This window comes from Silene latifolia, chromosome 2, assembly GCF_048544455.1.
Source record: "Silene latifolia isolate original U9 population chromosome 2, ASM4854445v1, whole genome shotgun sequence".
In the NCBI taxonomy this organism is placed as follows: Eukaryota; Viridiplantae; Streptophyta; class Magnoliopsida; order Caryophyllales; family Caryophyllaceae; genus Silene; species Silene latifolia.
The window spans coordinates 157,140,448-157,212,536 of NC_133527.1; the positions used below are offsets into that span (position 1 = coordinate 157,140,448).

Below are 72,089 nucleotides of genomic sequence, written 5' to 3' on the forward strand. Positions count from 1 at the left end.
CTCCGACTCTGACTCTGATTCGAACTCATCATCTTCTGGTTCTCCTTTGAACATCTCTCCTTCTCCAGTGGTGAGCTTGAAGAGTCTTCCTTTATTGTTGGTCCACTTGATTGATTTTCTCCATCCTTTCTGCTGACTTGCGTTTGTTTCTGTGATTAACGCGGTAGGGTTGAAGCGATCGTCTTGAAGTATCATGGTAATGATCTCATCCTGCGCGGCTCTAACAAATTGATCCTCTCCAAAAAATAGACTAACGGCTTGTTCGTCTAAGCAAGGTGCTTGACGGGTTTTGACGGTAGGAACTATTTCTGGAGGGATGAAGTAGCAATCGTGAAAGATCTCGATTCCGGCTAGCTTCCTCTCGAGATAGTGCCAAGGTTCGGGAAAACCGTGAAAGAGTTCTAGGCTTCCTTCCTTAACGAAGTATCTGTTTAGGGTAGGGAGATAGGGTCGCATTTGGACTCCCACGTACTTACGGTTTTGAACTTGAGCAAGCATTTCGATAACTTCCTCTTTGGTGGGTTTGTACCCTAGTCCAAGTGGTATCCTTTTTTAGTTGCCTTCCTTGTATGGTGCGAAGGTGTTTCTTCGGATGGGGTGTAAAGGCATTCCAGGGAAGTATCCCTGGGCTTTGAGTATGTGGTTGACCACCAAGTTGGAGTAGGGATCATAGTATAAGGGTGCCAATTCACTTTCTATGACACTTATGCTTTAAAAGCCCCCAAGTTCCTGGGTCTACAAGTACTTGATTGTTTGACTTCTTTTCGATTATTGCCTTGATAGGTGACGAAGCGATCGTCACCACTTTGCCATTTAGTGGGATTTTGATCTTTTGGTGAAGGGTGGATGTGACCGCTTTGGAAGCGTGAATCCAAGGTCTTCCTAGAAGTATGTTGAAGGAAGCCTCAATGTCAACTATCTGGAAGTTAACCTTTCGCTCAATTGGCCCTGTGGCTATGGTTAGGTTAACAAGTCCTACTACCTTTCGTCGTGTACCATCATATGCGCAAACACCTTGATTGGTAGGGGTCCAATCCGACTCTTTCATACCTAATTTGTATGCCGTTTTGAGGGGTATGATGTTGACCGCGGAGCCATCATCTACCAAGGTCATTGGCACATTCTTCTTTAGACAAATGACAGTAATGTAAAGAGCCAAGTTGTGACTAGCGCCAAAAGGCGGCAAATCTTCGTCTGAGAAAGTAATATGATTACTTAGCTTCGGTGATTCTTGGAAGACCAAGTTGACTACATCTTCGGGCGTGGAGTTATGTGCTACATTTAGCTTGGCCAAAGCTTGCAATAAAGATGGCGATGTGGGAATGAGCTTGCTACCAATTGCCAGACTGAAAGATCAGCCTTTATCTTCTGTAATTGCTTGAGCAAATGATCTGTGGAGTCATCTTCGTTATCATTTGGTGTGACAACGTTTGTCGGACCATTTTGAGTAGTGCTTTGATATGGACGGCCCGAACGAGTTAGGTGGTCCACATCTTGGTCTTCGCCATTTTGGACTATTTTATTGACTAGGGAGTTTTCAATGAGATACTCGTCCTCATCGTCATCGGCCCATACTCCATTGATTGTAGCTAGTTCTCTCATTCTCATGATCTCGTCTTCTAGTTGTGTGATTTGGTCGACTAGTTTATCAACCACGACGACTATTTTTTGCATAGTCGCATTTTGAGAGAAGATTAGGGGCACATGCTCCTTGGGTGTCGCGTTGGGGTCATGTAAAGTTGTCACCACATTTTCTAATTCCCAAACTTGCCTATCCACACTCTTTGCCCATGTGATGAAGTCGGACATGGTAGGAGAGATAGTAGAGTAGAATCTATCACTCTCGATCGCATGGATCTCATCTTCAATTGGAGAAATGAGGTGTGAACAATCTAAGGTAGATTCTTCACTTGTGATCACTAGAATCCCAAGAGGGTTCTGAGTGTTGTTGGGTTTACCTCCTGGCGGTATTGGTAGTCGTCCATCTTCAATCATGTCTTGAATCACATTTTTCAATTTGCAGCATTTTTCTGTGTCACGCCCCTTGCCCCTATGGTATTCACAGTACGAGTTCTCATCCCAGAATTTGGATTTCTTTTCGGGTTCGGGAGTAGGCCCTATGGGTTGGAGTAAGTATCCCCAAGGTTCGTGAATTTCCTTGGTGGGGTACTTTTCTTAGATGGCTCAAGAAGGTTAACTTCATCGGTCTTGCTAGTGGAGCCGTATGAACGACTTGTTGAGCCTTGATATCCTCGACCTACTGTTTTGGACAAGAGCCCTTTACGGATGTCATCTTCAATCCTTATCCCTAGTACGGTTAAGTCCTTGAAAGTTTTGATGTTTTGGTATCTCAAATGATTGGCATAGATGGGTTTGAGATTGTCCACGAATTCTCTACAAGGGTAGCCTCATCCGGGCGTTCAACTAGTTGGGTACTAGTCTTCCTCCACCTACTTAGGAAGTCGGTGAATCCTTCTTTGTCATTTTGGGTAAGAACCTCTAGAGTACGCATGTTAACTTGGATCTCGGTATTATCCGCATATTGCTTAGCAAATTCAATCGCGGCATCTTCCCAAGTAGCGATCTTCTTGTGTTCTAAGGAGTAGAACCATTGCTTTGGGATGGTGTCAAGAGATGAAGGAAAGATCCTTAAGAACATCTCGGGTTTGATTCCTTTGATAGACATGTAATCCTTAAAGGCACGGATGTGGTTCAAAGGGTTTTCATGCCCCTTGAATTTAGGGATATCCGTCATATTGAAGTTAGTTGGCAATTTGGAATTGACGGCCTCATACTTGCGGTTGTTCTCCCTATAAATGTCATCTCCTTTAAGGTACATCAATTGCTCCTCTAAGTATTGGAGCCTTTTCTCGGCTACAGTCATTCCCATGAGAGGATTTTCACCCCTGGATTCACTCACGAAGTCACCCACTACTTCACTTTCGTGAGGAGGCAATCTCCCCTCTACGGCATAGATCCGGCCCTCGATGGTGTCAAGGCGATCATACACTTGATCTTGAGTAACTTGGATTTGAGCTAGTGCGGCTAGGATTCGATCATTACCATCTTGAAGTTGGTGGAGGTTCGTGTCACTTGTTCCAGGCATCTTGAAAACTGGACAAGATCGATGACGAATCAAAACACGCTCGACCATTCTAACACACTTGCAAAGAGAAGAATTGTTTTGACTCTTGAAGTGGGTGTGTGACACTTGTGTTGAGTGAATTTTGAAGAAAAGACGAAGTTTTGAAAATGTGTATCCTAGTCAACTATAGTGTAGTTGTAGGAGTGGACTCGAAGTGAGGTTTTGAAATGGGCTTGGGCCCGGATTTTGACTCGACGAACGGACAGAGTTTTGACTGGGTTTTGCGCTAATCTAGGCCTTTTTCGAAATTTTCATTTGAAAATGGGTTTTGATTTTTACAAAAATCGTCATGGTTTCGCTTAGAAATGGTGATCACGTAAGGTACAAGCATTTTATACAAGCATTATAACGGGATGCTGAGTGCACTTAAAAGGGTTTTGGTTTAAAGGGTGGGTTTCCATACCGAACCATCAAACCCGAAGTCTGTGGAGAGGCTCGTACCAAACAAGAGTAAGGCCTATTTCTAGTGCATTTCCTCAAGTAGTGAAGGCTCTTGATACAAACAAGAGTAAGCATCATGGTATGGATGACGTCAATCGCTATCCATCCTTAGGCCCAAATAAGAATTAGGACCGTTTAGACGGGACGATTGGTCGAATGGGTTGGTTTGGGCCTAGGAAGGCCGAATAAAACGATCTAGGAAGACCGAGTTATGAAAACCGACAATTGTCTTGTACAAATTATTCCCTAACCTTGTTCAAGTTTCACCCTTGCTACATGTAAGTGTTTTCCCCAGCGGAGTCGCCAAACTGTGGACAGCGGGGGCCCACGGGGGCGCTTGGGAGGAAGAGAACAAGCATTTGCATTTGTTGGAGTCGCCACCAAGTTTTATGGGAAATTGGAACAGTTCGAATACCTCGTGCCATGTCAAGACACAAAGTAGAGACATGAACACTAAGCAATCGTTACCCTTATCATTCTATGTCTAGAATGACTCTCGTGGATGCCAATGAACACGGATGTTCACAGAGATCTGGAGTAAGGGGTGAGGGTACGTATTAGGAAGTTCTTTTGATCGAACACCTAATCCCACCCGCCTCGATAGCGGCCTCTACTAATGATTAGGGACATCATCTATACTCGATATATCGTCGATTATATGCATGCAATGCAACATTCAAGTTTTAATCCTAACATGTGAAAATTAACTAAGTCGGTTGACACATAATTTATCATACAATTAGGTCGAAGTAGGATTTAATGCTCAATTACATGTGAGAACATACAATGGATACAAGAAATATGATAAATACAATAAAGAAAATTATAATAATTACATCGGGTTTCATTGATTTATGTCGAAAATACCTTTAAAACGGATAATTTGAGAAAAAGAATAAAAGAAAGAATTAAAGAACGAATTAACGAACAGATGAGTAGGCGGTAATACGATTAATAGTCAATTATACGTAAGCTATTTAAACTAGGTCAAGCAACAACGGAGTTCAGAGACAGAACTCATCCTGGAACAGGCGCAACAGGACTGCGCCCTTTGGAAGAGGCGCAGCAGTTGCTGCGTCTGTTCCAAGGGTGAGTTCTGACTGTGAAGCCGGAACTGCAAATCGTTAATATTAATTGGTGATTTTAATGGATTGATTAACATATTTACTCGGATGGAAGTGATTAACAGGTTATTTACATGTGAATGATGGTCATAAAAGCAATAAAACAAGGATGAGACGGAATTAAACGGATTATTTACATGGACGAATGATCGATTAGTGACATGGGTGAACAAAATAGGTTGAAAATAACGAATTAATGAAAAATTAATGACGAATATGACAATAGACAGATGAAAAATATATCAAAGATTGAATTCCAGAAACCCGATATGAACAAATCGAATTCCTACAACCCGGATTGAATTTAATGACGAAAACCCGCAAATATGAGATTATAAGGGATTTAAGTCGGATTTTAATGACGAATTAAACATGTGAATGAATGATAAATAATATACATGAAATTATTAGACTGTTGTATCGAAGAATTAAAGAGAACAAACGAAACAAAACAAAGCTTGACGAATTACAGAGGACGAAGGAAGAAGAAAGGATGCAGGAACTGCGGCAGCCTCACGAAGAGGCGCAGCAGGAACTGCGCTCCTTCAAAGAGGCGCAGCAGTTGCTGCGTCCTTTCTCGACGGTTTGTCTTCTGGAAATCCGCAAAAAGAGGTTTTGAACACGGTTTTAGAAATCGGTTTTAACAAGGTATTTTCGACATAAACCTTAAATTAGTGATGATATAAAAATAAATAACAATAATAAAAGGGAGATTTACACCCTCAGACTTACATGTTTGACGAAACGAGATGAACTAAGTTATCGATTAGTGATGCTCGACTCGAATGTAGACGAAAGTGCCCTCGTAAGAGGAAAACGATTAAGATTGATTAAAGTTGATTGATGTGGAGTTGGTCAAATTGGTCGGTCATGCAAACGAGGCTGGTACTCAGAAGGATCCGAGCTTACGTGGTCGAATGTTCAAGCACGTAGACGCCAAAAAGTAAGAACAAAAGTCTAAAATGCAAAGGGAGAAGAGAAGGGCGGACACTCGCGTGAGAAATATGAGGAGCGAAGGCTCTTATTTATACTAATCACGTGGAGGAATTAGGGTTTCGGAGAGTCTTTGGAAGTGAATCTCGGAAAGATACGAAAAAGATATGAAAAATACGCAGAAAAGGACCTGGGAAGAGGCGCAGCAGTCACTGCGTCTCTTGGAAGAGGCGCAGCACCTGCTGCGTCTGTTCCCAAGTGGTTTCCTCCTGCGGAAGAAAGATTTTCGTGTTTAAGTTATGGTAGGACGGAATAATTTGGTTTTCCTTAATATCTTGTATGAATATTACGGGAAATTGTTTACCAAAGGATAAAGATTGTGAAATATTTGTAAAAATATGGAATAGAAATATCCGGAACATTCCAGAACATTCTGACTCGGGATTTAACGGTTATCAGAAAATGGAGACGGTTTTAGGCCCAGACTCCAAATGTACTCTAATTACTGTCAAAACGACTGTATCGGCACGTAGATGACAACTAAGAGGTAGACATTAGTGTTTGAGCGATCACTTGATGATAAACTTACGAACTGTCACAAATCGTTCCGCGTACCAAACATGCGGCCCAATCATCACCGGGTGGTTTGCGGGAGGTGCAGAAATGAGGTATCTACAATGTTTTGTATTTATTAATCGTGTAATCTTCTATTAGCCAGAAGCTCCTATATTTACTAATCGTGTGGTGTTGATACTACTTTTTATGAACAACAACAATTAGAATTGAATTGAACCGAACCGAATAAACAAGTGACGAGAAAGACCCGATTAAGATCATCGTTCGAAGGCGGATCTGTGAGATAGTCTGAGGCCAGTTTGAGGAGGTCATTAATATCGGCCGGTCGCGCAAGGGAGGCGGCGGTGAGGGTGGTGGATGATGGCTGACGGTTGGTGGTTGGATGGTGGTAGTTAAAATGAGAAAAGAGTAAATGAAAAGCGAGAGACTAAAAGAAGGGTATTAAAATGAAATCATATTATGGTCATTTACGTCCATAAATGAGTAAAATCCTTACATGAGCATCACCCATAAAATAAGGGTGTTTGTTTAGTGGGCTTGGTCCCACGGTTTGACCTAAGAAGCAAATTATGTTGACAGAGTATATACGAAGAGTATAACACACTACACAAAAAGGCAACACTTGCAGGTTGATTTGAGCGTGTTCTTATTGGTGCCACATCTTTTCATAAGAAACGGGTCTGTTTTCTTGGGTCTTCTCACACACGGTTTGAATAAGATGGTTCTTGTCTTGGGTTTGTGTGTGGTTGGGTGGTAGGAGCAAGGTGATTTTGTGGTCGAGATTCTTATCTTGGATTCAGTTAATCGAGGTCAGTATAGTTCTTCATATACGGTCTTGTATACGGTTTACACATAATTTAGGTGGTTTAATCTAGACCGTCTTGCTAGTCAGTTGGTGGAATTTGTCAATTGTTCTAGGGTTTAGATTTGGTTTTTCCTAAATTATTTTGGGTTCCGAATTGGTATATTATTCGAGTTGGTGGATTGTACCGGTACTATTATTATAGTGGATTGCTCGATTGGCTATGGGTTTTAACTCCGGATTTGGAGGGTTTTGGCCTGGGTATTTTACCCTATATTTTCTGTCTCGTATAATTGTTGTTTACGGTTATCTACTTTTTGGTTTTATATTGTCAATTTTGCTTCCGTTGCGTGTGGGTAATTGGTGCTAATTTCCCAACAAGTGGTATCAGAGCCACTTGGGCTCGGTCCAGGTAGCGGTTTAATTAACAATGACGTCAAATATGGGGTCTCAGTTTGGTGTACCGAAGTTTGATGGAAAAAAGTAGCTTCACCCTCTCGCAAAGGAGGATGAAAGACCTTCTAGTTCATCTTGGCTTGGTTAGAGCCTTGAAGGGGGTCATTGGTAAACCGGAAAAGATGAGTGATGATGATTGGGAAGAGGTGTGTACTAAGTGTGCTAGTACCATCAGGTTGTGTATTTCAGATTCAGTCATTAATTGTGTTCTTGATGAAGACTCTCCATCAACGATATGGGAAAAATTGGAAAAGTTATATATGGCTAAAAGCTTGACCAATAAGTTGCTTTTGAAGCGGCGGTTCTATCGGTTGAGGATGGATGAGGATTGAAATATTATTGGGCATATGAGCATGTTTAATGGAATCTTAGATCAGTTGAACAAAATTGAGGTAAAGTTGGAGGAGGAAGACAAAGCATTGTTACTCCTTAATTCTCTCCCGGATACATGTGAAAAATATGTGGATACAATCTTGTGCGGGAAGGATACCATTACTATGGATCAAGCGCAAGCAGCTCTATTATCTTTTGATGCGAGGAAGAAGGACAAGGCTGAGGTGCATAATGGCAGCGGAGATACGGCTGCCGTTGCTCATGGTGGGAGAGGTCGATCATTAAACAGGGGTGATGGGTCAAAGCATGACCTGTCTCGGTCCATGAATGCTTCTACAAGCAAGGATGTGAAATGTTACAAGTGTGGTGAACTTGGGCATATTAGGAGGTTTTGTCCTAATAAAAGCGGGAAAGGCAAGGGTGACACGAACTTGGTAGTCGGTGAAGGAAGTGAAGGAAGTAGTAGCTGTTTCTTAACTGATGGTGATGAATTACTTGCGGTCTCAAATGCGCACGATGCTTCTTCTAAGAAGGAGTGGATTTTAGATTCGGGTACTGTCAATCATGTTTGCTTCCGAAAAGAATGTTTTGAAAAGCTCCAATTAGGTGTGACTAATAAGTTGAGTTTGGCGGATAATTCAACGGTGGATGTCATGGGTATTGGGGTGGTGAAATTCAAGACTTCTAATGGGGTGGTGCACACTTTGGATCGGGTTGCTTATGCTCCAAAGTTGAGACGGAATCTAATTTCACTTAGTCAATTACACTCTCAAGGTTATGGGTTTAAAGCTCATGGGGGAGTGGTGAAGGTGACTAAGGGTTCAATGGTCCTTATGAAGGGGGAGTTACATCGTGGGTTGTACCGTTTGAAGAGCTCACATGTTGGCTGGAAAAACGAAAGGAGTCGACATGTTAGTTTCCAGGTTGCAGACGGGGGCAAGGGTGGTAAGAGTGAGGGGGAGAGGTCTCTCTCCACTGTCAAGTGATGCTACTAACTTGGTACGGATGTACACTATGCATTGGCCGTGGTTGGGAGTTAGGGGAGGATACTAACTCAGGTGTGCATTCGGTAAGTACGGAAGGTCAATGGTTAATTCCTCGGTTACCCTTGGGCTGGAGGGGGAGATTTGTTGGGTCGTGACCCAATTAGTGTCCAGCCCAAAACTTCTCTTTAGAACTTGGTCTTATGTAATAAAATAAGGGTGTTTGTTTCGTGGGCTTGGTCCCACGGTTTGATCTAAGAAGCCAATTATGTTGACTGGTAATTTGATAAAAGGGAAATCCCTTGTTTTGGCAGAGTATATATGAAGAGTATAGCACACTACACAAAATGGCAACACTTGCAGGTTGATTTGAGCGTGCGCATAAATTGGTGCCACATATTCTTATAAGAAACGGGTATATTCTCTTGGGTCTTCTCACACACGGTTTGACACAAGACGGTTCTTGTCTTGGGTTTGTGTGTTGTTGGGTGGCAGTAGCCAGGTGATTTTATGGTCGAGATTCTTATCTCGGGTTCAGTTAATCGAGGTCAGTATAGTTCTTTGTATACGGTCTTGTATACGGGTTTACCGTTTACACATAATTTAGGTGGTTTAATCTAGACCGTCTTGCTAGTTAATTGGTGGAATTTGTCAATTGTTCTAGGGTTTAGATTTGTTTTTTCCTAAATTATTATGGGTTTCCAATTGGTGTATTATTCGGGACGGTGGATTGTACTGGTACTATTATTATAGTGGATTGCTCGATTGGCTGTGGTTTTACCTTCGGATTTGGAGGGTTTTGCCCTGGGTATTTTACCCTATATTTTCTGTCTCATCTTATTGTTGTTTACGGTTATCTACTTTTTGGTTTTATATTGTCTATTGTGTTTCCGTTGCGTGTGGGTAATTGGTGCTAATTTCCCAACATCAATCCATCATTTTCTTGCTCATTCTCGACGCTTGATTCGAGCTGCTCATATATCCACTCAGGAAAAGCTTGCTCACTGCTAACTTCTCCTTCAACATCAACTTTTATTCGACAACGAGATCTTAGTAGCATAGGGTGAAGACGAATTAAGGCGTGTCCTCTTATCACCCTGTAAAATGGCGTCCTCTTTTACCAACTCAACACATTCAGTTTGTTTAACATCAATAGGGTTTAAAAGAATCTCCGGTGGAGAAGAAGAGGTGGGAACTCCTGCTGTTCCATGAATATCCTCATGAAGACTTCCCGTCTGGATAGTTTTAGAGGTGAGGGTACGGTTGTTGCTTCTGTCCTTTGTTTGCATTATTGGCGTCCAACTGTGACGATGCACAACTTACAGCATCGGCCATCATCTCCACCCCATCAGCTTCTTTACAATGGAGAGGAAGAACAACTTCTCTACTTTGAAGAGGAGACACTAACACTTTCCCTGCCTGAACATCATTTGTATCCAAAGAAGCATCGATAACCCGCTTACCATTTTTGTTTATTGGTTGTGACTAACAAACAACTTCAAATTCTTGAATAATATCAGGTTCAGCCAAGCGTCCCTCTTCCAAAGCAATATGAGCCTCTGGAAAGTTAAGGGCCATAACTTTCCGAAAGAGAGCTTTAGCATTACGAGGGAAAAAATTTAAAATCATAGAATAATAGATCAAAGCTTCCTCAAAACCTTGGAGCTTATTAGCACAAGCTGCTAAATTTAAACACAAAGAAATAGCGAGAGATATGATTGTGTTTAAATCAAACTCAAATTTATCTTTAAAAGACGAACGGAGTAAATGGCACGCGGTGTCGTAACAGCCACTCGCCTGATCAAACTGATTTTGTCGGAAAAGGTTATTACCAAGTTGGGTTTACCCTGTTTAGGGACTTGTTTAGGGACTTATCCTAGCACTGCTTGTTTGAAATTATTCTTATTCTTACTGCTCTAGTTTGAATTCCCGGTGTATTTTAATAATTGTGAATTCATTCTATGAAGGATCCTCTACTTGGTTTTAATTAGTGGATCAAAATCTTATGAGTATGTGTATTGGGTGAATAGGAGAAAGGTGGAAAATAGAGTCATACTTACTTGATTAGTTAGTCACTTAAATAAGTTACACCATGTTCTTCTCTTTATTGATATATTGTCTACCAAGTGTTTGATAAATTGCCTAGCTAGAAAAATTTGCATTTTCTCTTTTCATGTCACCAATCACATCAACCAAAAAAAAGCATTGTTTATAACCATAGTTTATGAATAGTCGTAATTTCGGAGTCTTAATTTGCAAGTAGAGTCTTAATCAATTGTTAGTGTCTTAATTAGTAATTAATAATCAATAGCTTAGAATCAAGTCTTTACTAAACAACCTCTCTATCTAGGGTTCGACCCTACTTACACTATACTACCCTTTAAGTTGGGATTAGTAAATGCAATAAGGCTTAAAAATATTTAATTTGGTTAGATAATTTGCTAGAATTAATGACCTAGTAATTATCCTATCACCCGTCAATAAACTTTTTTGTCTGTTTAGCACATAGAAGTGAAAGGATCAAAAACGTTGGTCGTATTAGTGATTAACTGAAGATTTTAGTGATGAAGGCGTTGGTGGTAGACCGTGTAAATCGGATAACTGCCTTTTTCGACATTAATTTTGAGTAATTCTCAGGCAGGGTCAATTGAAGTTCACAACAAAAATCAAAAAAATTCATCTTCGTTATTCTCATTCAGGATACAAATCAGGGGCCATGAGTTTCGGAACAACAGAGCCGGCAGAAATTTAACTTGCTAGAATGCTAGGTCTAGTTAGTATTGTTTTCCCCTGAAACTTGATGCATTTATCTGTACTTAGAACTCAGAAGCCAAAACACCAAACTATTTTTTAACTTAATCATCAGCATTGTCTAACCAATTCTTTTTATTTGTTTTAATTTTTAAACAAGCAAAAAATGATACATGTAACTTCTCTGCATATTATTACAAAAACTTACATGAGACGGTCTTATAATTTATATACAACACTAATTTAGCCATGTGATTAAATGATTAAAACATGACTTGCGAACTGAAAATACATCTTGCTTATGAATTATAATGTAGGTCATTCGTAGGAAATACTTTTTGAAAACTGGAAATAATTTCTCGAGACAATGGATAGAATATTTTGGGATCAATATTCATCTGAGAACTGATTATTGCGACTTAATCTCGACTGTTGTTGATTGTAAAAGCTGTTGATGCCGCAATCTGTCCTGTGCTGTGACTGAAGCGACATAGACAAAGAAGCAGCGCGAGGAACTTGTAGAGATTCAGGCGTCCCTTCCAACATTTCCACCACTTTACTCATTGGCGGCCTGCGAGAAGGGTTAGTCTTCACACACCATAAACTCACTACTATCATCTTCCTTTGCATTTCTATTTCCTCATAAATCAATCCATCATTTTCCTGCTCATTCTTGATGCTTGCTTCAAGTTGCTCATATATCCACTCAGGAAAAGAATGCTCACTGCTAACTTCTCCTTCAACATCAACTTTTCTTCGACAACCTACCATTTCGAGGACCAACATTCCATAACTATAGACATCTGACTTGTAGGACACACCACCAAAACTCTTAAGGAATACCTCGGGAGCAATATACCCGATTGTTCCTCGAGCCTCAGACATGGATATGAGACTGTCTTTTTGAGGGCATGACTTAGATAGCCCGAAATCTGAAATTTTTGGGCAGAAGTTTTCATCGAGAAGAATGTTGTGTGGCTTAATATCAAAGTGTAGTATCCTTGTGTTACACCCTCTGTGAAGGTACTCTAGTCCTCTCGCAACTCCAATTGCAATTTCAAATAGGGTTTCCCATCCAAGGGAATGATGGTCCTTATCGGACTTGTCCCCCGTGTATAGAAACTTTTCAAGCGATCCATTAGCCATGAACTCGTACACAAGACCTCGTTTATTCCCCTCGTAGCAAAACCCAAAGAGTTTGACAACATTGACATGGTTGGTACTTCCAATACTTGCAACCTCATTTATGAATTCCGCTACTTCTTCTTTTGATTTGTGTAGCATTTTGACTGCAACTGGAGTGCCATTTTGAAGAATTCCTTTGTAGACGGAGCCATACCCGCCTTCTCCGAGCTTGTCTTTGAAGGAATTAGTAATCTTCTTTAGATCGTTGTATGTGTATCTTTTTGGACCTGAAGATCCATGACCTCTAAGGAAAGTCTCAACATTAATTCTTCTTTCTCGTCTATCAACTCGGTCTTTCGATGAGTACCTCCTTCTAAAGAAGATTACTAGAAAAATAATCAGGCATATCCCTGTCACTGAGAAACAAGCTGCAAGACAATTGAAATAAGGTGAATATCATGTAACAGATACGTCTGAGAGAGACAATTGAAAATAGTGTCAGCCATCACAAAACAATGCCTTCAAGAAATTTTAGAATTGTCTTAAAACATGAAGCTAAGTGATAAAGTAGATGAACATTGATGAATTGAGATATTACCTATTAGCGCAACGTTGAGCTTAGTTAGACTGATTCTGCGTCCCTTGTTGATTGATCCTGTTGTTATGTTTCATTAGAGATACATATAGACAAAGGGTTTTTCTAACATGTACTCATGTTAAGGTCACATGTTAATAAGTTAATTAGAGAAACTTCTCTTTGTTGAGAATAAATCATGAAAAATAAATGTATAAACTCACATTTGCCATAATTAGTAAAATATTCTCAACAATTTTTTTATAATTAACTTATTAAGATGTGCGCACTGCGCACATGTTAGAAAATCCGACAAACAAATACGAGTAACATTTAACGAATGTCAGCTAGTGTTGCTGATAAGTGATCATTATCATTATATATATTAAAGAAAAGACCTTCTCAGCTGACGTGACGGCATGAGGATTTAGAAAAGTGGTTTACAAGCTCTCTCATTAAAAAGGCAGAATTGTCCCTACACTTATGTAATTTAATTATTCAGTACAAAATAAAGGGTAGAATAGTCTTTTTCATTTCTATTCAATAAGTCACAACTTCCGTCTCCCACTACAAAAATTCATTTTTCTAAGAAACAGACTTTCTCCACAACAAAAATTCTACCGTCCTCCCGGAGGACGGTACTCCTCACATACAAACACAATCTACCCAAGTGAAATATTATAATGGCTTGTTTGTCAGGAGTACCGTCCTCCGAAAGGACGGTAGAATTACTCTCTCCACAATTACTCATCCCACATCCCCAAGAGTCCAAGACACGTTTATCCAGATACTTCACCATTATTTCTCACTCAACTTCTCAAAATAAAAGTTCAATAAATCTAAGGTTTTTGTCAAAAACTACCTTATATTTAGGGGTATTTGTAAAAATACTACCTTATATTATTTTTCTTGTTTTAGAATATCTTTGTTTTCTAATTTTTTGGTCAATAACTACTTATGCTGAAAATATGGCAAGATTTGGTCGATTAACGACATTAACCTATCTCATGTCTTTGTTAACATCAAACAACAATGATCAATCGCATTCAAACGATAATTTGACTTCAGATAAGAAAAATTTATGAATTTCACATTTCAATAATAACTACAAACATCTACTAAAGTTAAGCGTAAGTACATCATGACTTCCCAAAATTAGGCCAAGTAACATTAAAACATAAAAGAGTCATGTGAGACAGGTTAAAGCCGCAAAACAGACCAAATATGTCTAGACTTTTAGCGTAGGTAGTTATTGGCAAAAAAATGAGAAAACAAAGGTAGTCTGAAACAAGAAAAATAATATAAGACATTATTTTTACAAATACCCTTAAATATAAGGTAGTTTTTGACAAAAAAACCCCATAAATCTATGAAAATCAAAGAAAATTTCCAAAAAGCTAGCAGCGAGGATACAGTGAAGATGAGAGAGAAAAAAACAGAAAAGGCTGGTGACGGTGGAGTTGGACGGATGCATCAGCAAGTTTACCGGAGAGATCTTGGCTTCATGGTTGACTGGTCGACTTCTAAGTGGTGGTGATTTCCATTGAAAATGGTTTTAGGGGATTTAGTGGGTTTTGTTAACATGGTGATTTTTTCGCCATTGTAGACTGTAGAGGGATTACAAGTTTCCCATGAGTTTTTTTCGGAGGCTTTTCAAGTATATTGTTGTTTGATTGTGTTTAAGTGCCATAATATTGGATGATTAATTAAAAAAGTGTGTGGATAATTAAATCAATTGTTCACCACTTTTGGTACATAACACTATAAACTCGAGTTTGATTTAAATTATGTCAAACTTAGCTCAAACTCGAGTTTGGGACAAACTTTAAATAATCAATTATGAAGACGCATTGAGTTAAATCAATCTATGTTGGGAGAAGATTGGGGTTGCAGAAAATTAGACTGAACTAACAATAAGTTTTTTAGGATGACTAAAAGTAATATAAATAATGAAATGAGATTTACGGTAAACTAATAACTATTACAAGTAATTGATATTTGTTCCATATCATAGGGATGAACAATAAACCCCAAAAAAATTATTGATTCTGGTTTAATTTTAGTTTGGCGATCAAGAATTCGCGAGACAATAACTATGAACAAGAAACTCCAGAAATTTCGGTCAAAATCGCATTAGTGGAATCGTGGAATGTAGTGGAGTAAGGGTAGTAATTTTTTAAAAGAAAAAAAATAAAAAAAAAACCAAGGAAACTGGTTTTAGTTCCAACACATTTCCTATTTTTGATCTAGGAAACTGGTTTTATAAAATCACCGGTTTCTTATGTTGAGAAACCAATTAAGAAATCCAACCGGTTTCTTATTAGTGGTCTTTTTGATGTTTTTTTTGTAGTAGTGAAAAAACGAGAATAAAAGACACTATTAATTCTATTTTAAACTAAACAAATCGAGTTTAGTTAAAAAAAAATCGATAAAAGAAATGTGTTTCGACTTTAGATATAAAACAAAATCTAAAAACATTCATAATTTAAATCCGGAAAACGAATAATTTATTATATTCTGCATGAGCAAATTTACACTAACTTTAAGATCCTCATTATAGCTCAAAAATACAATTCATCAAGAAAGTCGGGTTTTATTAACGGGTATAATAAAAGTAAAAATATTATTTGTAATAGTAATGAAATAAACGATAGTAACAACGGGGGCAATGAGTGTGCCTAATAATAAGTTGATAAATTTTGTCTTAGTCATAATTACAACGTGTATGAGAAATGGTAAATGGAATAAATTAGGCACCTCAACCTTAAAAAGGTAAGCTTAGGTAAAATGGGGTTGGGACAGCAAAATTACATACTCCGGCTATTCACAATAAGCTTCCTTATTTCCTTTTTCGTCTATTTACAATAACTTCCTTATTTCTTTTTTTGGTCAATGTTTGTGTGGTCCAAATTTAATTGTATGTTGATGTAGTGTATTTGTGTGGTCCAAATTTAATTATATGGTGGGATAATGTATTTTCTTAATTTTTATGTCAAAATGAAAGGGAAAATTTATGGTGAATAAGATGTAGTCTAATAATAAAATACACAGTACAACATTAATTTAAAATTTTAATAAATAGATTTCATTTCTAATAGTTATAAACAATTCCGTGAATTTTCAAGGGTGTTACACTAGTTAGTAATAATTTTACAATCTTTACCTAAAAGAAATTTTACAAACTGGATTCAAAACTCACCAACGTTAAAATTGCCGGTGTGAGTAAATATTTAAAGCAATTAGTCCTTCCATTTCGATCATTTATTTATTGTGATTTTGATACAAAGATCAAGGAAAGATAAGGAACCATTTATGTATGATGTCATCGAGTGTCAAGTGCAGCAAGGGCTTCGGGCACCAAGGGGCCCGTGAGATGAAAATTTTGATATTTATCTTCATTAAAACAATCTATTTTCAATTGAAATTGGATCCAAAATTCAAATATTATACTTAAGTTTCTTAATCAAGTCATGGTTAATTAATGCATTAATGGAATTTCGAAGCATGTATCTTCTTATTTAATTCATTGTCAAATTAGTTTTTCAAAGTTGAAATTGGTATAATTCTATTTGTGAAAGACTCTAGTAGTAAAACAAGTTAAATGGGTAGCAATATTAAGCATTATTTTTTTTTTTTTGGTGCGAAAGAGGGGCAAAGCCCCGGAATTAACTACTAGCTAATACACGAGGGGTGGTGACCCCAAAAATGTCCTCCCTAAGTATAGGGCGAAGCTCATTAAAAGGAAGGTCTAAGTGCGTAATTAGAGTACTCGACGTGACGCCCTTGTTAGCCATGAAATCAGCTGCTTTGTTGGTTTCTCGGTACGTGTGTTCTATCTTGACTCTCCATTGAGTGTCCCATATCAACTCCCTGCACTGTTTAACAAGAAATTTCAGATTATTGTTCACCAGTTGATCTTCGTTTATGAGATTGACGCAAGGAGAGTTGTCCATGTGAATATTAAGCTTTGATATGTTGAGAGTTTTGGCTCTTTTTAAACCCCCTAGGAGAGCTAGAAGCTCCGCTTTCATGGAGGTGCAAGATCCACAAGAGAAGAAATAAGCAGTAATAAAATTCCCAGTTTCATCGCGAAAGATACCTCCACCCCCAGCTGGACCCGAATTACCTTTAGAAGCCCCATCAGTGTTCAGAAGGACCCACCCGTGAGGCGGGGGAAGCCATCGAATGAAAATTTCTGATCTTGGGTTGCGTGGAATAGGGATGAAAATGTTGTGACGATCAAGGGCTTGCTTCGTACTAGCAAACTGCTGATAGAGAAACGCACGCGAGTCAAGTGGATTGTCATTGTCCCTTCCAAAGACAATGTTGTTACGCCACCTCCATATCCACCAACAAGTAATAGCAAAGTACATAAGCCAATCTTCTATGGAGGACTCTATATCATTGCTAGCGTTTTTTGTCAACCAAGTCGAGAAATTTGAGTTGAAGAAGAAGGTATTGGTGCGGCCAACACCCACCAGCTCCCAGATTTTTTTTTTTAGACGAAGCAAGAGCGCAGCAAGTGCTCGACTGTCTCCTCGGCTTCATAACAACGAGGGCACTTCGGGTCATCCCCCATATTTCTCCTAACCCGATTGACATTAACCATTAACCGACCATGAGCAGCTAGCCAAAGAAAAACTCGAACTCTTTGTTGGACTGGGAGGCGCCAAATAGAGCGCTAAACTGGAGACTCCGGAAGCTTCTCATAATCGACTCCTTTTAAGTACCCTAAAGTTGATTTAATAGTGAACTTACCAGACGAAGTACCTTGCCAGTAAAGGGAATCTTCCAAGCTCGGGTCAGTGACTAAGGAAATGGACGCAATTTTGAGGAGGATATCTTATGGCAAGAAGTCAGCAAACAAGTCCCACTTCCAGCCGTTAGACTCGCACCACATGTCGCTAACAGTTGCTCCCAATATATCTTCGGGAATAGGACTTAAAACGTTGTCTGAAAGACAGACACCATCGACCCAATTATGATCCCAGAAAAGAGTTCGTCTTCCATTACCCACTGCAGTAGCCGTACCCCTAACTATGGTCCTAGATTGTGACGATATCCCTGCCCATACATTAGACATATTTTGCTCGGAGAACCCGCGACCATAAGCTGTGAGGCTCAGCTAATACTCGCCACCCAAGTTTTGTTAGAAAGGCTGCATTAGCTTGTCTGGCTGAAACAATCCCCAGGCCTCCTCTGGACTTCGGCTGTTGCACTATTTCCCAATTAATTAAATGGATAGACTTTTTTTCTCATCCCCTCCCCATAATAAGCGACGAGATTTCTTATCAATAGTATCACAGATAGTACGCGGAATCTTAGCAGTTTGCATACTATATTTAGCTATTATCGTTAGAGTCGATTTAACCAAGGTCTCCCTTCCTGCTAACGACAACTTCTTAGTCGACCAACCCACTAATCTGTTATTAATCTTGTCCTCTAGATGCTCGAAGGTATGGCGGGTTACCCGGCCGTTGATAGTGGGCATGCCAAGATAAGTACCTAAATCGGTTGTTTCCTCAAAACCCAAAACAGTGCTAACCCTTTCTCTGACCCCTAATTCGGTATTGCTGGAAAAGAAAATCCGAGAGACTTGGCTGCACTTATTTTTTCACCCGAGGCCTCACAGAAATTGTCCAAAACGTACCGCATTACTAGAGCTTGTTCCTCGTTTGCTTCCCCAGACAGGACCATGTCATCAACAAAGAATAAGTTGGTAATAGACGGCCCATTTCGCCCGATAATGATAGTTCGCCAGTTTTTATTACGGACCTCAAGATCGATTGCCTGCTGTAATTTTTCTAGGCACATGACAAATAGATACGACGATAGAGGATCACCTTGTCTTACTCCTCTCGATGGTACAAATTGCTCAGTTGGCTCTCCATTCCATAATACTTGCATTCTCGCTGTAGTCACACATTCCATTACCACATCCACTAAAAGGCCTGGAAATCCCATATCCTTCATAGTATCGTGAATAAAGTTCCAGTGAAGACGATCGTAGGATTTTTCCAAGTCGATTTTAATGGCCATCAAACCCTGTTTTCCCTTTCTTTTTCTCATATAGTGAATAGCTTCTTGAAAAACCACGATATTATCCGTTATTTGCCTCCCCGGAACGAATCCGCTCTGAGTTTCATAAATAAGATGTGGAAGGACCTTTTTTATGCGATTAGCTAGTCTCTTACTAATGATTTTATATGCAATATTACACAAGCTATTAGGACGGAATTGAGAAATAACTTCCGGGGTAGTTACCTTAGGTATAAGAACCAAAAGTGTATCGTTGAGGCCCTCCAGCATTCCTTTACCCTCTAAAGCTTTAAGGACCATGTCACATAGCGAGTCCGCCATAATATCCCAGTTTTTCCTATAGAAAAGTGCTTGGAATCCGTCAAGACCGGGGGCCTTTAGAGCTCCCATATTGTTTATAACCTTTTCTATCTCAGCAATATTAAACGGTCTGTTTAGCCACTCCCAATCATTATTTGAAAATTCTTGAAAAAGATTCCACGGAAGCTTATCGTCAATCTCCGATCTTTGTTCTTCAGTATAGAGCCATTTATAGTAATCAACTACAATTTTTCTTATTTCGGCTGGATCATCAGTCCACGCTCCACTTTCATTTTTCAATGAATTAATACGGTTTCGCCATCTTCGAACCAACGTGCTAACAGGAAAATAGGCCGCAATCCGATCACCATCCTAAATAAAATCCATACGAGACTTTTGTTACCACAAAAGCTCTTCACGGTCTATGACTTCGTCGAGTTCTTTACGGAGCCGTGTTTCTAATTTGATGAGATATGTTATACGCTTCTTCGACAATTCAGGCTGGCAACCTTCAATTCGGGCCATGAGTTCTCGTTTCTGTCTAAATATGTTACCAAAAACTTGTTGATTCCAATCTTGGATTTTAGAGGAAAAACTCTTTAGCCGAGTTGGGAAAGCTCCGTCTGAGGGCCAATTATTAACAACAAATTCTTTAAATTTCTCGTGGCCAGCACGCCTGAAAGCGAAACGGTCTGTTGACTGCTGCTAGGGGTGCAAATCCATTAGGCAAAATCAACAGCGGACAATAGTCGGACTGAATAGCTGGGAGGTGCTTGACCATAGCCTCCTCGAACATGGTCCCCCAATCCCCCCAATCCAAAGTACAAAGGGCTCTATCTAGCCTTGCACTTTGCCTCGTCTCGACCGAATTACCACGAGCCCATGTATGTGAAGGGCCAGTAAAAGCGAGCTCAATCAATTCACAATTCTCAATCCAGTTATTAAAATTTTCGCACCTTCGAGCCATATTACGATATCCACCATGTCTTTTACTAAGGGACCTAGTTTCGTTAAAGTCCCCCGCTAGTAGCCAGGGGCGATTATTTGATCGAGCAAAATTCTCCAATTCTGACCATAGTTCGCGTCTATTTGATGGGTCCGGACTTGCGTAAACAGCTGAAAAGAACCAAGGGTATTCTTCGTTTCGAGCTACTTCAATAGTAATGAATTGCGAATGTTATATTACCGGGGTTACAGTAACCGTATTTGTTTTCCAATAAAGTCATATACCCCCACTATAACCCACCGCATTAATCTGGGATTGGCCATCATAACCAAGAATCTGACCTAACTTCACTGCGTGTTCTGCCCCCATATGCGTCTCAACCAGCGCGAGAACAGAGGGCTTGTATGTCTTAACAATTTCTTAAATGGCATTAATTTTATTTTTACTACCGGTACCTTGTACATTCCATACCATGAAAGTGATATGGGGTAGGTTCGGACACAAGTTCGGGATTTGTGTATTCCTATGGTCAGGTAAATAATCGAGAGATGATAGATAAGCACGACTTACGAGTTTAAGGACTCTATTAATACTCCATGGTATCGATAGTTCCATCGTTAGATTCGAGGGACACTTCCTCGTCACTTCGATTCTGAAGTCCATCACTGGGCATTCCGAAATCATCAACCCCATATAGGGAGCGGGCATCTCCGGCCAATTAGCTACCTTCAGTTGTTGCGTTGAGGGTATCACTACTATGTGAGCATTTTGCGGGAGGCATTTCGGTTGAGGTAGGGGGCGGTCTAGATAGGAGAAGTATGGATGGGGATTCATGGTTTGGTTGAACGTTGCTGGAATTAGGAGTAAACGGTGTGTTTGCAGTGGTAGATTTCGTCAAACGTGCCTTCAAAACTTCAGTAGATGGATTTTTTGGGATGATAAAAATATTGGTAATATCTTGTAGGGTTGATGAGGTATTATTTGGAATAATAGTAGAATTATGAGATAGAGTATTTTTAGTTTTTTTGAGTATATTTGATTGGATTTTTGGTAGATGAATTGCTTGCTAATAGCTTAGTAGTTTTCTTGGTCAAAGATAATATTCTTTTATTGATCTTGGATTGATTATTGTTTTGGGAAATAATATTATTTCTAATATTCCCTTCAGTATTATGGGTGTCCTTCGAGCTATTCGAAATATTTGAAACCTCGTGATTAGTTGCCAAAATATCAAATCTCCATCCCGAATTTTTTGGATTATTTCCAAAATTGAATATCGGGCTGGCTTTCTCGGGTTGGCATCGGGTTTTTTCCTCGGAGGTTTTTTTACCATCATCCAATCTCCGAAGTCATCTTTCTCCTCTGGCCGGAAACCTGCCTCAAGCGAGTTTATACTCACGTTATGGTCAGTAGCTTGTGTTTGAACTGCATCATCCTCGATGACGATAGTAGCATCAGGCGGGGAATTTTTTGGACATTGCTCTATCGAGTGCCTAAGTCGACCACACTTGAAGCATATCATTTTTAAACTGTCGTACTGAATATAGTAAACTTTACCGTTAAGGCGGAATTTCAATAGCAGTGGCTTCGAGATATCAACCTCAACACTTAGTCTAATGAATTGACCTCGCTCAGCCGAAGCTGTATTCTTGTCGATGCGAATGACTTTCCCCACTTTCGACCCTATTTTCTGCAGGAACATTTCATTGAAGTACTCAACTGGTAAGTTTGGAATACGGATCCATGTTGTCAGTTATTTGATATTATCCTCTGATGGGACAAAATTGGGAACCCATCGTCTGATTGTCAAGTAGTGGTCATCAATCATCCAAGGGCCTTGTGTCATTACGAAATCGTAATCTTGTTTGGTGGAAAATCTTGCGACATAGTAGTTGCCTGTAAGATCCGTCAAGGTAAGCTTACCTTTTATCGACCATTTTGCTTGCAATTTCCTCATTAACGCAAGATAACCGATTTTTTTGTCAAACATCTTGATTATCAGGGAGTGGCGCCAGGGCTTTCTATTGATTGCTTTTTCATTTTTCGTGAGACAGATTCTGGGACATAAAGCTTCATCCTCGTCCTCCACAGAGTCATTATCATCCTTTGAGTCGTCCTTGAATTCTTCTAAAGACAACTCTTCGAATGAATTGTCGCCCGAACCAAAACCCTGAACCATTGCTCTGTATGAAGCAGGGGCTGCGGTCGGTTGAGCGTAATGTTGAGTAGGATGACCTTCGGTGGGAGGTTGGATCTGGTTTGAGTCCTTCAATTTTCCGTCTCCTGACGAATTGGCTAGAAATTCATCTAGATGCATTGTTTTCCTTTTAGCATTTTTCTGATTTGGTAGAGGAGAGTAGATCATATTGTCATTGCTTTGATGTATGATTGAATTTGGAATGGTGGTTTGGGTGGCCTCCGGCGGGAGACCAATGCTATTTTCAAGCATTCAAAATTAGGAATTTTCTCCCACTAGAGTATTTTTTATCACTAAGAGATAGGTGCCCAATATTAAGCATTATTGAAAATTTGAAATAATTTATTGAGATTTAAGAATTATAGATGTTGAAAAATATAATTGGAGATATGCTCTTAAAAATGGGAAAAAAAAAATCTTTTTCGATGAATTTTTGTGTTTATTTTTTCATTTAATACGCAAGCAAATAATTATAAGTATAAAAGAGCCTTAAAAAAAAGTTTGCACTAGGCTTTGAAATTATTAATCCAGCATATGTGACAAGTGGCCAATCAATATATATATATATATATATATATATATATATATATATATATATATATATATATATATATATATATATATATATATATATTTATAAATGAAGCTTTTTTTCGAGCGATTATAGAGAATCCGACTTTTGTAAAACACTATCAATTTTCAATTTCAATGAAATACTTATTAAAATTTTAATAGTTAGATTTGTAGTATCCGTAGAGTTTGATTTTCTGTAAACATAGTAATAGTGTTTGAGTTTGATTTGTGTACTACATTGTATATCTCTATAAAAAGAGAATTTATATCATGCTTTGCTCCATGTATGAATCATGTTAGTCAGTTTTGTTAAAGGAAGCTTTTTTCGAGCGATTAGAGAGAGTCCAAATTTTACGAACTACCTAATTGTTTTTAAATACAAAAATATATTTAGGGATAGTTACACAAGATAAGAAATTGATATAATATTTTATCATATGTGATGAGTCAACCGTAAAGACAATAAGTGTGGTGCTAGGCAAATTCTGTTGTTATTGAATCGCACCCAAATACTGCTAATACTAATTAGCGGTGGTAGAGTGTAATCTGGATAGTTTTCTCAACAATATTTTACGTAGAAAATTGTGTATGCATAAGTTCTAATTGATGTCGATTACCAAGAGCTAACTCTTATCAGTTACTGTATAAATACCCATTGATGATCATTGCTACGTGCATGCACCCAAACTCAAACCAATCTTTCCTACTTTTGTATTTTATGTAAATTATTTTATTTTGTATGATCTTATTTCTTTTTGTGCGTCATTTTATTCAGACAAATTATTATTATTTATTATAGCATTATTACGTTCTTTATTATCATTGATTGATTTATATTTATTATGATGCATTATTTATGATGGTTGACTCTTTTAAATTAGCATTCTATAAGAAATAAATGTTTGTTGATCAATAGTACTATGTATCACAAATTTATTTTTTTGTTGTTTTCTTACGCAGGCGTTTTGCAGGCTTTGATCTTGAGACAGTTGAATTCATCATATTTACATCCCTCCGAAAATATGTGGTGTTATTTCAAGGTAGATTTTTGAATAATAATACAATAATTATTGCGTAATGCCGACCGTCTTATACTATAATTTGTGATATTCATAGTGTTTTGTAATTGTGCTCCCCTTAGGGTTTTGTAATTGTGCTCCCCTAACCTCATGATTTGGAAAGGTCGAAGAGTGAGATGTAACTGCAAGTATATTTTTTTTTTCTTTCTGTTAGAAGAAGGGATGTGCATTCATCTTACTAAAGACATTGAAACATAATTAAAGTCGGAATCCAAGGTATACCTTACAATGTCGTAGGTATTAAGAGTCGTCTTTATTATAGAGCGAGGGATTTTTGAGCGAGTTATTGCGGGGATATAGAATTTTAGAGTAGTAATAGAAACCGTTTATTATGGGCGTTGCTTGAATTTGTAGTAGTGAATCTGCTTTTGAACTTGATTTTTTTATTTTCTTAGCTAGAGCGTACAAATCAGAATAGTCTTTCTTTATCACATTTATCGGAAGGTAGTAAGTTTGCGCCTAAGGGACCGTCTTTGGTAGTTTATAAGGGATAGAAGTATGTTTGTGCTGGTGATTATAAGGAGGAACCCCCCCCCCCCCCAAATGTGTTCCTGGTACGTTTGGTTTTGTTTTTTTTTTACTTCTGCTGTCTTTTTTGTCCCCTAGAATTTGTTTGTGGATTTTGACCTGTATACTACATACGGTGTTATAGTTGTTAGCTAATATAGAGTACAATTTATCACAGTTTAACAACGGCCTCCACTTCCTATCATGCTCAAAATACAAAACGATTTTATTAGGAAGTACAATCTACTACTGACAATAAAAATATTTTATTTACCTCCCCATTCTACTCAAAATGTAGAAACTATTACCCGAACCTACATTATATTATTCGCTTATAGAAAATCTGATATTTGAGAATTGAGATTTGGTTCACAAGGCTCGACATGTAATTATATACTCCGTACGAAGAACACAAAAAGACATGTAATAATATATAGTGTTTGTTTAAGCTTATTCCCTTCTCACATTATGGTCCCTTCTCACAGTGCCTACTTATTTAGATAATCCATCTGCCAGTCTTAGAACGATCCTTCGGGAAGATATATTTGGGGTAGCTATTCCCCGTGTAATAGCTCATAGTTAATTTACGGGGCTTCGCCCCTCATTAGTACCAAAAAAAAAAAAATAGTTTCGTTGTTTATAAAAACATAACCAATCAAAATAGATTTCAAGTCGAGATCTTAGAAGAATGTAATATAAAATAATATTGAAGAACCAGATAGTTTGCAAAACCCCTAGGTAATAATATACTAACGAATGAATCAATGATCATCGTCATCACCAACAAGGTGTTTGTAGTTGCACGTGTAAGCTAGCCTTTCCTCAATTATCCTCTATTTTTATTTTTACAAATCTTTATGTTTGTAAATCTTATTCGGACAAGTAACCGATTTAACACGGTTCCGGTAACCAAAAGTTTAGCTTTCTATTTTTATTTTCTATAAAGAGGTATTGTAGCAATGTTAAATAAATAATTGGCCAGAGTCGAAATAAGACAACTTTAAAGAGTTGCAAATTACAAGATTACGACTTATATCATCATTATGACATCAAAATAGACGCATGCGATCATAAACTAAAAGGGTAGCAGATGTCAATTGGCATAATTGGTAAAGTCATGTGAGTTAGTATTCTTGACTTGGGTTCAAACCCCGTCAGCATCAAGATCGCCCTTATGAGTTGTGATTCCCTATAGATCAAAATAAAATAAACTAAAAAGGTAGAGAATGGATAATTATAGGTGAACTTAAACATTAGATATGGATGGACAGTTAATATTTCTTAAGACGACACTATCTGTCTTAAGCTTAAAACAGGTTAAGTAATACTAAAAGTGTAAGTAAGACTGTATAGGGAAAAGCCGAAAAACAATATGTTTGTCTTATTATATACACAAATGATATGATACTTGAACCGTCGAGTGCCGTCTTAAATGAGAATTCTTTACGGATAAAAGTATGTCAGTATGTAAGTTGTTTACCCGATGGATATCATTTATCAGTCACATATTCTATAGAAACTTACATTTAGGCCCGTGCATCGCACGGGCATTAAATCTAGTATATCTATCTATATTATTAAAGGAAGCTTTTTTCGAGCATTATTAGAGTCTCCAACATTAGCAAAACACCTCAGTCAAATAAATAATGCTATATAATAATAATAACTATAACTATAAAAGAAAAAAAAACCAACCGGATAAGAATTCTTAAACAAAGCTTTCTATAAGAACACAAACACTAATATTGATAGGATTTTCCCAAGCATTAATACGTCATGTTCAATGTTGTCTCTAAAAAGAATTTTAGTCATTGTAGAATTCCTTTCTCCTTCCTATAAATAGTGCTTTCACTACTACAAATACAGGCAACCACAACGGCCCTTTAACAACGCTTATTCACGAAAATCATCAAAACACGTTGTAGAATTTATTCCGCGAATTTTACCAAACTTAATGACAACGGTTATGTGTTGTTAACCGTTGTTATTGCTTTTAACAACGGGTCATACTTAAACAACCGTTGTTAATAAAAAAACTAATAACAACGGTTAAATTTTAACCGTTGTTAATGGTTTGGCGCCAAATTAGTGAAAAGTAATCACAACGGTTATATTAGAACCCGTTTTTAATACGTTTTAACAACGGTTGTAGACTCAATAACCGTTGTTATTAATATTATGAAAATCTTAAGAACAACATATTGCTTTATTCTGCTATACGCTACAAACACAAACACAAGCTAATACTGCTACTATATCATCCTCCATTCCTCCCTGATCGTCTCTCTGTCTTCATCTCCGTCACTGTTATCACGTCTTCTCTCCCTCATCGCGCGTGTTTATCAATCAGGTATATATATGTTTCTTAGCAACGCTTATTATAACTAGATATAGGATTTTTTGGGTTATTATCTAATTTGTTGATAATTTAGCTTAATTGCTTTCCGAATTTCGTTTATTTGTTTGCCTATTATTGTATTTTTTGAATTAGTTGCCTATTATTACGAATGTAGAATAATGACTCGAACTTGGATGATTGATGCAAATATGAGTGACCGCACCTACAAGGATGGTTTAGCTGAATTTTATGAATTCGTTTAGAACAATTTGAAAGGTTCTTCTAGTATTGCATGTCCTTGTGAAAGATGTGGTAATATTAGCTATATGGCTTTTCCTGACGTTAAAATACACCTAGAAAAGTGGAGATTTAGTCGATCCTATACACTTTGGATTTTTCATGGGGAATCATTAGAGGAAGAGAATAACTCGGAAGAAGATGATGTTGAGGTACACGAAAGGCTAACTGATGATCCTGAGTTTGCCGAGTTTTTGAGTTGGAAGAGTTGGAAGTAGAGAAGTTGAATGTTGGGTCTATAGATAATGAAGAGAATGATGATGAGTCCATTGCTTTTGAAGATGTAGGTGATGACACTAGTAATTGGGATGACCTTAACAACATGTATGAGAAGTTGTGTGAGTCCGAAGCACCTCTGTATCCTGGTTGTAAGTTCACAAAAATGTCTTCTGTGGTGAAGTTGTATAATATCAAGGGGGCAAATGGGGTGAGTGACACGTGTTTCACTAGTTTTTTAGCCTTGATAAAGGAGTTGCTTCCTGATGGTAATGTTCTACCTGTTAAGACATATGAGGCGAAAAAACTAATAAGAGGAGTGGGTATGAAATATGAGAAAATACATGCATGTCCAAATGATTCCATATTGTATCGGAAATTATATCAAAACTTAACCAATTGCCCTAAATGTTTGGAGTGGCGTTATAAGGATAAGGAAGGGATCCCGACTAAGGTGTTGTGGTATTTTCCATTGATACCAAGAGTCATAAGGATTTATGCGAATCCCGATGATGCAAAAATGTTAACTTGGCATGAAACAGGAAGAATAAATGATGGAAAGCTAAGACACCCGGCAGATGGTAAGCAATGGAAATCGTTCGACGCTAAGTATCCCGAGTTCGGCAATGAACCTAGAAACTTACGTCTAGCGCTGTCCACTGATGGAATGAACCCACACGGAAACATGAGTAGCCAACATAGTACTTGGCCAGTAGTGTTGGCTATTTATAACTTACCTCCATATGTGTGCATGAAAAGAAAGTATTTGATGTTGTCGTTGTTAATTTCCGGCCCTAAACAACCTGGAAATGATATAGATATATATTTGGAACCTCTTCTAGATGATTTGCGATTGTTGTGGGATAGTGGGATAGAAGTATTTGATGCATATAAGAACGAAACTTTCAATTTGAGAGCGATGTTATTGTGTACAATAACTGACTATCCGGCTTATGGCGACCTTTCTGGGCACACAGTTCATGGGAAAGAGGCTTGTCCATTGTGTGGAGAGGATATCGAGTCTGAATACTTGAAGTCTTCTCGTAAGTATGTGTATATGGGAAATAGGAGGTTCTTGTCTCATGACCATTGTTATCGCAAGATGCATAAAGCATTCAATGGAAGACAAGAACTTCGTCAACCTCCTAGAATTTTGAGTGGGCATGAAGTTTATCAGAAAGTAAAGCATATTGAGATAGATTATGGGAAGAAGAGCGGCTTTAAATTGTCTACTCGTGGGTATAAGAAAAGATCCATATTTTTTGATAAACTTCCATATTGGCCGACCGGAGGTCGGCATTGCCTCGATTTCATGCACATTGAGAAAAATGTCCGTGATAATATTATCAATACCCTTCTGAATGTTCCTGGTAAAACAAAGGATAACGCCGCAGCTAGGGAAGATATGAAAATGATGGGTATTAGGCTAGAGTTGGCACCACGGAAGAGAGGTAATCGTACATTTTTACCGCCAGCAGCTTTTACCCTTTCACGGAATGAGAGAAAAGAGTTCTGTGCATGCTTGAATGGAATTAAAGTGCCACATGGTTATTCGTCGAACATCAAAAGCCTAGTGTCGATGCAAGACCTAAAACTCACCGGGTTAAAGTCACATGATTGTCACACTTTGATGCAACAATTACTACCTGTGGCTATTCGTTCCATTTTACCTGAAAAGGTAAGATATGCTATAACTAGATTCTGTCTCTTCTTCCAGTCCATATGCGAGAAAGTCATCGATCCCGATGACGCGGATTCATTGCAGGACCTCGTTGTAACCTCTCTTTGTCAGTTGGAAATGTATTTTCCACCCTCTTTCTTCACTATCATGATTCATCTGACCATTCACTTGGTTAGGGAGATTTTGTACCTTGGGCCCGTGTACTTGAGATACCGGTATCCTTTCGAAAGATTGATGAAAGTCTACAAGGACTATACATCTAATCGGTATCGTCCGGAAGGTTGTATTGCTGAACGCGCTATTTTAGACGAAGCTCTTTCATATTGTTACGCTCATCTCTCCCCTGAGGAGTTGATTGGCGTTCCTAAGAATCGTCATAGTGATTGGATGACCGGAAAAGGTATTAGGGGTCGGGTTGAAAAAATTGTGACACGTGAAATGTTGCATTTAGCACACATGTATGTGCTAAACAACGAAGATGAGGTGCAACCTTATATTCAACAACACAAAGATGAGCTCAAATACGATCACCAAAACAAGACCGAGAAGTGGATTGCGAACGAGCATACGAAGACGTTTCGAGAGTGGTTTAGGAATATTGTCTTACGAGTGTACTTGATCAAACCGGTGATGACATCTCTCCTAGGTTACTACGTCTTGGTTTAGGTCCAAATGCCGAGTCACCTTATACAACAAGTTTTGCCATTAATGGATATACTTTTTACACCCGCGAGCAAGATGAGGTGAGCACAATGCAAAATAGTGGTGTGAGTTCAGAATTTGAGGCAATGCACTTTGCTACTTCAAAAGATAAAAAGCCTATTTGGGGAAAATGCCTTTATTATGGTGTTATTCAAGAAATATTGGTACTAGATTACATTGATTTCACAATGCCTTTGTTTCGATGTAATTGGGTTGATAACAACATCCATTGTGTCCGAAAGGATAAGATGGGATTTACGTTGGTCAATCTGGGTAAGGTTGGCAATAATAAGGATGATCCTTTCATAATGGCATCCCAAGCTAAACAAGTGTTCTATGTCACCGATCCTATGGATAAGAAGTGGTCCGTTGTACTGTCTATAAGGAAAAGAAGGAGTAGTCCATCCGATAATGATGATGATGATCGGGATGTCGTTTTTGAGGGAATGGATCGTCTACCATCGTATCTTATTTCGACGATGTTGACACCGATCACGAGGACACCGAAAGCATCTATATGCGTGATGACCATGGTGAAGGTATTTGGGTTAACGAAGAAACTATGACATCCAAGAAACGCCCCCGATCCCGAGATAGTTCATCAGGACATGTACAAAGTATGCAAGCATCTTTGGTGTAAGTTGTCTTATTTTCTTGATCTTATTATTAGATGTGGATCTTTGGTGTTGAAATTGCTGAATAATGTTGCGGTATGTATTGTTACAGTTTGACTGTAATGGAATTACTGATAATTTTTAAAAAAAAGAGGTTCAACAATAACAACGGGTATATTTAAATCACCCGTTGTTAATACTTTCAACAACGGGTGTAGTACCTCTACCCGTTGTCAATTATTTTTTTTGACATATTTCATTTTGGCGCAAATTTGGTGAAACTATATTACAACGGGTATATTTTAACCGTTGTAATAAAGTTTTGACAGCGGTTGACTTTTATTGACCCGTTGTTATTAACATATAACAACGGTTCTGCTTTGAGAACCCGTTGTTAATAGTTTGTCTTAATAAAAAACTAATATAGAAACCCATCCAGCATGCCATACACAAACACACACAACATTATTACTCCAACCGTTGGTATCCTGTGTTAATCCTTCTCCCTTCCTCGTTTTTTACATTCTCGCGGCCGCCGCCCGCTTTTCCGAGCCCAGATTCCGTTGCCTTCCCTTATCATCCTGCTCGTTCTCTTTATCATCATCATCAACAGGTATGTTCACTTTAATTTTGTGTTTCGTCATTAGGGTTTTAAGACGATCATCTTGTTTCTTTTTTCATGCATCTGTTTGTTTTTCGTCTTCTTTGTTATCTTTATCATCCCGCATCATCTACTTTACTCCTCTTATCAGGGTTTAGGATTTTAGAAGCTCAATCTGTTGTTTTAAGTTTTCATTCCTATTAGGGTTTAGGGTTTTAGATAATACTCTGCATGTACGTTGTTAAGTTGTTCATATCCAGCTATATCATTCATATTTGGTTTTTAGGATTATCATGGGTGAAAAACGTAAAAGAAGTCAAAAGAATAATGAGCCTGGTGATAATAAGCCTGGTGAGAGGGGTGCTACGAAGTGCAAGAAAGTCCTTGCAGCTATAGCCGCTAAACAGCCGTTCGAAATAACATGGAGTGAGAAGGGTTTCCCTCTTTTGGTCCAAATGCGGGTCTTTTCTCCGATTGGATTGGTGCTTGCACAAGACAGTTTGTGCCTATCCATTTAGAGGATGTTAAAAGTTTGAATCCAAAATTGGCGGAGTTATACTTGGCTCGTATAAAGGAAGGCTTTATTATACCCGATGAAAGTCATGATGAGTATTTAATGCATAAAGGCGGTGATGTCCACAGGCAGTGGAAGTGTGGCGTTGCTAGGGATTGGTTGTATGTGGACAAGGCAACGGGGGAGATGCGTAAGAGCCCACCGGAAAACAAGTGTCCCACCATCAAGCAGGAAGAATGGGATCTTTTCAAAAAGATGAGAACTGCGAGAAGTTTCGGGTTAAATATCCTCGCCTTTTAACGATTTACCTATCATTTTTTTAATTAATGAGTCCTTTATATAATGTTTTTATTATCTCATCTACTTGCGCTTTTATATAATTATTTGAAGGCCGTTAGCAAAAGAAATCGTGCTAACATTTCATGCAAGAAGGGGAAATTCTATGGTTCTCGAGGCGGTTCTGAAAGATAGAAGAGGACCTCGTAAGTAGCATGCATTATTGCCCTGTGAGACTTTATTTTTTTAATCACGCTTGGACTTGCATTGATACACATTTACGTGTATAAATGTTACCATGTTAATGTGTAGGTGGCAAAGGGAGTGAAAGAGGTGGATCGGCATGTAACTTATAAACATGGGCACACGCCTAAAGGATCCCGGTCGTCGCATGACAAATACGATGAGGAAGTTTTGGCCAACATAGTAAGCATTATTTTATTAAGACGAGTTCATTACTAACTTTATTATTTTAGTCACAAATATAATTTGAAGTTTATTTAATATATTATAGGATAACGTATTGAAAGAGGTAGAAGAAGGGAAATTCACTCCCAGTGGTCGTAATGACGTTCTTGCTAGAGCGATCGGCCGACCCGAACATCCAGGTCGTTTGAGGGGCGTCCGTTACAGGTTGGAGTAACGAAATATTATGGGACAACTGCCCCGATAAAGAAGAAAAGGAAGACTAAGTCCGAGAACGCCGACATGGTAACATTTATTCTATTATTTTCATTTAAGTTCAATTCACATGTTATTGTTGGGATAAAATTGCTGACACATTACATTCTTGGCAAGCGACTTGATTAATGGCATCCGTACTACTAAAGTGAATCTGGAGGTAAGCTTTCGAAGAAGAAGTGAAGATGATGGAGGATGTCATTTCTAAAGGGGGTAATAATAAGGTACAACAGATTGGTGAAGAGGCCGCTACTACCTTGGCAATACATGAGAAGGAAGTATCGGTCAACGAGATTCAGAAAGATCGGGTACCTAATAATGCTTTCAAGTTGTAACAACTAAAGCCGATCGGTACCTAATATACTTCCTTATTTTTCTTTTTTTTTTTTTTTTGGGTAAGATCAGGGGGTGTGTTCACCGCCAACTTCGACATGGTGCCATTGAATTGGTTAATTTTATTAGGTAAATAATGGGTCTGAAAAGGAGATGCAACTTGATGAGAAGACGGTGATGGAAAACAAAGATACATCCCCTTCAAGTCGGTTCCCTGTTTTCGTAAGGTATGCATGAAGTGTTTAATTAGTTAAATTTATATGAATGCTGAAGTTTGTGCAAAAATCGGCCCGAGACAGAAAGCGTTTTTGCAAAATCTTTTGAATCTTTCAAGCGTTTTTGCAAAGATATAATAATGTATGTATGTGTATATTCTTCAGGCCGTAAACAATAGGCCAGTTATTCTTGCTGACCCTAATAGAATCGAAAAGCCACGTGTGCGTGTTGGCCGGGGTCTCGTAGAAAACAAATGCAGCAATGAAAGCGTAGTTATTCATGGCGAAAAACTTTTGCCGAATCATACAATAGTAGAGATAACTACAGTCTTTCCAGGCCATGAAAACTTTCCACCTGTCCCGATTCGTGACGACATTACCATTCGGGAGATGCGCTTGGAAGTTTCATCCAATGGCCTAATACTCACATCTACTTGGCGAAGATATCTCCGCCGCCTCGCCTCCTGAGCAGCGGAAAGCAGTTGGGGTTAGAAGAAATACCTTTATATATATATATATGTGTTACATTTTTAATTGTTGAATGTTTTTATATGTTAAATTTATATGTTATTTTTTTTTTTGTAGGGAACAAAAAAGGCGGCTTTGGCGGATAAGCCTAAGTCCACAGACATGCCAACAACCTCGACTTCACAACAACTTGATGAGGTATGTATTTAATTAACTTCTCCATTTTTTTAAAAATTAACCTCGCCCCTTTATTTATATTTTGTCTGTATTTATAAAAAGCATGGTAATTTTGTGTAGGGGACAAAAAGACCGATAAGCCCAAGTCCCCAGTCTTACTCGCTACTACTACCTCATCATTGAAAGAGCAGGTTGAGGAGGTATTTAATTAAGTACGCTTTTATTTTTATTACTCCAACTAGGATATGTTACCTTTGGATTTTTTATTATTTTAATTATCTATACTACATGTGTAGGCTGGTGGTAGTAGCACCACATCAAAGACTCATTCTTTCCCGGCCGTGAAAGTTAGGAGTATAAACTCCACAAAATATAAAGGGAAGGATTACATGGAAAAAGTAAGAACGGGGACGATGATGAGATCGTATGAGGAGGTGGCCATCGCATAGCCTCCGAGCAAGCGATAATTATTCCGCTCGAGGAGGATATTCTAGGGGTGAGCGCCAAGCGCTTATATCATGGGATCTGCTAGCCGTATGGGCTGGACTAGACCAGATTGATATAGCACACATATTTGTTTGGATGAAGTAAGTTTCTTAATAAATAATTTCATAGTCTAATATTCTGACTACTAGGTAGATAGTGTTTTAAATACCGGAATTAATACCGTAATAATGTAGGATATTGCAATTGAGAGTGATCCCCGAGAAGAATATTCCATCTGATCAATACGGATTCCTGTGCCCCTATGTTTTATCTTTATTTATTCCGGATTTCTCGTTCAAAGAACGGGTAGATTATATTGCTCAGCAATTGACGACAACCAAGAAGCTGATTTTTGGCGCTTATAATGAAAAAGGGTAATAAACAAATTAATATTACGTTTCCCCCTACAATTGCATTTTCATAACTAATATATGTACTTGTTAATAATGATGATGTCTCTTGATGTAGGACTCATTGGGTGCTAGCAACCATCATGCCGACAAAGAAAAAGTTTTACGGTTGGACTCTATACATCACCAACCAAGCGAGACTTTTAAGCGCTTGATTAATATGTAGGTTTATAATACTGATTTATTTATAATAACATTAAGTTTCAATTTTTATTTATAGAAAAAAGCTCATTTTTGCCCCTAAAAAAATGAGTTTCTGCCTCCTTTTTTATTTTTTAAAAAAAGGGCCTTTGAGAAGAAAAGAGCAAACGAGCAGGATCAACCCACGAAAGATTTCGATGTTGGCCCCTGAATTTATTACGATAACATGGGTACGTGCTCAAATACAATAACATTAAGTGCAAAATCTGTGTTTAATACTAATACAATACCTAAAGTTCAAGATTCTGATGTAAGCCTTCTCTCGTCTGTTTGTTTTTATGTAATAATAGGCCCCCTCGCCACCGGATAGCATACAATGTGGATACTACGCTTGTCGGTTCATGTTGGAGATTATTAGGCGAAGATATATCATTATTCCTCCAAAGGTTAGTAATTTAATAATGTGTTTATTACTTTTTTTAAATTAGAGCTAATGTTGTCTTGCTTTGTCGCTATATATGCCATGATGTTGCTATGTTGTCTTGCTTTTCGCTATATATACCATAATGTCTTCTCTTTGTTTTTTCCGCAGTATGCAATCAACCCGTCGTAAGCAGTTGAGCGGTACTCAAATATAGATATAGACGAGGTAAGAGACATGTGGGGCAACTACGTCTTAGAATATATTTAGAAATGCATGATACTCAGAGTTTAGATCAACTTATTAGTAAATTTTTTGTTGAAGTTAGGGAATGATTAGTTCATGTAAATTCAACTCCTTGTAATTATATATATATATGATGCAGCTGCTGTTGTGGTTGAATTGAATCTATTGAGTTCGATGAACCCAAATTTGTGATTTATCTTAGTCTTTGGTATATATGCGAGGTTTTTGAATGGCATGAAACAAATTTATTTTTTCAAAACAATAGGAGTTCGTAATAAAAACGGTTACTAAAAAAACCGTTGTCAATACCTTTCACAACGGTTAATAAAAATAACACCGTTGTGAATGACATTCACAAATACGCGCGCATAATATTCAACAACAGGTTTTAATCAAAGAACCGTTGTTAAAACTCTTCACAATTTTGGAGGTAAAATTACAACAACGGGTATTAAACAAAGAACCGTTGTTACAAAAACTTTCAACAACGGGTATTTACCATAAACCCGTTGTCAAAATACTTCACAATTTTGGAGGGAAAGTTACAACAACGGTTATACATACGACAACCGTTGTTATATCATTCCCTCCAAAATTTTGAAACACTTTCCACAACGGAGAACACTCAACAACAACGGCTTTTAACCGTGGTGAATACTTTAGACAACGGTTTCACTAAATAAGCAAACCGTTGTAAATACCTTCTACAACGGCCGCTTTAACAACGTCCGCTTTTTTATTTTACAACGGTTTTTACCCGTTGTTATAGGCTGTATCTGTAGTAGTGTTTCCACAAAATAATTTTTTCTTTTCTTTTAATCATACATATGCCTCCATTTATAAAGCTTTGCACGTTAATCTTTTTTTTTATCCTTCATTGAAATTGAAAGGCTTATTTATATTTTATTGTTGTGTTTGCAGGTATTATGGTTGTGCGTATATATATACATGAACATTGGCATAATTAACAGGGAAGCCTTTCTTCTACCTAGACTCAAGGAAGCAAGCTTTCCTGAGTTATTTATATACATTAACAATTAGCACAAACTTTACTATTTTTACGTTTTTATATGCGTTATATATTGTTTTTAACTTTTATAGAAAAGGGCAATGATACGATTCTATGGTATGCTAAAAATTCAATTTGGTATGAATGAATATCATGGTTTTTTACGTCTCTATATTGCCTTACAATAATTTCGTAACTTTGAGAGCAATAATGTTGTATGTAATGTAAATTATGACTTCCTCTTTGAATGGTGCAGTCGTGCAGTTAGTGAACTTGCAAGTTTCTCAATCTTTACAATGGAAAGAGTTGTTAGCTTCAATTGAAGACCCTCATATCATTATTAGCAATTTAGCATTACCCAAAAGTCTTCCGATTTCCCCTTCTGCTAGAAGCTTTTTCTAAAGAGCATAGTTTATTTTTAATAGATTTGTAACTTATATAGATTTCTTTGAACACTACGCTATTTTATTTTGTATTTTGCAAGTTATATTATAGTCATGTCGTCATCCAACAATGGTCGTGAATTATGATGAGGTGCGAGAAATAAGCTATTGTTGCTGACGTTACGTTTTGAGATTGACTGAGACATAGATGAAGAATTAGCCGCCATTAAAGAGTTGGACAATTAGAACTCGGACACACATACATTAACTTCAATAAATTGGTGAGAGGGATTTAATTTTCAAAGATTACTATGTAAATAATAGTGTGAATAACTGCAAATAGCTCACTGTAGGATGGAGTTGAGGGACGAGGGTGGTTTAATAAGTCTACTAATGGGAATTGAGTGTGAAATATCAAATTGCTCATCAAATGCAATCCCAAAATAGAAAGAACAACAATTGATTGAGACACCCCAAAATGGAATAGGACAACAAATAATCGGGACGAAGGGAGTAATTGGTCTATATTTTCAGTGCCTATCATAAGTAAGTTTTTTTTAAAGTTGATTAAGAAGAAAGTATATAATTGTAAAAAATACGAACCGGAGGTCAGTTTCTTTATTAGGAGTACAACACCACACGAAGTAGCATAATTTTGGTATCACACTTTGACTTCTTTTAGTTACTACATTATACATGATTGGACACTATATATAAATAGGAATGTGCATCTAAGCCTGTTTTAGTTTAACTTATTTCATCCAATTAAATCACTAGGCACTGTTCTTTTGGATTTAATGTCACTCTCTTTAAGTCCGATTCATCTGTTATAAGTTCAGTTGAGAAAAGTTAAACTTTTATAAGTTCAGTTCAGAAAAATTAAGCGCATATAAGTTTAGTTCAACTCATATAAGTTCAGTTAAAAAAGTTAGGTTCAATTTATACCCAGTTTTCTATAAGTTAAGCTCATAAAAGTTCAGTTCAGCTCATATAAGTTCAATTCATAAAAGTTAAGTTCCTATAAGTTCAGTTCAGTTTCAATATGTTCAGTTCAGCAAAATTAAGTGTAAAAGAATAGGACCTTAGAGTTTTATTACATCATAATCATAGGATATTACAGATTGGCCCGGGCATCGACCGGGCATAAATCTAGTATATAAATATAAGAAGCTTTTTTCAAAGCACGTCGTAGTCTCCAATGTTATTAAAACACTTAATTAAAATTTTAATATTTTAAATTTTAATATGATAAAAATATAATTTAAAAGTTTTGTTTTCAATAAATTGATGCCGGTAATATTATGTTACTAGAATTCTAATAGCAATTAAACTCTTATTGTAACCTAAAAGCTATAAAACTTTGACATTATATATACATGAAGACCGCATCCCTCACATATCCAACTCTGAATTCAATGGGTACTTAATTTCCATATGCTTTGTACCATGCTAAATTACTAATCCGTATCCAATCAATGGTGTACCATAATAATCAGAGCAGTTGAACAACAACGAATAAATCAAGGTTAGGCGCCAAGTGTACTGGCCAAGTGCCATTGTATTTTAGGAGTAATTTTCGTCCTGTTATTCAAGTTTGCTAGAAGAAATTTAAAATAAGATCTGGGAAGGTTACACTACTTTTATTTTCTATGTAGTTTCTCCATCAGCATATAAAATCACATTTGAGGATTTATTATACATAATTGGGCGATTACACATCCTTCGACTCGGTCAATTTTTTTCCACGATTATTTTCAATTTGTGAGAGTAATTGCAATCCGTGATAACTATTGTACAAGAGAGATTACTTCACAAGTCTTAATGGTATGCCGGCTTCTCATGCATCGAAAAGTTATACGAAGTACTCCATCGATCTTCAAGGATGCTATACTTGATATATATTGGATGTGAACAAAAGCATAAAGCCTTCTCGACAAAAATATTACATATAGGTAGTTGGTGTTACATATCGGTACCACATGATACACATAAAGGGCTCGGAAGAATGGTAATCTCAATTATTTAGTGAGGGACCGTCGTTCCTATGTTTTTGCGTAATAGTTTTATGCCGGTAGAAAAGTAATTAACTCAATTTTTACGGAGTATATTGATTCTTTTCGTACTTCTGATTTTCCTTTTTCAATTTATATGCATGATGTATTTGCAGAAGACTATGGTATTATTCATTCGAACTACATACACACGTTGGCCGTTGCTAATTTGCTAAAGTGAGTTTAGCAAGATTTAAAATTTTATATTTGGAATTTTGGATTATTGAATTGGTTTATAAATAGGAAATTACTCATTGATGTTGATACGCAGTATTTATAAGGTTAAACAGAAATTAAACAAAATTGAAGATTGAGAATTAGGGTTTATACGTACTTGGACATAAAACTACAGTGATTATGGCGAATAACTTGCCAAATGACTTCATCATGCTGCATTTTGCGTTAATCACGTTGATTAATTGATTGTTTAAATGTTTATACAACAAAGTTTTTTGGGAATTTTATTGAAATTGTTAGGGAAATTTAGTGGGTTTTGTGTGCATGAAAAGTTTAGGGGTTTTGATGAGAAAGACGAAGAAATAAGACGGAAAATTTTGTGGGATTGTTTATGGAAACAAATTGGGTGGCTCAACATAGTGAGAGTTTCGGGCCCCAATACTGCGATGAACCGGCTATTAATGTAGAATATTGGGCCGTAGAACACTTTATAGCCCATCTATTTTAATTCTATTGCCATTTTTCCCCCACAAATTATTGTGTTTAAGACGGATATACGTGAGGGGGGATTATGGAGGTAATAATTCCTCCCTCACTCTTTTTAAATAGGTGTAATTTTGACATGTTTTAAATTTAAGACGGATATGTTCGTTACAAGAAAGCCTATTTGGCTCCTTTTTTAACTTTCTCCGAATTAGTTGTGCTGCAAATTTCAGAGTTTTTTAGAGTTTCATGCAAGAGACGGTCTATCAATAATTTTATTGAAAGACCATTTTACTGTTTCTATCAATAATAAAAGGGTCACAAAAAGCATATAATGGGTACGAAAGATTGGTCTCTCAATAACTTAGAGAGACCGCATCTCCTAATTTTTGGTGTAAGAAAATTATTTTATTTCACTTTTTTTTTCCGTTTATGTTATTATGTATTCTATACCTTCCTCACAATATTTTAGCATGAGACGTTCTCACAAAATTACAAAAAATTTACTATAAAATATTAAAAAAGAAGTTCTAATTAAGAGTGCAATTAGAGTTGTTATTCTAACCTCTAAGTCGGTTCGTAGGGATTAAATTTATTTTGTAAGTCATTGGTTTTTGTCTTGTTAACTTCTCACTGAAAGTAGATTGAGATTGATCGGTTCGTTTAGTATATATCACATTACTACGTATATTACTATGCTCTTGATTTGGCTTAGTTAGGTTAATCTGAACATATCTCAAACACATGCACACACAAAAGATAACTATTGTAGGATCATATTTATACTTTTGAGTTCAAGTTTTAATTGGCTCCGTAAATTTCATATTTCCATCTTTAGTTCAATCCAATCCGGCCCAAGCCAACCATACTAATAGAATAAATGGGATACTCATCTATTATTACAAAATGTTATAATGAAATCTAGTAGGTTATATAAATGATCAAATTACCCTTCAACAATATTTAATATAGAAAGATAAACAAGACAACATAAATGAAAAAAAAAGGGATACAAATAACTAGAACGAAAGAAAAGTAGCAGATTTAGTACCTGGAAAAGGGCACTTGGATTCATCAGCACAAAAGCAAAAAAACTTATTTGACGTAGAGTCATGGCCACATTGCCCTCCTGATCGAACGCACTCTTTACATAAACCATCATTCGCGTTCCATTTGAGCTCGAACCCATTGAAAGCCGATGAAGGCAAGTAATAACCTCCCCCTTTATCCATAGCCATTAAATCTGTGTTATGAACAGGAAGAAATAGTTTGTTTGGGCACATTACTTGTGACATGTTCAATTTAAGCATCAGTTTGTCAGTCAGGAAGCAAATTGGCAACGACTTGACTCCACCCCACGGGCAAGAAAAATTCGAGCATTTTGAGACACATTCACCATATATAAGGGTGATATTGGAATCTGAATTAGTGTACTCAAAAAGCGAGAAATCAATTGTAATGTTCACCAGACTTAACGGACATCCAAACCTATCGGAGAAGTCTTGTCTAGCGACGTTCATGGTAGATGATGTTAAATTAATGTCAAAGACATAAAAGTTCTGGGATAAGATCATTATTTGATTTCTTCGAGTATTTTGATCGCAGTCTAGGAGCTCGAATCCAGGGTGACCGCAATATTGAGGTCGATTTAGACCATAAAAGGGGTAGCTTAACCCTGTTATATTTCCACAGGTGAATGTTTTACTGCAGGCATTGAACTCGACGCTGTGACGACAAAGTGTTGCAGGAAGAGTGGTTAACGTAAGGAATATGATGATTATAAAGGGGATTGTGGAGATGTAAGAGGAGGTGAAATTATCCATGGAGAAACGAAATGAGAGCTTAGAGATTTTTGTAAGTGTGAAGTGAAATTTGTAGGCTACCATTTGCACTTATATGGGTGATCAAACATGTAGGACTTCGACCACGTCGCCGCAATATTAGATTTCCGTTCAACTTGGACATCACAATAATGGACTTAGTAGTCTAAGGGTGATAAATGATAATGAGCCGAGCCGAATTCGAGCTTGGTCTTCCTCGACTTGTGCTTATAAAGCAAAGCTCGAGCTTTCTGGTTTTTTATTTTATTTTATTTTTTATTTATTTTTTTTATTTATTTTTTTTGCAGCAGCAGCTATCCGATCTTGAGCTTATGCAAGCTTGAAAAAAATGTGCTCACTATCAAGCTTGCGAGCTTTAACGCGAGTTGGAGCTCAACTCGAGCTTATATATAATTGTTAAATTCTTTTGTTTAGCTTTCGATATATTGAATAACAAGTCTAGAAAAATATATAAGAAATATTTGGTTAATGAGACATTTAATAAGTGTGATACAAAGATATAATTATGAGAATTTTTTCAAAAAATTATTAAGCAATATCTAATCTAATCATATAAGTTCGAGCCGCTCGCGAGCTTTTCGAACCGAGCGAGCGTTTGCTCGACTTGACTCGTTAAGTTCTCGAGCCGAGTTCGCACGAGTCGAGTTTCAACAGAGTCGAGCACAAGTTGTTCGCGAGCTGTCTCGCATGAATTAGCTTGGTGCATTCATTCTACCAATGCTCAAAACGCCTTCACTGAATGAATGTGCAAGAAACATTTAGTTTAGCTTTTAAGGAGGTAGTAAGTTAGTCTCCATCATCACCTATAAATACGAGAGATTGGAGAGCTCATTTCATCAATAACAAATATAAAAACATATATTATTAATCCACAATAATTAGTATTATTATTGTGAGAGTTATCCTCTTTGTGAGATGAGAAGAAAGTCACTATTAATAGTGAGAGATATCCACGTAAGTAAGGTGACGCCTTGTAAACCTACTACAATATTATAGTGGAAGAATTGGACTACTCGTCCCGCGGTTGTTTACCTCATTGATTTTCCGCGTAACCAAAAATTCTATTGTGCCTTTGTTAATTTAATTTACTCCCAACAGTGGTATTAGAGCCATGATAGTGGGCTCATCAAATTCTTGTGTTATTATGGAGACTACCGTCGCTCATTATAATGGTGACATGTTTAAACTCATGGCTGATAATTATTCCTATTGGAAGCCAATGATGGAGGATCACTAATTATATTGTAAAGATTTGTATGAGCCTCTCATTAGTGAAGATAAGCCGGAAGGAAAATCAGATAAAGATTGGGATTTTCTTAATCAGAAAGCGGCCGCTATGATACGTAAATATATCGACCGAAGTTTATTTGGTTACGTGACCTTGGTTTCATGGGCCAAAGTTGGAAGTCAGACAAGCAAAGTTGCTCAGTTGAATTTGTCGGTCTGAGTTAATATTGGGCCATGTTTGCAGCTGGATGAGCAAAGTTGCTCCGTTGAATTTGTCCACTCTGTTTGAAAGTGGGTCTCACATGGGAGGGGGAGTGTGAACAAACCCAAAGTTCCACATGTACGGGTTGTCCCACATTGATAAAATAGGAGAAGAATTACCATTTTATAAGGCAAACGGCTACTTCCTCTATCGCCAATTGGTTTTAGAGTAGAATCATCTTGGGTTTGTTGTATGTGTACTCTTTCTCCTTCGTTCGGGTGCGGCCCAGACCCGTTGTTAAGTTTAACATGGTATCAGAGCTCATGCCTAAAGACTTGGGTATGATGATTAACTGGGCCATTGTGTGTCAGGTGGAGCCGAGGCTTTGTGTACCACGTATTTGGCCTAATCTGAGCTTGTTTGCAGTCGGAGAAAATTTCATCCGTTGATGGTTTCAGTCTGATTTAAAAGTGTACCTCGCATGTGTGGACTGTGGAGGGAGTGTGAAGAATCTCATATTAATCCACATGTAAATGTTCCACATTGAAGGAGAAAGAGAGATTGTACCACTTTATAACCAATGAGCTACTACTCTTATTGCGAATTGGTTTAGGATGAAACATCTCTTGCGTGGTTGTGTGGTCAGTCTCTCCTCCGTTCGGATAAGACGCATGCCCATTTACATGATTTAACACTTACATCTCACTCCGTTGAGTCAATAATTTACACTTATTTTATTTTTCTCTCACAAAATAAATGAAGAGTAAACAATTTACTGAGACATAAGGAGTATTAAAGTATAATAATTACACTAATTTCAAATTGAATACAAATGTCATAAAAATACATTTTTTTTTAACTGAACTTCTACGATGACGTGTAAAAGACGTAATCTTCGGGTTCGTGAACTTCTGGGAGAGGTATGATTTTGGGACAAGAATTTGAGAACGGTGAATGGATTAGTGATATTCCGATGGTTTAGGATGAAACATCTCTTATGTTGTTGTGTGGTCCGTCTCTCCTCCGTTCGGGTAAAACGTAGGCCCATTTACATGATTTAACACTTACATCTCACTCCGTCAAGTCAATAATTTACACTTATTTTTATTTTTCTCTCACAAAATAAATGAAGAGTAAACAATTTACTGAGACATAAGGAGTATTAAAGTATAATAATTACACTAATTTCAAATTTTGAATACAAATGTCATAAAAATACATTTTTTTTAAAACTGAACTTCTACGATGACGTGTAAAAGACGTAATCTTCGGGTTCGTGAACTTCTGGGAGAGGTACGATTTTGGGACAAGAATTTGAGAACGGTGAAAGGATTAGTGATAGTCCGATGGAGACGTGGAGAATTAGCGCGTAAATGAACTTATGGACTACAAGTCTTAGTGGACTAAGGATGTGGTAGGCAATAATGTTAGACCTGGTAAAACGGGTTAATGGGTCGGGCCATTTTGGATCGGGTCAGTTCGGATTTCTTATTGATTTCGGGTTAATTTGGGTTGGGACGAGTCATTTTGGGTTTCGGGTTTGTTGGTCAGGTCTGTTTCGGGGTCAAGCGGGTCGGGTTATTTCAAGTCGGGTCATTTTCGGGCAAATCTTTTCGGTTCAATTAGAGTTATATTTTGTCGGGTCATTTTTGGGCTTAATGGTTTTGCATCGGGTCATTTTCGGGTCGGGTCAGTTACGGGTCAAGGTCGGGTCATGTTCGAGTCGGGTCGGGTCAATTCTGATTTTCGGGTCACATTTGGGTGATGTAGTTCGGGTCACTTCGGGTCTCGAGTCAGTGTTTTCGAGTCGGGTCAATCGGGTTGGGTTTTGCCAGGTCTAGTAGGCAATAAAAAGTCCAATGCGGTTAAAATGTTTTTTTTTTCTATTTTTACGGATCATTTAGGATATAATGTTTTAAATCAATACTATATATTAATTCCAGAAACCAAGGAGTTTCAATGTAATTAAATAATCTATACAAATTAATTATATTATATAGTTTTTTAATCATAGCACAGCGTGATGAACCCGACCAAAGGACTTCAATGTAAATATTATATAATTTTGGTTGAAGTATAAATTTAGAGAACACTATAATATGGTGATTTTCCTTAAAATAACATGTCCCACTTATGGTATTAATTAGTATAAAGATGTTAATTATTTAACATACACGAATATAATATAATATAAGTATTTTATATTTTGGAAACTATTAAAAGGTTAATAAATCATCTAGATTTTTAAAAAATATAATTGTTCATAATTCATTAGATTTGTAATTTAATTAGCCAATAATAATAATGATTTAATAAATAATATTCTAATCTAAGATTTATTTAAATATATATAACTCTAATACAACTAGATAATCAACTACTATGATATGATAGTAACCACCCTTGTGAGTAGTAAAAGCAACAATAATAGCAACCAGTGTAGTAAATGTCATACTAACAGCAATGCGAGTAGTGAAATTAACAATAATAAATGCGGGAGTAGTGAAGAAAAAACTATGACGGCGGGAGAAGTGAAAGTAATAGTACTATAGTAGTCACAAAACATGTGTTGAAAGTAATTGTAGGAACAACAGAGAGAGTATGGAAAATTAATTAACAATTCGATTTTAAGAAAATATTAGTTTATTTAAATATATGAGTTTGACAAAACTAACGGATTAACCGTAAAAATAGCAGGGGTAGTTAAACAAACAACATTAACCGAAGAAGCAGTGAACATGATAGTATTAACAGGGGATGTAGTGAAAGTAATAATATTGACAGCGGGAGTGGTGAACGTGTCACATAATTTGTTGATTAATTTTACATCTCATCATAATTTCAAGATATAATAAATTGTAAATATATGTGTTAACCAAATTTAGCGAAACATATTTCATAGAAAATAAAATTTAAATGGTAAGTAAAGATAGCATGGGCATAGCCGGGCACCAAACCTAGTTAAAATAATTATTAAATTTAAAAAAAAAAATACTTCTATTAATCATACACTTTCATGTATGAGATTTACTTATTTATGAATTTTTTCCATAAGTTTACATCATTTACCCTTCTAAAAAAAATTCTCTCTTCTTCCCGCTTTTCTTCTTCCTCTCAGAAATTAATCAAACTCCTAGTACAATTCATCAATTATACATCTTATATCTCATATTAATTAAATAATAATTCCATTTTAAACTTTGTATAAATCAATTTATTAATAACATCACATAATTTGAGGGATATTTCATAGAAATTAAGGTTTTAATTGCGAATGGATGGCAACAAAGGGGAGGGCATGTGGCAAAGACGGGGAGTGAGGGACGCTGGGTGACGGTTTGGTGGTCGGGGAGGGGAAGTGTTCGGCAAGCACCGGCGGCAGACAAGGGGTAATGCGTTATGGAAGGGGTAGTGCAAGAGATGGGTTGGCCTGGGCAAAGGGGAAGAGGCGGTGATGCGGAGGAGGAGGCGGTGGGGCAACAGTGATGAAGGGGCGACGGTAGGGTGGTGGTTGGGTGGTGGCGGCAGGTAGAAGGAGGAAGTTGAAAAGAGATTAGAAATGAAAATAAATTTGAAGAATGATGTTAAAATGGAAGGGGTAAAAATGTAAAATGCGTCCATTAATGAGTAAAATGCGTCCATTAACAATTATAACCCTAATTATAAGTACTAATTTTGGGTATTCACCGGATGGTAAAGTGGGTGACGGATGATGATCCGTATCCTACTCTAAATTCACCGATATCCACATTCCTCCTAAATTCCAAAAAAAAAGTGTCATTTATATTCTACCCAATTAATTTCGGATAGATGGATATCCAGAGGATAAGAGTGGGATATCAATGTCATCCCTAGAACCGAATTTGTGATCTTTCTTGTACTCGATGCTCTAGTTGCTCTCCATTCAATCACAATTGACAACACCCTATTATATTTATAGGTGATTGAGTGATTTTATTATAAAGTCTGTAATTTAAGAGACTTACTCTGTTCACAAATTCTTATTTTAGATGACTATTTTACGTTTGAAATAAGACAGATCAAATATAGCCATTTTACGATAAAATGTTACTATTTTCTGATAGAATGTTACCATCATTTTCGGGATAAAAGTGAAAACTTTAGTTATAACATTTTGTCATTAAATGGTTACATTCTATTACAAAAAAAGGGTGACATTTGATCCGTCTTATTTTAAACCGTCTGAAACAAGACTTATGTCTACTAACACAAATTCTATTGTACACTATGGGGGTGTTTGGTAAACGGCGGATTAAGAAATTTTCAGCATATTCAAGGCTCTTAGCATTTTTGACTCACCAATCTATACTATTTTGAGTGTTTGATAAATGGCATATTGAAAGAGTAGATTCAAGCTCAATCTACTGTTTTTCAATATGCTGCTCTACCCAACATATTCACATTAGTAAATTGTGGAATATGAATCCGCCAACAATTTACTTATTTACACATAGATACAAGAATCTATTAACCAAAATCTACTAATTACCAAACACTTCTACTAAATCTGCTAATTGAAATATACTAGTCAAACATGTTAATCCAATCTGTCATTTATAATCTGCTTGACAAATCTACTTCTGTTAATATCAATCTGCTAATTACCAAACAAGGCCTATGTATAACGAGAAAAAATTGACCTCATTTTGATAAATAGTACAAGTGTTCTAATGACAAAAATGACGATTTTTTTTAAAATGATCATTATTTACCAAAAAATGGCAACTTTCTGCCAATAAACACTGAAAAACAGTTGCACAAGGGAATTGATGATCTACTATTAACATTTTGTCACTTAATTAGTAGATATTCTAATAATATGGTTTGATCTTTTTGCAACAGTTTTAGATAGATTGAGCCCTGTTTGGTAAACAACATCTTGAGCAAAATTAGTAGATTTCAGCCTAATTAGTAGTATGACCAAACAATCTACTATTTTCATGTGTTTGATAAACGGCGTATTCTGATAGCATATTGGTTAGAATCTAGTGTTTTGAATATGCTGCTATTTTAGCAGCATATTGCAGTAGCATATTCATTTTATTCATGAATCATTCTAATTATCTTGAAATCTGCTATTTAACAAACATCCTTTTCTAATTCTATTGATTTGTTTAATAGTCAAACCTGCTATTGAAATCTGTTAACCGTATTCTGCTAACGTTATCCGCTATCATGAATACGCTTTTGCTGTTTGCCAAACAAGGCCTAAATATTTATAAATAAATAATATAAAAAGACACGCTTAAATATGTGACAATTTTATGTAACTACTCTTAAACAAATTTGACTTAGGCCATGTTTTTTTGGACTTAAAGTTACTCTCTTTAAGTTAAGTTCAGCAAAATAAGTTAAGTTCAGAAAAGTTCATCTCATATAAGTTAAGTTAAGTTCAGCAAAATTAAGTTCAGAAAAATTCAGCAAAATTAAGTTCAGCAAAATTAGATTCAGAAAAGTTTCGCAAAATTAAGTTCAGAAAAGTTCAGCAAAATTAAGTTCAGAAAGTTTAAGCAAAATTATAAGTTTTATAATATTGACGAGTTTTTAAAAAAAAAAAAAAGATACGATTTTCGTTCGAATCGATTGTATAAAGAGTCCGAGATTAATTATTATTCTATATATTTTTTTAAAAAAGGTATTTATTTCAACCCCAAACCCTAACTGACCCATTAAAACCACACAAAGGCATCAAAACTCCATAATTTTAATCATCTAAGTATAAATAATGGCATTTGGTCAATTAAAAAAAAAGGTGGAAGATGTTAAAAGTTATGCCTCAAATGTCACCTAAGTATCAAATGTCCATTATTGTTTCTACTTTTATACTTCATAATTTTATACGGATGCGCACTCTTGGGATACATGTTATATAACATGAGAAAGTTCTAGGGACAACAGATTCAGCATGTTTGATAAGAAGCGGAAAAAAGCTATGTACAAGGTGCGAAATAACATAGTTAAAAAACTTTTGGCGAGGCAATGGATTTGACGGGGTGAGCTCAAATGAAGATGAAAAAAGTGACGAGGAAGATGATAATATATATGGAACTAGATGATTAGAAAAAAAAAAGTAATATGTGATTTACTTTTTATTTTTATGTATTACATAATGTGTACTTTATATAAAAAAAATATTTTATTATCTTTACTTGTGTTTTAAGTTATATTTCTTTATTTAATTATTATTATTATTATTATTATTATTATTATTATTATTATTATTATTATTATTATTAGTAGTAGTAGTAGTAGTAGTTATTATTATTATTATTATTATTATTATTATTATTAGTAGTAGTAGTAGTAGTAGTAGGAGTAGGAGGAGGAGGAGGAGGAGGAGGAGGAGGAGGAGGAGGAGGAGGAGGAGGATTAAGTGAAATTAAATTAAGTTAATTTAAGTTAGACTTTTTTAATTCAGAAAAGTTAAGCTATTATAAGTTAAGTTCAGCAAAATTAAGTTCAGTAAAATTAATTTTAGAAACATTCAGCAATATTAAGTTTAGCAAAATTAAGTTAAGAAAAGTTCAGCAAAAATAAGTTAAGTTCAGCAAAATTAAGTTAATTTCAGCAACTTTTAATCCAAAAGAACAGGACCTTAGTCATCGAAGAAATCTAACTAACTTGTCAAATGTGACAATTTTATTATCAATCAATAACAAATAATTACGAGTATCTACTATAATCAGGCGAGTTTCACAATAAATTATATTCAAACAAATTTATGCATAAAATTTGGTCTATATCATTTACATACCGTGCGATCTCAATTATCTGGTATCCCATTTCTAGAAGACTATAAGTAGACCTGACAAAAGTAACTCGATCCGATTGACCCGACCCGAAAAGCATGACCGAGACCCGAAGTGACCTGAACTACATCACCCGAATGTGACCCGAAAACCCGAATTGACCCGACCCGACCCGAACATGACCCGATTTTTCTTGACCCTAACTGACCCGATCCGAAACCACCAAACTCGAAAATGACCTGACAAAATATAACTCTAATTGAACCAAAAAGACTTGAAATGACTATTTATCTATTATTCATTGACCCGAAAATGATCCGACCCGAAACAACCCGACCCGCTTGACCCAAAACAGACCCGACAACAAATCTGAAACAGACCCGAAACCCGAAAAGACCCATCCCGACCCGAATTAACCCGAATTCAATGAGAAACCCGAACTGACCCGACCCGAATTGGCCCGACCTGTACCCGACCCGTTGACCCGTTTTGCCAGGTCTAGCTAGAAGTCTATACTCTATAACTAGACCTAGCAAAACGGGTCAACGGCTCGGGTTCGGGTCGAGTCAATTCGGGTCGGGTCAGTTCGGGTTTCTCATTGATTTCGGGTTAACTCGGGTCGGGACGGGTCATTTCGGGTTTCGGGTTTGTTGGTCGGGTCAAATCCTGGTCAAGCGGGTCGGGTTGTTTCGGGTCGGGGCATTTTCGGGTCAATGAATAATAGAGAAATTGCCATTTCAAGTCTTTTCGGTTCAATTAGAGTTATACTTTATCGGGTCATTTTCGGGTTTGGTGGTTTCAGATCGGGTCAAGCCAGTTCGGGTCAAGAATGGTCTAGTCATGTTCGGGTCGGGTCAGGTCAAATCGGGTTTTCGGGTCACATTCGGGTGATGTAGCTCGGGTCACTTCGGATTAGCCTTTTCGGGTCGGGTTGCTTTTGCCAGGTCTATCTATAACTATTAACGAACAGAAATTCTTATTTAATTTCAGATGAGCTATTTTCCGTCTGCAAATAAGACATAGTTATTTTACGATAAAATGTTACTTCCTCCACACACTTATTTTCACCCCATTTGCTTTATTGCGGTTTTCAAGACAACACTTTGACCGTAATTTCGACGTATATATGTTACTTTTTTTTCTTGAAATATTTTTTCGTGAAAGATGTCATGAGAATAAGTGTGAATGTTTTTGTTTTATAATCTAATAATTTTAATTCTCCAACTTATTTACGGTCAAAGTTCGAAAACTTTGACCTTCCAAAAGCAAATGGGGGTGAAAATAGGTGTGTGGAGGGAGTACTATTTTCTGCAAAAATATTACCATCATTTTCAGGGTTAAAAATGACAACTTTAGTTATAAAATTTTGTCATTAAATAGCTACATTCTAATAAAATAATGGTGATATTTAATCCGTCTTATTTTAGACCGTATGAACATACTTATTGATTAACGAAAAACGAAAGCGTAACCAAGCAATTGAAAAGTCAATATGCAAATGACATGCATGTCAGCATGTGTCAATTATTCATTAACAATAATAATGTACTACCCTTACGTTCGGCCGTATGTTTATCTATTTTATTTTTAAATGTCTCACTCAATTATTTAATTTTTTATTTTAGGAATATTTTTTATGAATAATTTGATTTTTCACACAATTTTTGGTTTATTTATCATCTTATAATTAGCTTAATCTCATCCTTTTTTCGTAGTTTTTGTGCCTAAATTAATGATAAACAAATGACTAGAATGGAAGGAGTACTAGCTTTACAAGCTTTGTGTTATCAAAGTCATTAAGACATTAATGATGGTCGTTATGGACAACTTATGGTTAGAATGGAGGACCTTCTGAGATTGATTATAAAGATAGTATGGACTGAATCAAATGTAGATCTTGCTGCTACTAGTATTATACAGATTTATCATTTGGAGTTTCTTTAACATTTGGAGTTTTCTTTATCATAATAGTATTATCCTTTGATTAGATGATGTCAAATTGTCAATTCAGCATTCGGAGTTTTCTTTATCTTTATTAGAAAAGACACGAGTATTTAGCATTTTAGCGCTTATTGTCATCCTCAAAGAAAAGTATTTTGAGTAATATTTATTTGTAGAAAATATATATGGATTATTGGATTACTATTGTGTTTGACCTTCAATGTGAAGAATCACATGTAGGTCTCCTACATCGGAGAAATAGAGAAGAGTGATCCAGCTTATAGCCCAAGGGGCTACTCCTCCCATTGCCAATTGGTTTTGGGATGGAACCTCCTTGGACTTATAAAGTGGACACTCTCTCCTCCTCGATGGGCGCGGCCCAGGCCCATATGCGATCTAATAAATGTAAAATGAAGTTTGTCCTGGTAGATTTTGCAACTCCGCAAAGATTAGTAAAGATGCATGCATGTTTGGCGCTTTAGGCATGTTCGGATGTTCCTTACAAGGTTGTAACTGAGCCAGTTTGAGCTGCAGCTCAGATGGATTCGGACATGGTTTGTAAGTTTAAGCTTGAGATCGGGCTTGGAATAAAGTTTGTCGGGCCTAAAAAATTGAAGCTCGAGATCGAATCGAGTTTATGTTGTCATTTTTTATTTTTATTTTTATTTTTCAGTTTTTTACTTTATGAATTTAATTCAATATAAATATTTTTAAAAACAGATTAGATTATATTATACTTAGGGGCTGAGCTAGGATTTTAAATATGGAGTACCGAATTTTTTTCGGAGTGATATTATTTCTATTAAAAAGAAGCGAGAACATAAGAACATATACAGAGTATTTTTTTTTTAAATGTGTAATTTGTTAAAGGCTACTCATCTTTCAATTTTTGGGACAAAGCTACTAAGCGATGACCGTAAAATCGTAAATATGTTGGAAAATAAAGAGATACTAGTTTTATACCCGTGCAAAAAAATGCACGGGTCGTAATAGCAGGCGCTATCATTACATACATGAACATATAATTGAGCGTGATTAACTGTTTAATACCGTGACAATATAAATAGTCAATATTTGGAGATTTGAATATTTGATAAATATTAGATTTGAATATCAGATAATAAACAACTGAATTTTATTAGAATTATATTAAAGGTATTTGACATGTTAAACCCGTTGAATGTATGTAAATTGCAGCATTTTATGTAATTTGTGAGATTTTAACTTATGTTTTAATATAAGGAATTAAAATAGGAATAAGAACTGACTTGAGGGGAGAGAGTAATTAAATAGAATAGGAACATGGAGGGACCCACATGTGAAAACTCAATAGCCAATTAGAAGCCAAGAAAAAACTTGGCTTTTATACTATGTAAATTACTATTTAAAACTAAATATTTACATTCCTTATACTCGTAATTTATACTCTCACAAAAAAAAGTACTTTTGATAATTAAAAAAAAAGAAAATATAGTTTATGAAACAAAAGGAATGAATGATATGGCTAAGAATAATAAAAGTGGAAGTCGAAGTAAACACATCGACATAAAGTATCTAGCCATAAAGGAGCGTGTTCAGGAAAAGAAAGTGATCATTGAACACATTAGCACAGAGTTGATGATTGCAGATCCCTTGACTAAAGGCATGCCAATTAAGACTTTCAAGGATCGTGTAATAAGAATGGGACTTGGATCCATTATGTAGTACATTCATTAAGTTTTTGTAAGAAACTTTTATTAAGTTGGATATTTTCTCTTGTGGATTTACGTGAATCTATGCAACTAGCGTAGTCGGAGTCGGAGTAACCTACCACTTCAAGATTCTCAGTCCGTCTAAGCATAAGCATGTAGTCCTTAGTACCTTGAAGTTATCTCAACACTTTCTTTGCAGCCTCTCAGTGATCAAGTCCTGGGTTACTCTGATATCTTCCTAACACTCCAACCGCATATGCAATGTCGGGTCTAGTACAGACCTGAGCATACATAATGCTACCAACAACTGAAGCATATGGAATATTCTTCATTTGTTCTTTTTCAATGTCATTCTTAGGGCACTGGTCGAAGTAGAACCGGTCACCTTTCACAATCGCAATTTGTGAGAGCCATTGAGGCACTGGGGTAATGTTGTTGTTGTTGTTGTTGTTGTTGTTGTTGTTGTTGTTGTTGTTATACTCGTAATTTATACTCTCACAAAAAAATGTACTTTTGATAATTAAAAAAAAGAAAATATAGTTTATGAAACAAAAGGAATGAATGAAAACAAGATGCTTTTGACAGGCTTTGAACACAGGATCACTTGGAAGAAAGCAACTACTCCACCACCAGGCCACAATAAGCACACTCATGTAGTCATGTGTATAATATGACCTTTTACTTATTTTAGCTGTAGTAAACAATATTTGGGGTTGCAGAATATCGTCTTCCTCGAGAATTTTTCTTGATTTGGGGTAGCGAGCGCTATCCCATGCTACTCTACTAGCTACGCCCCTGATTATACTAAAAGGTAATATTTTACAATATAGTTATAAATGTCAAAATAATATATAATTAGTTTGGTGTCGCATACGATTACCTTTATTTACCATTTAAATTTTATTTTCTATGAAATAAAACTATGTCATTTATAAAATATTTTTGTAGGACAAATCTTGAATTATAGTGTAATGTAAAATTATCAACAATTTATGCTACACTACTTTTGCAGTTACTATTCTTACTTTTACTACATTTACTGTTACTTTTTTTTTGGAGAACGACGAGCTTAGCTAAAAAGAGATCAAAATAGTCGATTACATAAAGGGAGCGGGTCGGGGGATAATGGCGTACTTGCCAATACAAAGTCTTTAGTACAAAGTTCGATTACAAAAAGTGGGGCGAAATCCCACTCAAAACAACCATTAAGCATGCTGGAGTCCAAGACGGAGAAGTGAGCAATTGCATCCGCGACACGATTGACCGATCTTATCTCAAAAACAAGCTTCAAACGGGGTGAGTCCTTCAATAGTGTTGTAACACCCTCATACACCAAGGTGTCTTACCAAGACCACCTAATGCATGAGAGTGCTACCATCTCGGTTGCCCGAGGCAATGTATATCAAATAGACCATCTAAGAACGTATTTAAATAAATAGTTTAAGTAATTACATGCTAAAACCAAACTTATTAAAATACGATACAAGTGTTCCAAACCAAAAACCAACCAAAGTAAATAAAAGTATCTCGACACAACAGCGGAAGACTACTAGCTGACTCGTGGTAACTTATCCCCAGTTAGCCCTTGCGCATCCAAGTCATACCTGTTCAATAACTGATCACCATCCCCAAATGGATCACCACAGTTTTTAAAACAATTAAATAGGGTCAGTTACTGAATACACAATATAAGATAATACAACAACAATTACACTATCACAATTCTCCAACACCGTCACATCACCAATCATTTGACTAGTCTGAAGGTCTAGGCCTTCTAGATTACCAGTCGCAGCCAGTAATCCACACCGCCAATGGGGGACCACAGCCTTTCCCACCTAATTAAGCCCCACTCATCTTTACCGAGCAAAAGACCATTTTCCTTAATGTGCACATCCCCTTTTGTGACGGGTTCCAAAAGGGGCGAATCAAGGACGTAAAGCCACTCCCACAAGTGACTCAACTTAGCCAAGGGCGCACCTCACGAACCACAGACAAACAACAAAAACCAATCAGGAAAGGAGTGGAGACCTGTTAAAAAGGTAGATCCTCAAATCCCTTCTGTGCAGCAGCTTGCAAGCTCCCAGAATGATTAGCAAGCTATAACAGAAGTACACAATAAGGATCAGACAATTGCTAATAAGATGGTCAAAACTCCTGAGCACAAGCCTGGACTAAATAAATATGGATCTCTATCTCCTGTTAAGATCACTAGACAAGGGGTCACAAATGCTAGCAGAGTCAGACCAGGTTCTCCAACATATATGAAGGGTCTCAGTGGTTCTAGTTCCCGTAAACAAGGCATTGGAGTAAATGGCAATGGTTCCCTCTCTCTTAGTCCATGATAAAGATAGGATTTTGGAATATGAGGGGGGTGAATAAGTGGACAAGCAAAGAAAGGTACATAATTTTTTGAGTTCAAATAATGTTGGTCTCTTTGGTTTATTAGATACTAAAAAAAACCAAATAAAGTAAATAAAGCAGTGACTAATGTGTTTAGTGATTGGAGTGTTACAACTAAATCTGCCTATCATATTAGAGGAAGAATATGGGTGGTATGTAAGCCTCAGTTCTATGATGTACTTTTCATACACTATGATGCTCAGTTTATACATATGAAAGTGTTAGACAAAACTTCTACAATGAGATTTTTTTATACTATTGTTTATGCATTCAATGGGATTACCGAAAGAGAACCTCTATGGGAAAACCTAAAGAGGATCAAGCCTCATTTTTCTGTTCCTTGGTTACTGGGGGGAGATTTTAATTGTGTCATACAGGCTGAAAAGAGATTGGGCGGTAGCTTTAATATGGCATAAATTGAACCCTTTCAGCAGTGTCTGGAGGTTTGTGAAAATAAGGACTTTCAAGCATCGGGTTCTTTCTATACTTGGAATAATAAGCAGCCACCAGAGACGAGAGTTTACAGCAGGTTGGATAGGGCATTGGTTAATCAAGGTTGGAATGTTCAATTTCCAGATATGTATGATAATTTTCTACCAGAGGGCCATTTTAATCACTCTCCTTGTGTTATAGGCCAGACAAATAGAGGACAACACATGAATATGCCTTTCAAGTACTTTAATATGTGGAGTCTATCTTCTGGTTTTCATGATTGTGTGTCCAATATTTGGAAGCAGAACCTAGTTGGTACTAAAATGTATAGGGCTACTCAAAAACTTAATGTAATACTCCGTATTTATGAGTCTTCGGGTACTCTATCGAGTAGGCCTTACTCTGTCGAGTAAGGGTAAGTTGCGTTTTAGAAAAGTTTCTGACCTGTTGGGTACTCGATCGAGTAACTAGGATACTCGATCGAGTAAGGGGGTACTCGATCAAGTACCTTGGGTACTCGATCGAGTAGCCGGTTTTACGGAGAGTTTTCTCGGGTTTTGTTAATTATGCGATTAAGATATATAACCTTCCGTCATTGTTTCTAAATCACTTTTGCAAAACCTAATTTACTATTTAAGAGAGAAAGTAAGCAAGTTCACCATTTTAATCGCATTGTTAGCAATTCCCGGAGTTTGGAAGGTCAGTTCTCATCCTTGATTATACCATTGAGTTCCTTGCGTCGAGGGTAAGATCTATGTATCCTTTTTATTGTCTTTCCTTTGTTTTGGTTAAACCCTAATTTAGGGATTTGGGGGTTTATGTGTAGTATGTGATTTGGTAGCGTTTGTATGTTATATGATAGGAGGAGGTTTCATAGAGGAAGCTTTTTGATACAGCAGTAGAGACCGTCTGATAGTGTGCTTTCCAGGTAGGATTTCCTACTCAGTATTAGTCCCATAATGGGATGATTGTTGATATGTTGAGATTGATTGTTTGATAGAGTAATTGTATTGTGATTGTGATTGTGATCGTTGTCTATGGTTCTCGAGGCGTGGCCTCGGCTGAGTGAGGTCACTTGCGGGAGTGGCTTCACGCCCTAGTTTCGCCTTCTGTGGAACCCGCCACAGAAGGGATGTGCACATTAATGGACAGGGTTATCGCTCACTATGTGGAGCGGGGATTTGGTGGGTACGGTTGCGGTCCCTCACTGGCAGGGCTGGTCCAGTGGACAGTCAGTGATTGAGATGATTGGAATTGGCATGACTGTGTGTGTGTGACAGTTAAGCTGTCCGTTTATCTTATTGTTAATATATATATTGAGTTGTGTGATTAGTACTGACCCCGGTGTTGTTTTGTAAACCTGCGGTGATCCATTCGGGGATGGTGAGCAGATATTGATCAGGTATGAGATGAGTACGGGATATTTGGGATGGCCACGACATGATGATAGGAGTCTTCATTTGTAGCTTATTAGTTTATTTACATTTCAGCTAGAACAGTCAGTTTGAGAACATGTATTACACTTTTGGTTTGGTTTTGAGAATTGTAACTCTTCGCTAAGTATTTATATTTAAACGTTGTTTCTTCATTGTTTATTTGATTATCATTATCTCGGGTAACCGAGATGGTAATGTTTTCATACCTGAGTGGTCCTGGTAAGGCACTTGGAGTATGGGGGTGTTACAAATGGTATCAGAGCGACGATCCTGAAACCTGTAACCAATAAACCTAATGAACATAGGGAGTCAATTAAAATGAACCCGGGGTAAAAGTTTTAGGAGCTAATGTAAAGGCTTGGGAGACGTCCTAAAGTCGCGAACTTACCCTACAATTTTGAACCGGTCACATGGGGGGGGGGGTGTGTGTCAAGGTCGTATGTGTTGTTTGGTTAGCTTGTGTAAGAATGTGATGAAGTGTGTGTAATTGTTGGATGTTTGAAGTAGAAAGTTGAGAATGTGAAAGAAAGGTTAATGGTATATGTAGACTTGTTGTTGGAGTGAAAACATGTTGGATGTTTACAATGTGGCGTTTAATAGCATGATATAATGATTTCGTGAATCGTATGAAAGGATGCGTAGCATTGTATGTTTAGTTATGTTATAACGTTGACTTTATAAAGTTTTAGCATGTTAGCAAATGACATAGCATGCGGGTAGCGTTTCTGAGTTAGCATGACTCGATCGAGTGGGACTGACTCGATCGGGTGGGTTTTTGACGATTTTGAGTCCAGAATCGTATTTTTGGGCACTCGATCGAGTACCTCGGGCACTCGATCGAGTAGGGGGTCACTCGATCGAGTAGCCTAGCTACTCGGTCGAGTAGGTTAGAGATCAGAAGGTCTGTTTGAGGTCTGATGTTGGGGCACTCGATCGAGTATGTTGGGCACTCGATCGAGTAGCCTGTTACTCGATCGAGTGTGTTTGGGAACTCGATCGAGTAGGGGTCTGGGCAGCGTGTTTTCTTGTTTGGAGGTTTTGGCGCGTATGTTTATATCCACCCCTTTTTCTATGATAGTTTCAAGATTACGCCCAAGAAGACTGCTTTGTATGCGAGAGCTGTGCTTATGAACATAGATGACATCGTTAAGATGTTGGAGCATCAGGATGCTCTCACTGAGGCTTTAAAGACTGTAGGTAAGGATAAGGATAAGGAGAAAGAGGTTGATCATTCTAAAATCAGCCTCTATATAGCGAGGTTTAACCCGAAAGAGTATAAGGGAGTTGGGGAGCCTAACCTTCTTGATAGTTGGCTTAGAGAGATGGAGAACATACTAAATTTGGTTCTTGTCCGATGAGATGAGAGTGGAACAGCTGCGTTCTATCCGAGGGAGGCGGTGGCAAGTGGTGGGATACAAAGTGAAAGTGAGTGCTAAGGAGATATATACAAGCCAAGGCTTACCTGCTATACCTTGGGAGGAGTTTCGTATTTGTGAGAAAGGAGTTCGTACCGGAGCATGTGAGGAGTAAGTTGAGAGAAGAGTTTGACAGTTTTAAGATGACCGCTGAGATGTCTGTGGCCGAGTACTACAGGCAGTTCAATGATAAGTCTAGGTATGCTAAGGATATGGGTTTGAGCGAGGAGAATTTGGCATTGAGGTTTGAGAGAGGGTTGACCCCTAAGATTATGGATAAGTTACCCGTGGGAGTCCTTACTGACGTTAAGAAAGCTTATGAGAGGGCTGGGAGAGCTGAGAGGTTGGTGGAGATGGCTCAGGAGAGGTCAGGTGGTGAGAAAAGGAAGTCTGAGAGCGAGGGTTGTGGCCAGTCTAATCACAAGAAAGGCAACCACAATCAGTCTAAGGGGTTTTCTTCTGGGTCAGGGTTTAGTGCTGGGGCTTCCTTTGGGCTTGGCCGTGGGAGTGTTAGTGGTAGTTGGGGAGTGACCTGCTATAGCTGTGGTGGTGTAGGCCACAAGAGACATGAGTGCACAAGTGCGCCGGGAACCTACAGAGACTGCGTGAGCTATGCGAAGCAATAGACCGGTGGTCATGGCCGAACCGGGAAGTCGAGTTACGAGTGGAGGCAACCGCAACGGCGGTAATTCTTATCAGAAACCACCAACGAACAACAACAACAATCAAGGGTCGGGTGCTAAGCCGACCACATCAGCCAGTACTGTCCAGGGAGGTGGACAGAAGACCAATGGAAAGTTATTCATGATGGAGAAGAAAGCAGCTGAGGAGGATGCTCACGTTATCACCGGTACTTTTCTTGTTAATGGTATTCATACCTTTGTTTTGTTTGATTCGGGGGATTCTCAGTCGTTTGTATCTTCGAGTCATGTTAAACGGTTGGGTTTAAGGGTGTATAAGTCTGTCAGTGAGAAAGTTTTATACCTTCGGGTGAGTCTGTATCTTGTGGGAAGTTATATAGGGATGTACCTATGATAGTTGGGCAAGTTGATTTCCCTGTAGACTTGCTAGAGTTTCCTTTTGACGGTTTTGAGATGATAGTTGGGATGGATTGGCTGGGAAAGTATAAAGCTAAGATAGACTGTCATCAAAATAAAGTGTCGTTAAGAGGCCCTAAGGGCGTTAGTGTGTCTTATCGTGGGTTTCTAGTCAAATCCAATGTTAAGTTGATTGCAGCTGTTACTTTGAAGTCATATCTGAGGAAGGGATGTCCTTTGATATTGTGCCATGTGAGAGATGACCGGATAGAGGGACCGACAGTTGATCAGATACCAGTGGTGGGAGAGTTTGAGGATGTGTTTCCAGAGGAGATTCCGGGGTTGCCGCCGGGAAGAGAGATAGATTTCACAGTAGAGTTGAAACCAGGGACGGGGCGAATCTCTAAGGCACCGTACCGCATGGGTCCTAAGGAGATGGAGGAGCTTAGAAAGCAGTTGGATGATCTGATAGAGAAGGGATACATTAGACCTAGTGTATCGCCGTGGAGCGCACCAGTTCTTTTTGTGAATAAGAAAGATGGGAGTCTGAGGTTGTGCATAGACTACAGAGAGCTGAACCGAGTGACGGTGAAGAACAAGTATCCTTTGCCAAGGATAGATGACCTGTTTGATCAGTTGAGTGGTGCATCAGTCTTTTCTAAGATTGATTTGAGGTCGGGGTACCATCAGGTGAAGATTAGAGAGGTGGACATACCAAAGACGGCTTTCACGTCGAGGTATGGTCATTATGAGTATGTGGTGATGCCGTTTGGATTGTCTAATGCACCGGAAGTGTTTATGGATTTGATGAATAGGATCTTTAGACAGTTTTTGGATAAGTTTGTAGTGGTGTTTATCGACGATATCTTAGTCTACTCTAAGACTAAGGAAGAGCATGAGGAGCATCTGAGGATCATGTTGCAAACTTTGAGGGAGCATGAGTTGTATGCTAAGCTATCCAAGTGTGAGTTCTGGTTAGAGAAAATTGCTTTTCTGGGGCATGTGATCTCTAAAGATGGGGTAGCTGTGGATCCGGCAAAGATAGAAGCAGTGACAAAGTGGGAAGCACCAAAGAATGTTGCTGAGATCATGAGTTTTCTGGGTTTAGCTGGTTACTACAGACGATTCGTGAAAGATTTCTCCAAGATAGCTAGACCTATGACAGCGTTGATGAGGAAAGAGAACAGGTTTCATTGGGATGAGAGTTGTGAGACGGCGTTCCAAATATTAAAGGAGCGTTTGACCACAGCTCCTGTCTTAGCATTGCCTGAAGGGATAGAGAACTTTGAGGTTTATACAGATGCCTCAAAGAATGGGTTGGGATGTGTGTTGATGCAGAATGGTAAAGTGATTGCCTATGTTTCTAGGCAATTGAAGCCTTATGAGGAGAACTACCCTACTCATGATCTGGAGTTGGGTGCGGTGGTGTTTGCTCTCAAGATTTGGAGACATTACCTTTATGGAGCAATCTTTAAGGTATTTTCTGATCACAAAAGTCTCAAGTACATATTCACTCAAAAGGAGTTGAACATGAGACAGAGGAGATGGATGGAGCTGATTGGCGATTATGACATGGAAATCATCTACCATGAAGGGAAGGCCAATGTTGTTGCTGATGCTTTGAGTAGGAAGAGTGTACATTCTCTGTGTACAGCTCTATCTTTAATGAGGCTGAGAGATGAGGTAGCAAGGTTTGGGATACATATGATGCAGAAAGGAGATGCCATGGGTGATATGACAGTACAACTTGAGTTTTATGATGACATTCGAGGTAAGAAGACGTTGGATCCTAAGATAGTGGAGTGGAGAGCTGGAGTAGAGAAAGGGACAGTGTCCCGATTTTCTATTCATACAGATGGTAGTTTGAGGTTTGATGGTAGGTGGTGTGTTCCTAATGATGAGGAGTTGAAAAAGACAATCATGACAGAGGCGCATTATACACCATACTCAGTACATCCGGGTGGTGACAAACTATACAAGGATTTGAAGAAAACGTTTTGGTGGCCTGGGATGAAGAAAGAGACAGCTGAGTTTGTGTCCCGTTGTTTGACATGCCAAAGAGTTAAAGGGGAACATCGACGACCACAAGGTAAGATTCAGTCTTTAGAGGTACCTGAGTGGAAGTGGGAATCCATTTCCATGGATTTCATTTTGGGTTTGCAAAAGAGTCAACAAGGTAACAACATGATTTGGGTAATAGTGTATCGACTGACCAAGTCAGCTCACTTTGTTCCAATGAAAGATACATGGACTAAGGCACAATTGGCTATGGCCTATCGAAAGAACGTGCTTAAGTTACATGGAGTCCCTAAGGACATAGTGTCTGACAGAGATGCGAGATTTATATCAAGGTTTTGGAAGGAGTTGCAGGAATCGTTGGGAACAACTTTGAAGATGAGTACATCATTTCATCCTGCGACAGACGGACAGACTGAGAGAACAATCAAGACTCTTGAGGATATGTTGCGAGCTTGTGTGATGGACTTTGGTGGTAGCTGGGAACAGAGGTTGGACTTGATAGAATTTTCTTATAATAACAGTTATCACACTAGTATTGGTATGGCACCGTTTTAGGCTTTGTATGGGAGGAGATGTAGGAGTCCAATTTGTTGGGACGATAGTGCTGAGGCAGTGGTTTTAGGACCAGAGATGGTGCATGAGATGGTGGAACAGATTAAGATGATCAGGGAACGGATGAGAGCAGCTCAAGATAGGCAAAAGAGTTATGCAGATCTACATCGCAGGGACATAGAGTTTCAAGTGGGGGACAAGGTTCTTTTGAAAGTGTCTCCTATGCGTGGAGTTATGAGATTTGGGAAGAAAGGCAAGTTAAGTCAGAAGTTTATCGGGCCTTATGAGATCTTAGAGCGAGTTGGGGAAGTTGCATATCGTCTGGCTTTACCAGCTGCGTTAGAGAGAGTGCATAATATGTTTCATGTATCGCAGCTGCGGAAGTATGTGAGTGATCCGTCACATGTGTTAGAGGCAGAGAACTTAGAGCTAGATGAGTCCTTATCATATCTTGAGGTGCCTAAGCAGATTCTTGACCGAAAGGTTAGGAAGACTAGGAGTGGTGAGACAGTTTTGCTTAAGATCCTTTGGTCTAACCACGAGACCGAGGAAGCTACATGGGAACTAGAGGAAGCTATGAAAGAGCGATACCCTTTTCTGTTTGATCAGGTATGTATGGTTACGGGGACGTAACCTTGTTTCTTTTAGGGGGGTAAGAGATGATCGCAAAGAGTTTTAACCGTTTTTATACCCTTTTTGTATGTTATATCGATATGTTTGTCGGGATGAGTTGGATTAGTACCATGTTCATGTTGGGTTTTGTTGTTAGTGAGTCGGAAGCGTTGGGGGAGTACCTTTGTTTAGTAGTGGTTTGAACTTTGGGGACGAAGTTCTTTTTAAGGAGGGAAGACTGTAATACTCCGTATTTATGAGTCTTCGGGTACTCTATCGAGTAGGCCTTACTCTGCCGAGTAAGGGTAAGTTGTGTTTTAGAAAAGTTTCTGACCTGTTGGGTACTCGATCGAGTAACTAGGATACTCGATCGAGTAAGGGGGTACTCGATCGAGTAGCCGGTTTTACAAAGAGTTTTTTCGGGTTTTGTAAATTATGCGATTAAGATATATAACCTTCCGTCATTGTTTCTAAATCACTTTTGCAAAACCTAATTTACTGTTTAAGAGAGAAAACAAGCAAGTTCACCATCTTAATTGCATTGTTAGCAATTCCCGGAGTTTGGAAGGTCAGTCCTCATCGTTGATTATACCGTTGAGTTCCTTGCGTCGAGGGTAAGATCTATGTACCCTTTTTATTGTATTTCCTTTGTTTTGGTTAAACCCTAATTTAGGGATTTGGGGGTTTATGTGTAGTATGTGATTTGGTAGCGTTTGTATGTTGTATGATAGGAGGAGGTTTCATAGAGGAAGCTTTTTGATACAGCAGTAGAGACCGTCTGATAGTGTGCTTTCCAGGTAGGATTTCCTACTCAGTATTAGTCCCATAATGGGATGATTGTTGATGTGTTGAGATTGATTGTTTGATAGGGTAATTGTATTGTGATTGTGATTGTGATCGTTGTCTATGGTTCTCGAGGCGTGGCCTCGGCTGAGTGAGGTCACTTGCGGGAGTGGCTTCACGCCCTAGTTTCGCCTTCTGTGGAACCCGCCACAGATGGGATGTGCACATTAATGGGCAGGGTTATCACTCACTATGTGGAGCGGGGATTTGGTGGGTACGGCTGCGGTCCCCCACTGGTAGGGCTGGTCCAGTGGACAGTCAGTGATTGAGATGATTGGAATTGGCGTGACTGTGTGTGTGTGTGACAGTTAAGCTGTCCGTTTATCTTATTGTTAATATATATATTGAGTTGTGTGATTAGTACATACCCCGGTGTTGTTTTGTAAACCTGCGGTGATCCATTCGGGGATGGTGAGCAGATATTGAGCAGGTATGAGATGAGTACTGGGATAGCTGGGATGGCCACGACATGATGATAGGAGTCTTCCGCTGTAGCTTATTATTTTATTTACATTTCAGCTAGAACAGTCAGTTTGAGAACATGTATTACACTTTTGGTTTGGTTTTGAGAATTGTAACTCTTCGCTAAGTATTTATATTTAAACGTTGTTTCTTCATTGTTTATTTGATTATCATTGCCTCGGGTAACCGAGATGGTAATGTTTTCATACCTGAGTGGTCCTGGTAAGGCACTTGGAGTATGGGGGTGTTACTCTTAAGTTGTTGAAACCTGACCTGAAAAAGATTAATAGAACTTGTTACTCTAATATTGAGAAACAAGCTCTGGTGGCTTAAACTAAACTGTATCATGCTCAACAACAACTTATCCAGCAACTAGGGGACATAGAGCTAATGGCTCAGGAATATGCAGCCCACCAGGCCTCACTTCGCCTGCAGCAAGCTAAAAATGAATTCCTTAGACAGAAATCAAAAGCTTATTTGTTGACAGAGGGGGATACATACTCTTCTTATTTTCATGGAGTGATAAAGGCAATGAGGAATAAGAATTTTATCCAGCAGATAAGAGATCACAAAGTTGTATTACATTCTGATGAGACTGGGATTCAACATGCTTTCTTGGAATATTACCAGGTGCTACTTGGTTCAAGTTCTCCCACAATCAGAGTGAAGGAAAATATTGTTCAAAAAGGTAACAAGTGCACTGAGACCCATAAACAGATTCTTTTAGCGCCTGTTACATCTGATGAGATCAAGGATATTATTTTCAGCATTCCAAATGACAAAGCACCTGAACCAGACGTCTATTCTAGTACGTTCTATAAGGATTCATGGGAGATTGTTGAAGGGGAGATAACAGCTGCAGTACAAGATTTTTTTGACTCTGGACGCATTTTAAAATAGGTTAATGCTACTTTGGTTACTCTAGTTCTCAAAGTTGAGAGATCTGAGACTGTCCTGCAGTATAGACCAATAGCATGCTGTAATGTGCTCTACAAGAAAGTGCATCTCAAAGGTGCTATGTAACAGACTGGTTGCCATCTTTTCTGAATTAGTTTCTCAAAACCAAGGGGGGTTTATTCAGGGGAGAAGCATAATGGGTAATATCTTGATTTGTCAAGACATCATCAGGCTTTATAAAAGGAAAGTTAGCCCCCCCAGATGCTTGTTTAAAATGGATCTTCAGAAGGCATATAATACTGTGGAGTGAGATTTTTTAAAGCAGATGCTACAATTTATGGAGTTTCCAACTCAGTTCATTAATTGGATTATGCAATGTGTATCAACAGCCAGTTATTCTCTAAATCTTAATGGGAGTATGTTTTGATTCTTTAAGGGGCAGAGGGTCTAAGGCAAAGGGACCCTTTATCTCCCTTATTATTCACAATATGCATGGATTATTTGTCTAGGCTTCTAAGTTAATCAACTGATAGGTCTGAATTCCATTTCCACCCTCTTTGCATGCCCTTGAAATTGTCTCACTTATTGTTTGCTGATGACTTGTTTTTATTCAGCAAGGGGGATGCTCAATCTATGATGACTCTGCTAAATACTTTCTCAACTTTCTCCAAAATATTGTGGACAATGGGCCACGGGGGCTCTTGGGAACAAGCGTTTGCAGTTGTGGAGTCGCCACCAATTTATTGTGGAAAATTGGAAACCGTTCGAATACTTCATGTCATGTCAAGACAAAAAGTAGTGACATGAACACTAAGAACTCCTTACCCTTAGAATTCTATGTCTATAATGACTTTCGTGGATGCCAATGAACACAGATGTTCACAGAGATCTGGAGTAAGGGGTGAGGGTACGTATTAGGAAGCTCTTTTGATCGAACACTTAATCCCGCCCGCCTCGATAGCGGCCTCTACTAATGATTAGAGAAAATCATCTATACTTGATATGTTGTCGATTATGTGCATGCAATGCAACAAAAAAATTTTTAATCCTAGCAGGTGAGAATTAAACTAAGTCGGTGAACATGTAATTTAACATAGAATGGGTCGAAGTAGAGATTTAGGGTTGATCACATGTGAGAACAAGAAAACAATAATAAAAAGAGCATAATAGACGAAATACGATAATTAAAATTATAATAATTACAATGATTAATGATTTGCGTCGAAAATACGTTTAAAAGGATAATTTTGAGAAAAGAAAAGGAAAATAATTAAGGTTAGAAAACGGACAGATTAGTGGTGATATTACGGATAATAGTCGATTAATACGTAAAACGAATAAACTAGGTCAAAGCAAGAACGGAGGTTCAGAGACAGAAATCACCCTGGAACAGGCGCAACAGAGCTGCGTCCCTTGGAAGAGGCGTAGTGGTCACTGCGTCTGTTCCTGAGGTGAGTTCTGGTTGTGAAGCCGAAACTGCATATCGTTAATGTTCATTGGTGAATTTAATGATCAATTACTGACATTCGACTCAAGTAGAAGTGATTTAACAGGTTATTTATATGTAAATTGGTCATAAAAGCAATAAAGAACAAACTCAAGTGAATTAGAACGAATTATAGACTAATTATGAGTAAATTAAAGATTAATAAGAGATTAATTACAACTAATTTAGGTTAAATTATTAAGACGGAAGCGAATGTAAGACGCGATAAAGTGATGAAAATATACAAAAGTCGAATCCCAGAGATTTGATATGAATGAATCGAATCTCCAAAATCCGGGTTTGACTTCAATGACGAAAACCCGCAAATATTGATTATAAGGGATTTTAGTCGGGATTTAAAGGTGATAATTATACATGTTATGATTATAATTATTATATACAAATGAAAAAAGAAGAAAATAAGAAAGAAAAACGAAAGAAGATGAATTAACAAAAAGACAAGGAAGAAGAAGAAAAGCAGGAACTGCGGTAGCCTCAGGAAGAGGCGCAGCAGATGCCGCGACTCTTCGAAGAGGCGCAGCAGTTGTTGCGTTTCTTCTCGTCGTTTGTCCTCTGTTAATCCGTAAAAATAGGTTTGATAAAAGGGTTTTGTGAATCGGTTTTAAACATGCTTTCGACGTAGACCTTACAATGATTTATACAATAATAAAATACAATAATAAAACATGAGATTTACACCCTCAGACTTACATGATTTACGAAACGAGATTGACTAAGTTAACAATTAGGGGGCGTTTGGTACGGGAAAGGGTAAGAGAATGAAATCAAGAAAGGGTAAGAGAGGGAAATGAATGGGATCACCCATATTATACTTGGGTGTTTGGTTGACAATTAGGGGAAAAGGGAATTAAAAGCCAACATCCACCACCTCCACCACCATTACCCACCACCTACCACCATTATCTACACCGACACCACCACAAGTAGCGGCTCCGACGATCTTCCTCACGGTACCTTACGGCGAACCTAATCACCACGCCTCACGCCCTCAACAAACACCACAATCCCGAACGCAAACACCTTATTATATTCATTCTAAAAAATCCACCACAACCCTTCGAAACCCCTCCCCCACTCCTTAAAACACCAGATCTGGTGTGGCCGGTGTCGGGCGGTTGCAGTGGTGTGGCCGAGGAAGGTGTTGGTGGTGGTTGGTGGGGTGGGAGAGTTACTGAAGGTGTTGGTGTGGTGTTTAGTGGTTGAGGATATGGGGTAGCATGGACAGGTGGCATCGCTGGTGGTGGTTGTGTTGGCGTCCCTGGTGGTGGTTGTGTCGGTGTGGTGGGTGTAGGGTGTAGGTGGCAGTGGTTGACGGTGTGAGAGGGTGTGGTGGGTATTGGTAGGAGTGGTGGAAATTGGGAGTAGGAGGAAGAAGGGATTATGGGGTTATGGGCTTACCCAAGGGGGGGGGGAGGGGTAATGATGAGAATGGTTTTGGGGGTAAGAGGGGGTATGGGTTACCCTTTCTTTGTGTCAAACAAACAACAACAAAAGAAATCAACCATTTTTATTCTCTTTCCCTTTCCTTATTCCCCCCAACCAAACGCCCCCTTAGTGATTGCTCGACTCAAATGTATGATGAAAGTGCCCTCGTAAGAGGAATTAAATTAAATTGATTAGATTGATTGAGTGGAGTTGGTCAAATTGGTCGGTCATGCAAAACGAGGCTGGTACTCAGAAGGATCCGAGCTTACATGGTCAAAATTTCAAACACGTAGACGCCAATAAGCAAAGAGCACGGTCTTACAATGTAAAGGGAGAAGGTAAGGGCGGACACTCGCGTGAGAAATATGAGGAACGAAGGTCCCTATTTATACTAATCACACGGAGGAATTATGGTTTCGGTAAAAGTTTGGAAACAAATCTCGAAAAGATCTTAAAATACGCATAAAGGAGCTGGGGAAGAGGCCAAACAACCACTGCGGCTCTTGGAAGAAGCGCAACAGGTGCCGCGTCCTTTCCCCAGGAGTTTCCTCCTGCGGAAGAAAGATTTCCCGCGTTTCTGTTATGGAATTGCGGTAGATCTCAACTTCCTTATCGTTTAAAATATAATTTCGGGATATATTTTGCCAAAAGATGAAAAGATTAAAATATGGAATAGAAATATCCGGAATATTCCAGAACATTCCGACTCGGCATTTTTAAACGGTTTATTAGAAAATGAAGACGGTTTTTGACCCGGACTCCAAATGTACTCTAATTACTGTCAAAACGACCGTAATGGCGTGTAGATGACGACCAAGGGGTAGTCACATGTATTTGAGCTATCACTTGACGATAAACTAACGAATTGTCATAAATCATTCCGTGTACTAAACATGCAGCCTAATCATCACCGGGTGGCTTGCGGGAGGTGCAGAAATGAGGTATCTACAGAGCCCTAACTTTGAATGAGGCTTGGACAAGGCGAAAGTCAAAGTATAGCCATCGGGTCAAACGAAGTTTACAACCTGACGACTATGGTGACGCGAGGCGGCTCAAGGGGTCTGAGCGAAGGACCTGTCGCCGGGAACATTTTAGAGTCTGTCGACTATCGGGGAGGGTCGTTTAAAGTCCATTAGACTACGTAAGGAAGGTCGCCAGCCATAAGAAGAAACCATACCTGAGGCTTCTTCCTCGAGATGCTTCTGGAGGTGCGTAGGAGCTAAAGGCTAGGACCTAAAGGATATATAAAGGTTGTGCTAACGGCATGGGACCATAAAGGAAAACATCGGCGAGAAGGTGGCCTAAGGGTAACTATGGTTTTGGGCGTATGAACCCGGAAAAAGGTGGCTTCGAAGGAGTGTGATGCTATCGGTGAAGGCTAGGTGTGGGAAGATAGGTAGTTTGGGAACCTACGAGATAGTTGGTGTGAGAAAAAAGTATAATATAATATTGAAAGCATCAGGACGTCGGTAGAAACTGTTGGGGAATCTGCTTGCGTCGGTCTTAAATGAACTCCATATCTTGAGAAGTACAATTGGCTGTCATGAATTCTCGCTGGGGAAATAGTTGAGGTGTGTCGAAACACCGACGGAGAAAATCCTGCTCGTTGTTGCAAGCGGAGTCTTGATAAAGTACTGCGACAATTTGCAGTCTGCTCGAAAATACGGGTCCGGACGAAGAATAAATATCAAACAGATCAAATATACGATATATGGTGTTGGAGAAGAGGCGCACCAAAGATGGGCCCAGGAATAACGAACTTGTAACGAATTTTTGAAAATTGAATTGGAGGGAAGCTGAGGAAGAGGCGCAGCAAGAGCTGCGACCCTTGGAAGAAGCGAAAATTTGAGGCTTTTCCCTCAAATGAATTTGCCTTGTGAAATTGACCTTAGAAATAGATAATTGGTAGTGTAAGGACAATAACCATGTGTTCTTTTCGAATTTTCATTGAGTATTTGAGCATTTGAGTAGAATTGAGACAGTTTCTCAGCTGTTTCGTAAATTGCTTCGAAAATGGCCTTAGGATTGCCCATTTGTGTTGAAATTTGGTATTTGGAATCCTTGTGTGATGGGTAAACTTCCTACCATCTCGAATTTTTGATTTGTGACGCCTTTTTCAGGATACCTTTCCAGGGCATAATCTCCGTTAAAACGAAATGCTGCCGAAATTTCGACTCAAACCCATGACTACACTCGAACTTAGACTTGACTTGACCCATTTTCACCACATGACCGGTCGGATTTTGAAAGAAATGGCCAAAGATGGCGGGAAAAAGCCATTCTCGGAGCTTGAATGGCTTGAAAACACCTTGACTGAGGTTCGCCGTCACTTGACAAGGCCTAACTCTAATTTTGCAGGTAACGTGGCTTATACATCAGGGAGGGCTCCCATGGATGTGGATACTGACTTCGACCCTTCTCTTACTTTTGAGGAGGTGTTAGAGGAGGCGTTTGTCGAGCAGGCTGCCGAGGAGGAGGTTGCTGAGGAGGAGGCTCCGAGGGGGGCCAACGTCGGACGAGGTTATCACCAGCTAGCTAGGGCACCCAAGTGGGATGAGAAATGGGATGGCCGACATCTCATTTCGGCAGCGGAGAGTCACCTGTCTTACAGGACGGTGAAGAGCATGGTAAATCTTAAACTCGTCATTCCCTCTTCATATTTCTTTACTTATTTATTTGTCGTTTCATTTCTCTTTCACTTTGAGCTAAAGATAGCTTTGCGTCGAATCGATATAGGAGGCTGGGAACATGAGGTACTTTTCTGGCTACACGACGATGATGGAGGCTTACGGGAGACTGTCGGAGGAGGAGCAGGCCATCATCGAGCTTGGAGCTTTCGGAGCTTTGGTGGGAGCGTGGAAGGAGGTCAAGGGAAGGAAGCTTCGGGCTAACCTTTGCCTGATTCGAGCCTTCCTTGATCGGTATTGGGACACGACCTCGACCTTTCACATGCCTTTTGGCGAGGCCGGGGTCACGTTGGAGGACTATGACATGATTTCTGGTCTGCCGTGTGGAGTGGAGGCTGTGGTGTGGCCGTCGACGGCCATGAGGGTGGACTCGGCCGAGGCCAGGAGGCTGATCGGCTGGAACCTAGCGGCAAGTGGTGCTATAGTTCCCGGGTTAGTGCCGAGCTCCTACGTCAGGGATTACTTCGCGGGTAAGACCCCGATGGTGGTGACGATAGATGGGAGGGAGGTGGCTCCTCCTCCTTGTACTGCGGAGCAGAGGGCTCGTCTGTGACTTTGGTGGTTCTTGTCTTCACTCTACCTTGGAGACAAGGTGGAGAGGCTGTCGATGAAGCTTCCTCCCTTCCTTTCTGACCTGAGTGACCTAGGTCGTTGGGACTGGGTCACTCCTGGCTTTGCGATCCTCACTCGCTACATGAGGGCCATGGTTCGTCCTGAGCTATTGCTGTCGGTCCCGGACTACTGTTGGAGGTATGAACCTTCATTTTGTATCATGAAATATCATTTCTTCTTCTTATCGAGTCGTGAAAAATTGCCATCGATTATCTTGTTTTGTAGGCGTGGGTGTACTCCTACTTTCCGGGCTTTGCGCCCAAGAGGACGGAGC

The 72,089-nt window shown here is 38.2% G+C and overlaps 1 protein-coding gene across 1 annotated transcript; it reads right to left on the minus strand.

Annotated features, from left to right (window-relative positions):
• Positions 1-11,806: 11,806 nt before the first annotated feature.
• Positions 11,807-41,643, minus strand: LOC141643171 (LEAF RUST 10 DISEASE-RESISTANCE LOCUS RECEPTOR-LIKE PROTEIN KINASE-like 2.3). The gene is made up of 3 exons (XM_074452213.1): positions 40,856-41,643; positions 13,268-13,324; positions 11,807-13,097 (listed from the first exon to the last, which is right to left on the minus strand). The coding sequence occupies exons 1-3, from the start codon at positions 41,625-41,627 to the stop codon at positions 11,932-11,934; spliced, it is 1,995 nt and encodes a 664-aa protein (XP_074308314.1). The 5' UTR covers positions 41,628-41,643; the 3' UTR covers positions 11,807-11,931.
• Positions 41,644-72,089: the final 30,446 nt, after the last annotated feature.

Bases quoted from the DNA above. Each gene is read 5' to 3' on its own strand.
- LOC141643171 (XM_074452213.1), bottom strand. From the start codon at position 41,627: ATGGATAATTTCACCTCCTCTTACATCTCCACAATCCCCTTTATAATC. The intron at 13,325-40,855 runs GTACTAAATCTG...ACATAACAACAG, and splicing joins ATCCAAGTGCCCTTTTCCAG to GATCAATCAACAAGGGACGC. The intron at 13,098-13,267 runs GTAATATCTCAA...ATTGTCTTGCAG, and splicing joins GCTCAACGTTGCGCTAATAG to CTTGTTTCTCAGTGACAGGG.